The 72,089-nt window shown below is 32.7% G+C and overlaps 1 protein-coding gene across 1 annotated transcript; it reads right to left on the minus strand.

The window, feature by feature from the left end:
- Positions 1-17,435: 17,435 nt before the first annotated feature.
- LOC145246540 (uncharacterized) lies at positions 17,436-44,401 on the minus strand. The gene is made up of 5 exons (XM_080108174.1): positions 44,278-44,401; positions 39,279-39,938; positions 26,076-26,190; positions 24,133-24,278; positions 17,436-19,346 (listed from the first exon to the last, which is right to left on the minus strand). The coding sequence occupies exons 2-5, from the start codon at positions 39,824-39,826 to the stop codon at positions 19,100-19,102; spliced, it is 1,056 nt and encodes a 351-aa protein (XP_079964300.1). The 5' UTR covers positions 39,827-39,938; positions 44,278-44,401; the 3' UTR covers positions 17,436-19,099.
- Between the last annotated feature and the right edge of the window lie 27,688 nt (positions 44,402-72,089).

Raw genomic sequence — 72,089 nt, forward strand, 5'->3', positions numbered from 1 at the left:
ATTTTTCGATATTTGTCATCCAAGATGTGGAGCTTAAAAATGATACTGAACTCGTGAAAATCTGTGGCCAGTGTTCAAAGTTTTTGCCAGACATACAAACACACATACTCACACACACACACACACACATTTTGCCTTTTATATATTAGACTAGGGGGGTACCCGGCGATGCCCGGGTGTCTTGAGGTAAATCAAAACTCCGGGGGGGGGGGGGGGTTAAATAAAAAAAAATGTTTTCGTAGGTAAGTATGAGAATCGAACCCGTACCCTTGAGTTGGAAATTAATGTGTGAAAAAAAAAAAAAAACGGGAGACGTTACCCATTAGGCCACCGCGACATACATAAAACATATTCAGGTTTGAATTTATTTATTAAACTATAAAAACAGGCGTGCGCAATAAAAGTTAACTCTACTGCTTTCATTTGACCTAATTAAGAAGGTCAAATAGAAGTCACGCAGTTGTTTACCCAAGTTTGACTGCTTTTGTTTTTTTCCCCCAACAGATGTTGGGGGGAGGGGAACCAGCTCCCAATTGTCCAGATTGAATAACAATTGTCTGATGTACAACATTGATCAAAGATGATTGCTTCTGGACATTTCCCGGCGCAATGCCGAGAACGTTGCTCGTTGTTAACTTTGAATTAGTTTTGCTTTTTATACCAAAAAGCCTCATCAACATGCGAGAAGCCAAAATAGCAATAATTTTGTAAAAGTCGACGTAAATAAATTTAGATGCGACGCACTTTCCCAAATCGTACATATTATTATTTAGGACCCATAAATACAGTTGTAAGCGATCGTAACGACATCGGAACCATGTGCGAGAAAAGCCTTTTGAAGACATACACGAAATGGTCACACACATTTTGCCTTTTATATATATATAGACTAGGGGGGGGGGGGTATCCGGCGATGCCCGGGTGTCTTGAGGTAAATCAAAACTCTGGGGAGGGGGGTTAAATAATAAAAAAAAATGTTTTGGGAGGTGAGTGTATGAGGATCGAACCTGTACCCTTGATTTGGAAATTAATGTGTGAAAAAAACCGTGCTAAGTTAACCATTTAGACACGGCGACAGACAACATTAAGCAGGTTATTTAACTATAAAAACAGGCGTGCGCAATAAAAGTTAACTCTGCTGCTTCCATTTGACCTAATTAAGAAGGTCAAATAGAAGTCACGCAGCGTTTGGGTTTGTTTACCCAAATTTAACTGTTTCTTCTCCCAACAGATGTTGGGGAGGGGGAAAGCCGCTCCCAATTGTCCAGATTGAATAGCAACTGATCAAAGCTGATTGCTTCTGGACGTTTTTCCCGGCGCAATGCCGAAGACGTCGTTTGAGTTTAGTTTCACTGTATTTATACAAAAAGGCCCAATCAACACGGGAGAAGCCAAAATAGCAATAATTTTGTAAAAATCGACGTAAATAAATCTAGACGCTACGCGGTTTCCTAATTCCTAGATATTATTATACAGGACCTATATACACAGTTTTAAGCGATAGTAAGGAACCCGAGACCGTGTGCGAGAAAAGCCTTTGCCAGACATACACGAAATGGTCACACACATTTTGCCTTTTATATATATAGACTAGCGGGGGGTGCCCAGCATTGCCAGGGTGTTCTGGAGGTGTAAAAGAAAAAAAAAGTTTTAGTAGGAAAGTAGACTCGAACCCAAAGCTTTGATGCGAAGGTGAAAAAGAAAAGGGGGAAAAAAATGGTATCTTACCCACTCAGCCACCACGGGAGAGGAATAAAAAGCATTTTAATTTAACGATTAAAAAGTTAAATGACAGGTGCGTGTCAAACATCACGCCATATGGGGAAACTTAACTTTGGCTGCAAGCCAGCGTCTGTATTTCCTACAAGATGTTGGTCCAAATGAATAGCAGTTGTCTGATATAAGGGATTTCCCCCGCATTGATCAAACCTCATTGCTTTTCTGGACGTTCCGGTCACGAATGCCAGAGAGCTGTTTTTATGCTACAGATTCAGTTTCGCTTTTATCCTGAAAAGCCAAACAAAAACGTGTAGACCAAGAAATATCGTTAAAATAGTGTGCAAAAGTCGCCCTATAAAACTATAGATAAACAGCTAAAAAAAAAATAATGGCAAAAAGAGATAGCGGCAGTTACTAGTGATAGCCACTGTCAGCTCAAGAAAATTATAAGCACTGGTAGAATTGGCCAAAATGAAAGCATCTGGCTTCAACTGTGATGCGTTGTCTGGCAGTGGCAAGTAGTGGAACCCACTGTCATTGTTGGCACGGGTGGTTACTGGCGATTGTTGTTGCTTTAGGGTGGTTACTTGCCTTTATAATTGTTACTGTTGGTGCATGGCGGTCATTGTTGTTCGGTGTTGTTCACTGGCGGCCATGACCAGTAAATTCGACTGCTCCAAAATTAAACTGTCTATCACTGGTGAGCACTCGTGGTCACTGACATGTATTGTTTTGAAGCTTTTTATCTAAAACTGGCACAGTCCAACTTTCAACTGCCGAAATAAGCTTTTTGTTGTTTTGTTTTAAAAGAGGTTTTGCTTTTCATTCCTTGCTACATGTTCAACTAATTATTTTATAAGCGTAAAAACCACACATCCCTAATAGATATCAATACCAATGAGAATAGAAAGTTTACCTTAAATATATTTTTGCAATCTTGTATTGCTTACTTCCCCTTTATTTTGTGCCTTAGCACTCACATTTTATGAGTGATGTTTTTGATAATAGGTGAAGAATTGCTGTTTGCTGGGCCAGATGCTGTTGTTTGGAGTTGAGTGATATATTATGGAAATTTTCAATCTTCTCATAATACATTCAACTGTCATTCTATCATATTAACCCTTATTCTGGAGTAGTGTTTTAACCTTGATAAGCCTAAGGAAACATTACATTATTTTTACCAAAGTTAGTGACATACTGACCTGGAATATATAACTTTTGTAAGTCTATCTTTAGTAGTTTTTGAATTTTAGCCATGCACACAAAGAGACTGAAATACGGCTTTCTTTTATATAATGGATTAAAATAAAAAAATAAAAAATGGATAAGAATTTTAACTAGCCACCATCTATATTTAAATTGTCCAGATGAAATTCGTAAACTAGAATATTTAGACTATAAAAAATTAGCATCTTCTTACTCAAGTTTTATTAAAAGAAACTTCTTTTTTTTTTTCAAGTATGAGTAAATTTTATATGAGCAAAATTCTTAAACTAAAATTATAAAAAATGTAACAACAGTATTAGAAATCAATAAATTTGGTGAAATCATTTCAAAAGTGCTAGCAGACAAAAAACAAACCGAGCATGTAAAGTTCTCCTTCACAATTGAAAAATTTACTTTAACATGACTAATGTTTGTGCAAAATTTTTTTTAAAATTCAACATGTCATTATTGAGAAAAGTGTGAACAAATGCACGGACGAATGATTTGGTTGCAACCAGAGTTATCCCGGAAATTATGTTCCGGCAAAAATTCACTTTCACCATGACTAATGTTTGTGAAAAATTTTTAAAATAGTCCAAGGCGTGGCTATTGAGAAAAGTGCAAACGAACGAACAGGAGTGAATTACTAAGTCCAATCCCTCCATTGCTGGGAAGCCAATAAAAATATTTTAGGTCTTAATTCTGAATATTGCTGATTTAATTTTAATATAATACATGTGAAATATATTGAGCCCATTACTGGAAAAATTGTTTATATTTTTAATCTAATCTTTTTAACATTAACAATTAGAAATGTTTTTATGTGTAATTGATATTATTTTATGAAAGGCAATGATGAAAAGGAACTGTCACTTGCTGCAAAATTAATTTTACAAAACTTCATTACAATCTAACATATTTCATCAGGTAGTTGTTTTCCCTAAAATACAAATCAGCAAAATTCAAAGAAAGGTAACTGTAATAGATGAATCAGATTTTCTTTTGAATTCTATATAATTTTAAAATTACAATAATTAGTTCAATTGTTTTAAATAATATTTGTAAAAGATAAAAACATCAACGAATAAAATTCAAAATATATATATATATATAAAGTAAGTTATAGAAATATTTCATTCTGGTGAGAATTCGTCTGGCTTATGCATAAACCTGACGAATTCTCACGAGAATAAAACACGGAATATTCTGTGTAACTTAATTGCCATATATATTTTTATAACTTACTACCTAGCTCTACCTATGTAATGAGCACTGTTGAAGAAAATACTGAAAATTTATGCATAAAATTATATTTTTATATATTAATTCATTTGATAAAATTAAGTAGTCATATATATATATATATATATATATATATATATATACTTTCAATTTGTCCTTACATAAGCAGTAATGTGTTGCTATACAGTCATGAGCAGGTTTCGAAACATTGAAAGTGTAACCTGTTCTACTTCTGTATTAAGCACCCTTGTATTAATCTTGTTATATTTCACTGGTTACCTTAACTTTGGAAAATAGCAACCTCAAATTATATATATATATATATATATATATATACACACACACACATACATATTGCTAAAATGTTATTGACAAAGTATAAACTTTGAATTATTTAGATAATTCAGACTTGTGTCATCATCTTGGATGTTATTCTGATAACGTTTCAGCCAATATAATTTCTCACCTCTTCCAGGTGTATAGTGTGAAACTCAGGAATCTTTGTGTTGAAACTGCGCGCAAGAACCTGCGGTGTAACAGGTAAAGTACCAAGTAAAATTCAGTTATAAGTGAGACTCTTAAAGGTTGAAGATTTAAATCCGCAGTACATGTGCAGGGTTAGCAGTATCAGAAACCAACATTAAAAATGCGTGGAAAAAAAAATTGAATAATTCGACCTCCTATCTTTCCAAGCTTATAACTACTTGAAAAATGTAATTCAAACCCTAATTTTTTTTTCAATTAAAGGAGCAAGGACCAAAATTTAAAAAAATAACAGGTTTAATAGCAAATTATGCAATATTTGTTTTTTTTAAATCGGTTTCCTTTAAAAAAGATTTAAAGAAAATCAACGACTTTTAACTGGCTTCAATAAATATATGTACATATAAATTCCAAAAAAATCACTTACCTATAAAAAAATACTATTCAATGGGTACTTCCATTCTTCATTGTTAAGAATTTATCTATATTTATATTTTAAGTTCCATGTATTTTTTAAATAAAAGAATTTTTTTAAACAACTATTTGAAAAAGCCACCATTAAATAAGCATTGTTACATGTTAGCGAAATGCCGGAAGTAGTGTTTGTTCTTGTTTTGAAATACGGATGGACAGAAGGAAGTAAAAACCACATGTTCGTGTTAGCCGTCTAGTCTTGTGCATGAATAAATATGTTTCCATAGTTTAAAAATAGTCAAATTTTACTCATAAGTTTTTGCCTTAAAAAAAAAAAAATAATAATAACAGTTGAGGAATTTTTTTTTTTTTCTCAAAGAAATACATGAATTTTTTATTTAATATATTTTATTACTATGGAGTGAATTATTTTATTTTTTTTTTATATCTAAAAAAACATTGAATGTAATAGAAATAAGTGTCGTAATTAAACAAAACTTTCTGTGCAGTATAAGAAGATTATAAGGTTTCACTTAAAAAAAAAAAAATTCAACATGGTTTAAAACAAAAAGAAAAAAAAATTTTTTAACTTTGGACTTTACAGGTAAATTTGCAAATAATTATTATTTTTTTTTTTATATTAGCTTATTATATTTATTGCTCTTTTATCTTCAATTTGTGATATATAAATTTGAGGTGAGAAAATTAATTATTTTCATTTTAATAGACATTTCAAAATGGGAGGAGTGAATTAAAAAAAAAAACTTGTCTAGAATATTATATTCGCTTTACTGGAAAGAGCATAAAATTGCACATTGAACCTGAAAATATCGTAAAAATTGAACCAATAGAAAAATGGCTGACAGGATGAGAGCATGCTACTCCCGTGGATTAAATAAAAGGTTCAGTTCAAAATTTCACACAAATTCCTCAAGTTCAACAAGATACACCTGAAGAAGGTCAGAGGTTATGCCAAAGAAAACGTTACGAGAATAACACTCGACAACGGTAGTTCAAATAAAACAAAATATCTCCTCATTTGAATGTCATTTTAGTTTTAAAATCTTCTCATACATTTTTAAAGGAAAATAAATAGAATTTTAGTAATTACTGTTTTTTTAAATATCTATTTAAAAAATTAAATTAAGGCAATAAATTGTAAATCACGAATAGGCGAGAAAAGCACAGAAACACAAAGTTGTCACAAAATGTTATTAAGAGAGGAACAATAAAAAAAACAAAAAAAAAAAACGGTTATCTAAGGGAAATAAATTTTTGCAGATTAAAATAAGAGTTATCTCCCTTAGATTATTTGAGTATTTATTTACAATTGTTGCCTCTGAATAATCTCCCTAGTTTTTTTACATGCTAGAAGGACAAAGATAAAGTGTCTGTGCAGAATAAAACATCGATGTGTGAGACGTGATATGTCAATCTAAATCCTAAAATCAGAGAATTAGATAAACAATTATACCATTATTATACCATAATTATAAACATTATACCATTTAAAATTAACGAGTGCAATTTTTTTAAAAATATTATATTCATAAACGAAAGTTTATCTTCATTGAATTTGGCTGGTCTGATATTTTAAAGAAACAACTCTTTCCAGCAAAGTGTTAGGCGATATTGCGATTAAATGAAGTCAGCTAACAAGTAACATTCTCTCTCATGAAACAAATTCTATATTTATATAATACATCCACAACACTAAATAGCCTTGATGAAATGAAAATATACTCCAAAAATCACGTAAAGTGATAAATTGACAACAGTTTTATTTTCGAATAAAAAAAAATCTAATTTTATGATTAAAAAAAAAAAAAAAAGCGTTTATCTTGTCCACCATTTTGTAAACCAAAAAACCAAGGGAGATAACTCAATCATTTAAACTTGTAAGATTTCAGAAAAACACTAAAGTAGATACTACTATAACTATAATGTTGAAAAGGAATTTAATGAGCATCCTCATAACACTAATCTTCTCAGATGGAAGCAATAGCCCGAGTAATGGAGAACATAAATAAAGACCACCTGATGAAAACTTGCAATCGCTTTTGAACTCGAAGTGAGTTGGTGATAGAAGCTGAAGGAGGATATAAACAAAATAAAATGTAGATTATATTTCTTTGTTTTATTATTAAAAAAAATTGTAAATTTCAACGATTTAACAGTTTGAATTTTTTTCTACAAGTTTGGAAGGTATCCTCAGAGCTTATGCATCCTGTATATATTGGACTGTGAATTAAGTTTGATTTCGCACGTACAGTCTGTCTGGGGCAAGTTTCATTAGTTTCTTCCCATGTCGTTCACTTTCAATTGTTAGTCAAAGTCAAATTTATAACAGCCATGTCCATAATGCAAAGTTACATGCAAGTGAATACTGGCTTCACGCAAATTTATTCTTCCTGAGAAAGCAATGACAGGACTATGATTTGATGAATTTGTGGTATGCATCGTGACAATAGTTTTCATATTTTACTATTGAAGTTGAAGGTACCAAGACTGGAGTTCGCTCTGTGTTACTGCTTATGGAATATGAATATGTTGAACCGATCTTTGGTGAATAAACAGATGAACACACATCTCAGTTGAGAAAAGACAGGTCCAAAACGATTTATTGGGTTGGCAACTAAGTTCTTGCCGTTTTTTAAATATATTCTGTTTTTTTTAAATTTATGTTATATTTTTTTTTTTTTTTAGTCAAAATCAAATGATTTCTTTCAAAAAAGAAATTGAGAATCTTGTTAAACGTTGGGAAAAAGTTATGAACACAAATGGAGAATACATCATTGATTAAATAGTTGTTAGTTCTTATTTTACTTTAAAAAAATGTAGATTTTTAAAAACGGCAAGAATTTAAGTGCCAACCTAATAGAATGACTCAGTTCAAACAATGAGATATCAAAACTAACATAAATGATTTTCAAGATGATAATCACTTTGTACTGGCATGACCAAAGTGTAGTCCAAATTTGCTATAAAAATAACGCATGTAAAAAAAAAAAAAATTGATCAATGATGTAATAAAATGCTCAAAACAGCAAAAAAAAAATCTTTGTGCCATTCTTAAGTTTTGCTTGGCTTTTTTATAAAACATGACCATCACAACCCATTAGCACTAAAATTTTTGTTTCTTTAGTCTTCTTCTATTATATAAATCTTAGATGTCTGTTTATGTATGTGTGTTTGTATGTCCACTAAAAATTTTCCTCAGCCGCATCAGACCAGGTTGAAACCTGTATCATCTGAAACAGCGACCCCTCGGACACAATTTTTTTTTTCTTTTTTTTTTAACATAGGAGTAACCACTTATCAAGGCCCAGAGGTCACTCGAGGATAATGGTTAAACAGTGAACAGTAGTCAATGGGACAATATCATAGTAACTGTTAGTAGTGTAAATTTGGTAAATTGGATTACTTAAGGGGAACGGCTCATCAAGAACTTGTTCACATTGGACTTGAAGACGACCATATTGTAGTCAGCTGGAAAGCAGGAAAATGGAACTGAGTTTCACAGGGGTGCAGTTCTAAGAAACTTTGTTCATGGAATCTACATTTAGGTTTAGGCACAGATAAAGAGTGGGGGAAATTATTGATAGTGTTTTCAACTAGACGAGTGTTTCTCGTGAATGTTTGGCGGGGGGGGGGGTCAGAGATTGGAGCTTAGACGAGCAATTGCCATGAAATAACGATAAAGCAAAGACAGGCTCGCAACATCTCCTCTGTGAGAAAGAGTTTGCAGGGAAGAGAAAAGGGGATCCCCTACGAGGCTACAAAGTCTATTTTGAACTGTCAAGGCAAGATAAGCTGCTTCTATCAGCTCCGGCTCAGATGTGGCAACAGTACTCCATCCTTGGATGTACCTGGCTTTTATATAGGTAGAGAATTGCATCAGCAGTAAGATATCTACAGGAATGATAGAAGGATCCCACCATTTTTCCAGTGATCTTGGCAACAAATTTGATGTACATGTATGAAACCCGCCGGTACGTCACGTCACCCAGTAAGCCCTTCTTCAGTGCGTTGGTGGAATCGTCTTTGCTGCAATGTCCACAAGGCCAGATCTTCTGTGATCGTCTAGAGATTTCGTCTTCGGAGATACCGGGTGCCCGTTGACGGAAGCAGTTTCACAAGTAAAAAAAATAATAATGAAAACATCAGCACATCAGCAAATCGAAGAATTTTGAATAAACAAAGACTCCGGAGATTCCACACAAATTCCTCAAGTTCAACAAGATACACCTGAAGAAGGTCAGAGGTTATGCCAAACAAAACGTTACGAGAATAACATTCGACAACGGTAGTTCAAATAAAACAAAATATCTCCTCATTTGAATGTCATTTTAGTTTTAAAATCTTCTCATACATTTTTAAAGGAAAATAAATAGAATTTTAGTAATTACTGTTTTTTTAAATATCTATTTAAAAAATTAAATTAAGGCAATAAATTGTAAATCACGAATAGGCGAGAAAAGCACAGAAACACAAAGTTGTCACAAAATGTTATTAAGAGAGGAACAAAAAAAAAAAAAAAAAAAATGGTTATCTAAGGGAAATAAATTTTTGCAGATTAAAATAAGAGTTATCTCCCTTAGATTATTTGAGTATTTATTTACAATTGTTACCTCTGAATAATCTCCCTAGTTTTTTTACATGCTAGAAGGACAAAGATAAAGTGTCTGTGCAGAATAAAACATCGATGTGTGAGACGTGATATGTCAATCTAAATCCTAAAATCAGAGAATTAGATAAACAATTATACCATTATTATACCATAATCATAAACATTATACCATTTAAAATTAACGAGTGCAATTTTTTTTTAAATATTATATTCATAAACGAAAGTTTATCTTCATTGAATTTGGCTGGTCTGATATTTTAAAGAAACAACTCTTTCCAGCAAAGTGTTAGGCGATATTGCGATCAAATGAAGTCAGCTAACAAGTAACATTCTCTCTCATGAAACAAATTCTATATTTATATAATACATCCACAACAGAGCCTTGATGAAATGAAAATATACTCCAAAAATCACGTAAAGTGATAAATTGACAACAGTTTTATTTTCGAATAAAAAAAAATCTAATTTTATGATTAAAAAAAAAGAAAAAAAAAAAGCGTTTATCTTGTCCACCATTTTGTAAACCAAAAAACCAAGGGAGATAACTCAATCATTTAAACTTGTAAGATTTCAGAAAAACACTAAAGTAGATACTACTATAACTATAATGTTGAAAAGGAATTTAATGAGCATCCTCATAACACTAATCTTCTCAGATGGAAGCAATAGCCCGAGTAATGGAGAACATAAATAAAGACCACCTGATGAAAACTTGCAATCGCTTTTGAACTCGAAGTGAGTTGGTGATAGAAGCTGAAGGAGGATATAAACAAAATAAAATGTAGATTATATTTCTTTGTTTTATTATTAAAAAAAATTGTAAATTTCAACGATTTAACAGTTTGATTTTTTTTCTACAAGTTTGCAAGGTATCCTCAGAGCTTATGCATCCTGTATATATTGGACTGTGAATTAAGTTTGATTTCGCACGTACATTCTGTCTGGGGCAAGTTTCATTAGTTTCTTCCCATGTCGTTCACTTTCAATTGTTAGTCAAAGTCAAATTTATAACAGCCATGTCCATAATGCAAAGTTACATGCAAGTGAATACTGGCTTCATGCAAATTTATTCTTCCTGAGAAAGCAATGACAGGACTATGATTTGATGAATTTGTGGTATGCATCGTGACAATAGTTTTCATATTTTACTATTGAAGTTGAAGGTACCAAGACTGGAGTTCACTCTGTGTTACTGCTTATGGAATATGAATATGTTGAACCGATCTTTGGTGAATAAACAGATGAACACACATCTCAGTTGAGAAAAGACAGGTCCAAAACGATTTATTGGGTTGGCAACTAAGTTCTTGCCGTTTTTTAAATATATTCTGTTTTTTTTTAATTTATGTTATATTTTATTTTTTTTTAGTCAAAATCAAATGATTTCTTTCAAAAAAGAAATTGAGAATCTTGTTAAACGTTGGGAAAAAGTTATGAACACAAATGGAGAATACATCATTGATTAAATAGTTGTTAGTTCTTATTTTACTTTAAAAAAATGTAGATTTTTAAAAACGGCAAGAATTTAAGTGCCAACCTAATAGAATGACTCAGTTCAAACAATGAGATATCAAAACTAACATAAATGATTTTCAAGATGATAATCACTTTGTACTGGCATGACCAAAGTGTAGTCCAAATTTGCTATAAAAATAACGCATGTAAAAAAAAAAAAATTGATCAATGATGTAATAAAATGCTCAAAACAGCAAAAAAAAAATCTTTGTGCCATTCTTAAGTTTTGGTTGGCTTTTTTATAAAACATGACCATCACAACCCATTAGCACTAAAATTTTTGTTTCTTTAGTCTTCTTCTATTATATAAATCTTAGATGTCTGTTTATGTATGTGTGTTTGTATGTCCACTAAAAATTTTCCTCAGCCGCATCAGACCAGGTTGAAACCTGTATCATCTGAAACAGCGACCCCTCGGACACAATTTTTTTTTTCTTTTTTTTTTAACATAGGAGTAACCACTTATCAAGGCCCAGAGGTCACTCGAGGATAATGGTTAAACAGTGAACAGTAGTCAATGGGACAATATCATAGTAACTGTTAGTAGTGTAAATTTGGTAAATTGGATTACTTAAGGGGAACGGCTCATCAAGAACTTGTTCACATTGGACTTGAAGACGACCATATTGTAGTCAGCTGGAAAGCAGGAAAATGGAACAGAGTTTCACAGGGGTGCAGTTCTAAGAAACTTTGTTCATGGAATCTACATTTAGGTTTAGGCACAGATAAAGAGTGGGGGAAATTATTGATAGTGTTTTCAACTAGACGAGTGTTTCTCGTGAATGTTTGGCGGGGGGGGGGGGTCAGAGATTGGAGCTTAGACGAGCAATTGCCATGAAATAACGATAAAGCAAAGACAGGCTCGCAACATCTCCTCTGTGAGAAAGAGTTTGCAGGGAAGAGAAAAGGGGATCCCCTACGAGGCTACAAAGTCTATTTTGAACTGTCAAGGCAAGATAAGCTGCTTCTATCAGCTCCGGCTCAGATGTGGCAACAGTACTCCATCCTTGGATGTACCTGGCTTTTATATAGGTAGAGAATTGCATCAGCAGTAAGATATCTACAGGAATGATAGAAGGATCCCACCATTTTTCCAGTGATCTTGGCAACAAATTTGATGTACATGTATGAAACCCGCCGGTACGTCACGTCACCCAGTAAGCCCTTCTTCAGTGCGTTGGTGGAATCGTCTTTGCTGCAATGTCCACAAGGCCAGATCTTCTGTGATCGTCTAGAGATTTCGTCTTCGGAGATACCGGGTGCCCGTTGACGGAAGCAGTTTCACAAGTAAAAAAAATAATAATGAAAACATCAGCACATCAGCAAATCGAAGAATTTTGAATAAACAAAGACTCCGGAGATTGGGTTATATGGAATGTATTAAAAGAGAACCATAAAAGAAATATATACAAACACATGTACAGTTTGGAGTATGAATTTGTAAGCAAGCATTTAAACTTCTAAGTGGGGCTTCCCCTTGCTGGAATTCACAGGTCTATCAATTTAACCCTTTTTAGTTATCAGGCAATAGGCGAGGGGGGAGAGAGAGAGAGGAGAGGTGAGGTGGCTTGACTCTCGGACTCGCTCTGTTTTGCTCCGACTTCCCAGACTCTCTCGGTCTTTATATAGTAGAGCACTGGGCGGGGCGGCAATTCCCAATTCCTTCCCGACCAATCAGAATGCTCGATAACCAAATCGTCTGATTCTCTCCCATTGGATAATTTGACCAATGACAGAAATTGGCCACCTCCCACAATCCAAGAATAATTCTAACTCCTCCCAATCAACCAAAAACGCCCGATGGAAACTAACCAGTTTTTTCTCATTGGATAATTCCCAAACTGCGTAATACGCGATAACCGCGTAAATAAGAAAACTGCGTCCAAAAAAAAAAAATGCTTCATTAATTCTGCCCTTAGATGTGACACGTGTCATTATCAAAGGAAATAAACAATTTATTATTCCTGTTAACATCTCGACAAAATATGTTATTGAAAATTGTCAGGTGGCAAAAATCTCTTGATCTATATTTCAGAACTGCGATTCGGTTTGAGAATGAAAACAGTTGGGAATGTTATTTTGGGTTCAAATGGTTTTATCAGAGGCATACAAAATCATTTAATATTTGATTCGACAAACATTCTTTGAAGCCGACAAATGTGTGTGTGAAATTTTAATTCCAAAGAAATTATTTATCCTTGTTTTGATCTGTCACAAATATATTTTGGGACACGAACAAATACGGGTGTGTGTGTGTGTGTGTGTGTGTGTGTGTGTAGTTTTTAGTTCAAAGCAAAAACATAATCTGTTGTTGTTTCCAGCTGACACATGAATTGTGTCCTTGAATTTGTCAACAACAAAACGGTCGGCGCATCCTTTGAACCTGACCAATGCGTACGTGCGAATTCAACTCAGAGAAAAAATATCAACAATCGAATCCTGCTTTGAATTCGTTCAGGCATTTCAAGTTGGCTGAGGCACTTGTCCCATTTCAAGTGTCAAAGTGTATCAACAAAAAACAACAGAAAGGAAAAAAAATGTTTTGACAGAATTGGAATTCAGCAAGGTCTTTTTCTTTTTCGATGTCGGCCCGGGACAAAAATATTAACATATATCTTTTAGTTAACCGGTGCTGCCCGGAATAAGATCTTAACATCTATCTTTCAATTACCCGATATTGCCTGGGATAAAATATTAACGTTAAATAAAAGCGTCACATCGACCCTAATGGTCTGACGCTGCCTCTCTTTGGTGTTACACATGTTCCATTTCAGATCAGGAGTAAAGGTCAAGCCCAGAAGCTTGTCAAAACAGAACTGCTCTAAGACAAGAGCCATTCATTGATGCCAGATAAGGATCAGAGCGTTTATGATGTAAAGATAGAATTAAAAGATGCATTAAAAGTAACCAATCACCTCTTTCCCCATTGTATCACATGCTCAAGATCAGAGGAAAGAGGTTCAGAGAACTTGGTCATTTACAGTCTTTGATGTGTTGCCACAGATTGTAGTGTCATCAGCATAAATGTCTACGAATGATCTAAGGATGTGATTTGGAAGATCATTGATGTAGATCAGGAAGAGAATTGGATCCAGGATAAACCCCTGAGGGACTCCAGCATTAATACTTTGAGCTTCTGATTTCTGCCCATCAACTACTACTCTTATGAACCTATCAGAGAGAAATGATTTAATAACTGAGAAGACATTTCCAGTTATATCCAAGCATAACATGTGAAAATTAGAAAAAAAGATTAATTCTGTGGTGATCAATTGGACCATTTCTTGCAAGGAGGATCACTTTTTACAACACGATGTTTGCAAGTTTTGCGTAGCAAATTGAAAGTATGTTTAAAAACATTATTTTGCAGGGTTATGATGTCATAAGTCATCATGGTCTGATGGGCAAAAGTGTTTCAGGTTCAAGCCTGCCTTCCACGGCAAATATTTTTTTCTTTTGTGCAATTGCACAAGCACTTGCTGCTATTTTGATTGAAACAAAAGTTGTTTTGATTCATTTATTTTTTGGGGTGACGGGGATGGGGTCAGCATACAGACAACAAAAAGTGGGGGAAGTTGTCACCTACTTCTTTTTTGGGGCGATTCCATTCTTTTCTGGGGGTTACTCAATATCCTTAGTATAGCAGCTGTGTCCAAACAATACTTCATGTCCATCTGGGCAATGCCGGGTATCCATGGTAGAAAAAAAAGATTAATTATGGTGGTTGAATGGATCACTTTTTGGAAGGGGAGGGGTTTTTCGCAAATCACGCACGTATAATTCACTATATTCCACGTCATGATGTCATAAGTAGGACTATGACAACAGAATATTCTTTTCATTGCTTGTTTGACTCTCCAGTATATATCCGACACAAATATAGTTAATCAACCGAGAACCGCATCACATTATATAAAAGCATATAACATATCAACGGATACACAGTCGAGAGTCAAAACAATGAAATGAATATGTTGTTGTCCTAGCCCTAGTCATAAGCAATCGTGGTCCTGTGGGCAAAAGCGTTTGCCAGTAACTTTTTCCCTTCTTTCTTGTTTCAGGTTCAAGCCTCCCTGGCTGCCTGCCTATCGCGGCTAATTTTTTAAATTTTTTTGCAGTCACACCAGCCTTCACTGCTATTTTGATTGAAAGAAAAGTTGTTTTGATTCATTTTTTAGGGGGGGGGGTGCAGTGTATGGGCAACAAAAAGTGTTCTTTTATTTTTTAAATTGTTGTGGGGGGGTATTGATGAAAGTACTCATTATCCTTAGTATAGCAGATGTGTCCAAACTGAACTTCATTTCCCCACAAGCAATGTCGGGTATTTATGATAGTCTATTATATAAAGGAAAGTTATCTGTATACAGAATGGGGGCCAAGAGTAGGGGTCGCCGCCAGGCATTGTTCGACTTGGAATGACTAATCATTCCTAATTTGATAAGTAGAAACACCTCAGTGCAAATGGGGGTTGAGGTTTGGTAGAGATAAGCTCTAAGAGGAAGAAAGAAAGGTGTTTGTAACCACTCTCTTAAGGAGAGGTGGGGAAAAAGGGGTTGGATTTAGAAAAAGGATTTCTAAAGGCAGAAGAGTCGTAGCCAGCAAATCGAACGGCTGGGCTAGTCAAGCGCTCCCAATTTGGGAGCCCTTCAGGGCCTGATGTTATGATGGGAACTAGCCTGTGTTAATGGGAACTGTGACTTTACTGGTCTGGTCTTGCATCGTTTCACTGCTATAGTCAGTCACCTCAAATTAGACAGTAGTTGTTGTGAAGTAATGAAACAATAAATAGTTTGTTACTGTTATAACCCGGAGTTCTGTTTGTTGTGGTGAGGACTCTTGATTTTGCAGCAAGCCGCAAGGACCAGCGGAGTGATTGATGTACCCGGAGACTACCTACACATGGAAAGAAAGACGATTCGATTGAGAGGAAAAGCGCCCGTCCATGAAAACACAGTGGGTAAGGACGATCAACAGGCCAACTTGTAATGAGACAAGGTACGATCAAAGAACACCTGCCACATCAGGTGGAATCCGATGAGATTAAGGACGCTCAGTGTGGTTGTAACGGTGGGAATGGTGCAGGTACTGTTAATGTTATATGTATGCCTACTAAAAACTTTTGTCAGTAGCATCTGACCAGGTCAAAACCCGATACCATCTGAAAGAGCAATACTCCAGATGCATATGTGAAAATTAAAAAAAAAAATGATTAATTCCGTGATGTTCAACTGGACCAGTTTTTGGAAGGGGGATCCTTTTTTATGTCGCTGTTTTTGCAAGTCACACATAATTAACTAAAACTATGTTTAAGACGCTTATTTTGCATCATAATGTCATAAGCATGCATTTGCCCGTAACTTTTCACCTCTTTCGCATTTCATGTTCAAACCCAGACGCCACAGTTCATTTTTTTCTTTTTTCGATCTGCCTGCTATTTTGATTATAAGAAAAGTTGTTTTGATTCATTTAATGTTTTGGGGGTGGTGGTGGGTGGGGGTCCAGCACACAGGCAACAAAACGTGTTCCATGTTCGGAGAATAGCTTCTTCTCTTTGTATCCCTTCTGCCGAAATACCTGGTGGGGAGGTTGTCACGTATTTCTTCTTTTTTGGGGCAATGACATTTTCGTGTTTTTATCCGTTCTTTTATTTTCGAAATTGTCATGGGGTTATCGATTTTTTATGTAGTCCTTATTGTAGGACCACATTTTGAGAGCGTGTAATTAGTAAAATTACTTTCAAAGATTTACTTAACTTTATAAAATAGAGCAATGATTGCTACTCTATAAAAATGCGAGTTCGTTGTGAGAAAAAGTCTTTGAATAATAGATGAAACGGATTGTATTTTGCCACTCTAAATTTTCACAGTATATTGAAAATCAAGACATCAGTGTCACCAATATACATCAAACAATAGGTGTAATATTTAGAAGACACTCTAATCTTTGACGACAGATATCCCCGAAAAATACAGATGTTCTGAAATATGGTTAATTATTCTTCTGATCTTAAAAAAATTGACAATTGGTGCTAATAAGTTTATAATGACACATTTTGATTTTTTTTAATCATGTATCACCATTCTTTATTTTAGACAGTCAAAGTCTGCCAAGTTTCACCAACTCTGGCTTTAATTTGGTCTTAAAACATGAAAAAAAAAGGGGACAAACACTGAAATTTCCTTTAAAAAACAAAACAAAAAAAAAAAACAACACAAAAACAGCTTAGTGTATTTCTATCACTGATAACTTTATAAAAAAAATCGTTGTTGAGGTCAAATATATAACAATTTGTTTGATGTAAATTATATTAATGAGTGGGAGGAGGTCAGAAAATTTTTTTTAAATACTTTCTTAAAATACCTTAAATTCCAGTAGCCAATGCTTGAAGAATTATCTATTCTCTGGGTAATAATTAGAGGGAGGGAGCAAAGACGATTAAGAATTGATTACCTACAATTACATGTTTTTTAAATTATTTCATATATTTGCAATGTTTTCGACTGTTATTCTCATTGCGGCAGTTATATTCGCAAAGTTTCAAACACTATACTTTCCGGTCTTCTTCAGGTTTCTTGTCTCGGTAACCCTCCTGGAATTTTGAATTGAACTCTAATTTATTGCAATATGAGTAAAGGTAAATAATCACACAAAAGATATCTTCTGGGCACGTGACCTCATTGATAAAAGTGTTAAATAGTATAGATGGATACTCTTACTATCATATGAATTCAAGTAAATCTTTGCGATACAAATCTTACAGATTTTCTAGTAAATTCTATACACAAATTCAATATCTGGTGAAGGAAGACAAGGAAAGAAACTGGATTAACCAATACAACACATCAGAAGTTATAGAATGAGAACAGTGCATTAAATAAGGGACTTAGTTTGAAATTCAAAAATGGTAACCAATCAGGAAAAAATAAACTAACTGAAGAAAGTCAGAAGATACAGCATCTGAAATATGAATAAAACCACAATAAGGATAACTATTCAAATCCTGTAAATGACAATATCTCATCTCGGAAATTTAGTCAGATAAAATTCCTCAATTTTTATTTATCTTAACAAAAAAAAAAAAAAGAAAACTACTTAATGTACAGCGTGACCTCCAAAAATTACACTCATGAAGTCATTAATAAAGCTGACAATCCTTTTTTGAAATTCAATCATATTTGGTAGAAATAAAGTTTAGTCTACACCAGAATTGTCCACTAAGTTTCACATATGAATGTTTAAAGGTCATTGTTTTGCAGCATTCAATGATATGCGAGGGAAGTCACTTTGATGATCATCACATCAGCAAGTGGTACGATTTTCAATGGGTTTCACACTCATCAAACCTTAAGCCTTGATCCCTGAAATTTTATCTGTGAGATTATACCAAAGATAATATCTATCAAAACAATTCCCAGGCTATTCCTAAACTGAAGAAGGTCATCACAGTACAAATCAGGGCAGTACTAAAAGAGGAGTGTTGGAGTTGGAAATTTTGCAAATTAAACAGTGATAACATCAAGACTGTTGGATATTCATGAGAGAAACTTGGTGGGTAAGTTAAGACATAGACTGAAGTTTGTTTGTATCAAATATGGTTGGATTGCAGAAAGGACTGTGAATTTGATTAACGATTCTATTAATGGGTGGCATTTGAGAGGGCGATCATCCTGTAAGAAGCAGGTTTAAAAAAAAAAAAAAAAAACTTGCATTTCTCCTGCCAGTCATAATAGCTATTTTCTTTTTTGGCTTTTTTCTTTTCCTAGAGAGTGATATAGGTCATCTTAATATATTCATCAAAGTTCCTCTGGGCCATTCTATCCCTTTTAATTAGTGTCAGATAATTGTTTCTATTTATTTTTGTTTTTTTTTTTCTTCCTAGACTTCTTGACATCATGAAGCTCCAACTCTCATTTGAATTATAGATTCATCCTGTCCATTTGTCGGCTGCAAAATATTACACACATTATAATTTAAACAGAAGTTGGATAAAATCCCATGCTGTACATTGCAAGGTATACCTTGTCTCTCCAACTTTTGTAAGTAATACATAAATTTCAAACGTGCCCACAGTCCTTTGCACATGGCGATCAGACGATAGTCTTTGATGAAGTGACCCTTAGCAAATGAATACTGCTTTCTGAAAAAAAATATGAAAAACACATTAAGAAATATAAGATCATTATAATCCATGAGTACTTAGTCCTTTTTTAGAACCAGAAAGATAATTAGCTATATTTAAGCAAATTATGGACCTACACCTAACATTTTTAGTAATAAATTAAAACAAAATAACAGTTTGATGAGTAAAGTTATTAAACATGAAGTATCATATTGCAGGTATGCCAATCAAGATCGCAAAAAATTGTTTCACTCATGTCTGCCTTTAAAATGAACATATGATAATGCACTTTGTAAGAAATTGGAAGACCCTTTGTGGCACAATGATGATTTAAAGTTTGAGAGGAACTCTTTTTCAGACAACACTGACCTAACATTACCAAAACATTCTACCAAATGCATAAATATCCTTCTCGCCCCTTCACATCCACTGCATCTATCAGCCTTATTGTCAGGGCATCTCATCTTTTAAAATGGTTAGTGTCCATACATCCAAATTGCTAACGCCTACAAAAGCAACTCTCAGCATACACTTTTTCCTTCTCGTAAATGACTGCTCAGTAGACAAGACATTTGAAACCGGTGAGTGTGCATCTCTATCGTCACATAATGCAAACATAATTGATAAATTGTAAAGTTTAGTTTAGTGTACAGGTTATTAATGCTAAATAAAGTTGTCAAATATAATTCTAGAGGTAGAATAACAGAATAATTATTTATGTTATTACAATACAGATCTCCTTGAAAGTATTACTCTTAAATAGGAAAAGACTCCAACAATCCTCCAAACTACAGATCAATAGCATTTGTTTGATGTGGTTTCATTTGTTTTATGGCATATCAACCATCTATGGATGATTTAATGCTGAATATAGTTGTCAAATGTAATTTTAGAGGTACGATAATTATTCATATTTCTAGGGTACACTGTCCTTAGAAACTTTACTGAGAGAGAGAAGCATTACTGAGAAAAAACACTCCCCAAAAAAACATTACTTTTTTTAAAACATTCTTTGAAAATATATATATATATATATATATATATATAAATATATATATATATTTATATATTTTTTTTACACTCACCTTCACCCCAAACAACGCATATTGCCACTTGAACATAAGGGGCTACTAATTGGGTTCATGCTTGAAAAAAGATTAACAAGATGTTAGTTTACATTACATTTGAACTTCTGCATATCAGTACAGTCATGGAAGCAGGTAGCAGGAAGGAAATTCCAAAGTTCAGCTGTTCTTGGAAAGAAGCTATTAGAGTAGAAAGCTTTCTGGCATTTAGGAACCTCAGCAGTGAATGGGTGTGATTTTGCTGCTAAGTAGGTTTGTCGGGGATATATACATCCAGGGGGTACAAGTGCAATGAGTTCATCAGAGCATATTCCATTAAAATATTTGGTTTTTCTGAATTAGAGAACTCACATCCCTAAAAAATCAGAATTGTAGTTTTTAATAAATTTTTTTCATATTTCCGTTTAGCCAGGATAAAGAAAAATGATAACTCCAGCCAATAATGTTGTCTGCAGTCCTTTTAATTCTATACCCTTAAAAATTATTTATAGATTGATTATTCACAGCACATTTCTCACTACATAAATTTTCTAACGACTTCTTAAAAAAAACAAAAAAAACATTTTATATTCACATGAAAAAGAAATTAAAATTTAAAAATAGTTACTTTTAATATCATATCAAAATATATTGTAGTCTACATTGCACTGTAGAGAACCTACTGCTTATTTTATAAAATTATTTTTTATATATAATGCCTTGAATTCAAGTTTAAAATGCTTCAATTGTGTTCTTAATAGAAACATTTCAAACACATCCCTGTCATATCATGGAACCTACTGTTAATTTTATATGCTTGGCCTTACTGCTTGAATGTAAGTTTAAAATGAACAAGCTGCGCATGCATGGTCTCCTTCTGGTGCTGCATGCGAGATGACGCCACAAAAAAATAGTGAAGAAATAATGAACGTGAGAAGTGGAAGGGCCAGCATTGCCTTCACATTTTCGCCAAGTTTCAGAAAAATCTAATGGATGGAGCATAAGTTATGAGATAAAAAAGTATCATTTTTTGCAATTTTGGGGCATTTGTGACCCCCGAATCCCAGTAAAAATGGACAAATGGTGCAGTTTCACATCTTAAGACATGTATATTTGAATTCAGCACCATGGAAAACCATTATATAGATATACATATAAAGTTTTTGAGTAATATGAAAATAGAGCTCCAAAAAGACATTGTTTTTAGCCCTAAAAGTCCCAGAGGGATGCGAACCAGAATTTTGCCAGGGTCACCCAAACTGAATTTATATCAAGAACAATGGCCTCCACATTTTGGTCAAGTTTTAGGAAAATCTAATGGATGGATCAAACGCTATGGCGGCAAAATGTCATTTTTGGCCATTTTTGATCTCTTTTGAGCCCTGGGCATGCCGAATCCCAGTGTAAATGGATAATGGTGTAGTAGTTTCAGGCCTTAACACAAGTATATTTGAGTTGACCATTGTGAAAAACCACTATATAGTCAGACATATCAAGTTTTTGTTGAAAAATATGAAGAAAAAAAGGAAAATAAAAAGGGGCATTTTAGCACTAAAAATCCCCGAGGACATGAACCAGAATTTTTCCCAGGTCACCCATACTGGATTTATATTAAGAACAATGGCCTCCACATTTTGGCCAAGTTTCAGAGAAATCTAATGGATGGATCAAAAGTTATGGAGCAAAACGTGCCATTTTTGGCCATTTTTGACCTCTTTTGAGCCCCTGGGGACACAACGGGAATTTTTGCAAAAATTTTTTTTACTGGTCATATCTATTTAATGAAATACAATTTGTGGCAAAATTTCAGGAAAAACTAATGGACAGTTATCTGGCAATCGTCCAAACTAACAGACAGACGAACGCCACTAAAAACATAGGTCCCTCTCTAATAAATTGGGGGATATATTAGGCTGTGTAAGATGTTAGCTTTGGTCAAAACCGCCTGTCCCTTCTTTCATCGGATTATTTTGATTATCTATACTTCTCAACGACATTCCGATACAAAACCTATCTAAAAGCACTGCCAGGCACATAAAGTATCTTTGTGTGAAATTTTATAAAAATCGGTCCAGCTGTTTTTGAGTCCATAAGGAACGAACTCACACAAAGTTCCTTTTATATAATAGTACATATACATATATGTATGAGATAGATATTATGCCAAATGTGAATTCAGATTTGTTTTCCTAAGGTTTTTGTCCTATATAACACAAAATATATGTTAAAATATATCCTAGTTATGGGATTGAGTTATGTTTTAAAAAGAATTGTTTTAATTTTTCTAATTAACTGCAATTTATGATTAACTAAACAAGTCATCCATCTTTCTCTTTGCTGTCTTCATATTCCTTTCACACTATCTTAATTCAATCACTTCTTAATGTCTGTGTGATCATTTATGAAAAGAATAACTTTTGTTAGCTCACTATCAAATTTACATATGTACATCTGCACTCACCGCAATGTCTGAAAAGTTATGTCACAGTTTATGAATTTTTGGAATGAAAATAAAATATGTATTATTTGAATCATTCAGACTACCATTCTCATCTTGGACGCTTTTATCACAACATTTCGGTTGATGTAACCCCCGACCATCTCCAGATGTATCATGTCAAACTTTAAAATCTGTATAGAATTTTGAATGGAACCTTTTATTCACGTTTGAAATGGAGGTAGTATGCTCTCGTTCTGTTAGCCATGATCAGATATAAGTTTTAAATAATTTGCAATTGTATTTTATGTATCACATCAGTATTGCACAGAGGATTGAATCTTCAAAAAAGTTTCCCCAAGAACTGAATTTTACTTTTATCTGTCCTCATCTCAAAAATTCATAAACATGAAATCAAAACAGAATAGTGATAGTGGTTGTATCCTGTTAGGACACACATACATCTAGTGTGTGTGTGTGTGTGTGTGTGTATAATATTTGTGCATATTTTACAACCGGGCAATGCCGGGCAGCTTGCGAGTATATAATTAATAAGAAAATAAGGACAGATAACTCATCACATATAGTCTCATTTTGATTGATACCAAATGATACATAATATTTTTGAAGATTGATGAAAACGTAATGAACTAACTAACCCCAAAGGAGGAAGTAATTACATATATAAAAGTGTATATATATATATATATACACACACACACAATCAAAACAATATTGGTACTATCACATCATCACATATAGTCTCATTTTGATTGATACCAAATGATACATAATATTTTTGAAGATTGATGAAAACGTAATGAACTAACTAACCCCAAAGGAGGAAGTAATTACATATATAAAAGTGTATATATATATATATATATATATATATATATATATACACACACACACACACACACAATCAAAACAATATTGGTACTATCGATTTCAAATGCAAACAAAGGAGACCTTTAATTGATCTCTTTTCAACTTCTGTTCTGGTTTGCTTCCCTGTAAGTTTGTTTTTTCTAAGAAGGCAGACCAAGAACAGTCTCAAGAGAGTGTGATAAGAGGAACCAATTATAGGTCCTCTTTGTTCGAATTTGAAACGGACGGTATTTATGTTGTTCTGATCCTCTGTAATACATTTATAAATAAATATTACACTCTTATTTTTTTATTTTCTTAATAATCGAGTATTCTGCTGGAGTTCTTTCCAACTAGCTTTACATAGATTACACACAAACAGAAAAAAAAAACCCTAAAAATTAAATAACGAATCTGAAAATGTTCTACTTACCTGATAATATCTTTTGATTCTCGCAGGTAACCTCTTTGCATTAGGCTAAGAGCTACATACAAGTAACACCGGGCAGCTATCAGCGGATCACATATCGTCAAAGCAATCTTAAGTTGTCGTAATGCTATTTTACCGGCTTCAAGAGACTGAAAAATATAGTTTTAAATTTTATTTAAGAATAACAAATCCAAACATCATAAAGACCGTTTCCTAGTTTTATGAATGCAAATAAAAAGATCGCAGTTATTTCCCCTTTATCTTTTTAAAGGCTTTCTCATAAAATGTATACATAAAGACATTGACTATGCGTAAAAAAATAGAATTAGAAATCAATAAAGTTGCTTTTTAAAATCAGACATTTAACACAACTACCACCACCATAGATATCTATTACTAGTGGAGATTTGGTATCTGTTTGAAGCTGAAATAATATTATTACTTCTATTAATGTAGTACTGTACTATCTTGCAATGCTCAATTCAAATAGTGTAATATCTGTTTTGTTGTTATGAGAATCCTCTCAGGCATTACCTTTTTTGGGGGGGAAGGGGGGGAGCGTAATTTATGTGAATTTATGATGATACTAAGCATTACTCCCTCCTTGTAGTGGGGACAGGCAATATGTAGTATATGTTCATTAGTCCAATGTATTATATCTTTTATTTAGGAGGGAGGGAGAGAGAGGTAGTGTTCATTCATCATGATACCATCTTCCCCAATCTTTATTTTCTCCTATGTTTGTCTATCATGATACTATCCTTCTAGGCTAGAAAAAAAATATGAGAACGGAAGACATATATATTTACTAGTATATTATTTAAGTGAATAAACACTTAAGCTTTTCTTTCTCCCTATATCCCGACTGAATTATCAAACCGGATCATGCTTATTTCATTTTATGATAAATCATATTTTGAAATATTATATCTATAAAAGCGATAATGTGTGTGCGCATGCGAGAATACTTCTCAATCTATATACTCAATGAAATTTTGACCTATAGACTTGAAATTTGGTACATAGGGTATTCAGACATGTACAAAACTTTTTAATCAGTTTTCATCCTGAAAAAAATGGCTACTATGGGGTCAAAATTTAAACATTGGTACATGGGGGGGGGGGGTCATCGGATTTTTATGTTTGTCAACTGTTTCATGAATGCGCATGCGTGACCAGAAAACATGACAGCTTCTTTATGTTAAGTCGGTTTAGAAAAGAATTTTTACAGATCGTGTCAATTTGGTCTAATGGTTATTATGCTTAACTTACTGTCTTTAGGTTTCAGTTTTGATCTCAGTTTAAGTATTTTTTTTTACTTACAAGAAATGAACTGTTTAGAAAAAAAATACTTGCATGCACATTTCAGTTTTCTTCCATTTTTTTTTTTTTTAAGAAAATTCAGCATTATGTTTAATATCTATGGTATTTCTGTTTATAATAAATAAGAAGCCTGCATTAATCAAAATATAACATTAAATAAAATATAATATTTTACTGCCGGGCAGCTTGCTAGTATATAATTAACAAGAAAGTAAGTAAGGACAGATAACTCTTCTGATAGTTTCATTTTGATTGATACCAAATGATACATAATATTTTTGATGATTGGTGAAAACATAACGAACTAACCCCAAAGAAAGAAGTAATTACAGAGGACAGAATAGATTATAGTATACTACCACCCTTTCCTCTCAAAAGGAGATGGTATCATATCATGAAGAACAAACATATCTATACTATCCCCACCAAAAGAGGAGCTAATGCATGAGAGGAATGTATTATGATAAGTGAAAATGTACTTTCATTATCCCCAAAGTAAAAGCCTGGGAGGACCCCACCCCCACAAAAAATATTTAAATTTGGTTTTCAGAAATAAATATTTATATGTATAAACAATGGATTTCTTTTTTATTATATCAATATAAATATAAGTAAATACATACATGTCTTTCATAATAATCACCGAGAGCAGAGAAACCTCCTCCAAGTGTTGACAGTAATGCCATGGCTTCTTCTGATTTTAATTTTAAAATTATTAAACTTTGTATTCGATAAAACCTGTAATTAAATAAAAGAATATTAAGTAAAAAAAAGTTGGATAGGTACATCATACAAAATCACTAAAAAGAAAAAAAAAAATACATGTTTATGTACTTTTGTATATCTACTGACAAAAACAAGGTTGTGAAATCTGTAGTCCAAACACAGGCTCAGACTCCTGAAATTTTAAAAGGTTTGACTCAACCCCAGTAATCTTCCTCAAATAATAATTTATGCATTTACTAGTTTATTCCTGCTCCTTGAGCAGTGTTAATACAATATCTGTGTATGCCATTTTCCATCTTGACCTACCTATCACTCTCACTCCCTCTTTCTCTATTAACAGTAAAAGGTAATAAAGAAAAGGAAAAGACTGGAAGAATCCATTATTAACAAAAGAGAATATATCTCAAGTGATAGTAATATTATTTAATCCAGAGAGAAAAAGAGGCTGATATAATAAGCAGAAAGTGACTAATTTTAGATTATGTCTTTATTTTTTATATATTTAACTAGGTTTGCAAACTCACTTGATAACCTAACAGGTCACATTTCTTCTAGTACTATGTATTATAGAGTTTTGATTTTACTGAGGACACAGTGTTTTTTAAGGTTTTGTGAATCAAAGTCAACTGGATACTAAATCTAAAAAAAATCTAATTAGAAAAATATGAACGCATCATTTTCTTTTTATCGCAGTCAATTAATCTTCAACACAAATCCACAGGTTTGCTATCTAAGCAATATCTATCACGATTGATGACATGCAACTATTACATGTACCAGATAGGTACTCAACTGAATATTGATAAAGAAATCATTTAAAAAGATCAGAAATCAAACCAGTCATGTGAAAGTTTGGCAACAGAGATATATCTATCAAAATATTAAACCTATAATCATGTTGAGCTCTTACTTTCTTTTTCAATATGGCTGCACAGTTTCGTCACTGTATCGCAGACAACAATTCTACTTAATTTATAGGAACTTTTCTTCTTTTTAATTGTAAAACTAAGACAAAAACAAAATTTGAAATGTGCTTTATCATCTCTAATAAATATAACAAATTAAACAACTTTCTTTATAAAAAAGATTTTATCGTCATATTCAGCTTAATGTATACTTTAAGAAATTGACTTCCAAATTAACCTATCTCTGGTCAAGTTATTTATTCTTTTTTTCTTTGAAATCCATTCTTACCACTTTTCCTTGGTTTTCCTCTTTGAACTGAAGATGCCATGTCTCAACTAGCAGTTGACACAAGAACTTGGATCCATTCTTTGAATATGCCCATACCATTGAACTCTTGTTTTGCACACATCTCCTTCTGCTGTTCAGATTTAATTTTTCTATGAGGTCACCAGATCTAAGTGTCTTTAAAACTTACATTACATTTCCACTATGTCATTCTCCTATCATTTCTCTCTATGCAACACATATCCTCAATCCTCCCTGGCTCGGTTTCACTTCTATGCATAATAATCATACTTATTCTGTACACATGTCAGATAGACCCTTCACTTGGCAAAGGTAATGCTGGTTAGTAATGGCAGAAGTTGGTACTTATGCACTTATGTTACCATGCCATTTTTAAAATAGTATTTTCAAGTTAAATTCAAGTTTTTTTTATATCTTTTTTTTTTTTATTTATTAAATTGTTAGGTGAAAGTGCATAATAGTTACAAAACACTCCCCTCATGTTAAGAATGGCTTTCAAAATATTATTTAAGCACGGTAACATAAGGCACTATTCAAGCCTCCATGAAGAGTTTTTCCCACGTGAAACCTAAATTATTTTCAGCCAGCCCTCATAAGTTCAGACCTAGGCATGTGGTCATATCTGTAACCAATAAGTTAAGCTTTCAAAATCATATAGGATTTATCTAATTCTGGCCTATAATTTTGGAGTTATGGCAGCATTTGCAGGAAAAATTAGCCAAAAATGGTCTAAAAGTCGTGACAAAAAAAATTTCAAGGCACCCAAAAGAAAGGCCATATTTCAAATATTACTTATCGATTACAAAAAAATGAGGGATCCATGCAAGAAAGTACCATGTGTAGATAGAGTTCTGTGAAAAACGATGCCCAAAACACTTTTATGTTTGTTTGTTTTTTATTTTTAGCTAAATTGCGGATTTATGTCTGACAATTTTTTTTTCATTTTTACAAAACTTTGAGAATTTTTAACTTTAGAAGGCCCACCGATGCATTAACGAAGTGTGGAAACTCAATCATTCCAATACAGTATACCATTAACTGATATGAAAATGCCATATTCAACCAAATCTGCTGCATACAGGTAAACATACACGTCATTTTGTAAAGAAACTTGGCTTCTGAAGCCAAAAATACTTTTTTTCTGATAAACTAAGTCACAGGCTCTAAAAAGGTCCAAATAAAAAATCTGTTTCATGGAAAAGTTTTTTAATTATGTCATTGAAAATATGAAAGAGACAATTTTTTGATTTTTATCCAAATTTAGACCACACATTTTATCACCCAGGTCAAATTTTAAAATTTCCTGGAAAAGTGCTTTTTTCATGGGTTATATGCCAGAAAAATGTGAAAGAAAATAAAAAAACATACATTATGTGTAAAATGATATTTCTGATGCTGAATAATCATTCATTCTTTCATTCATGAATTCATATCATAATTTGGGGCGATTTCAATAAATTCCTGAAATTTTCCCTTATAGGGTTGAAGTGAAATCCTCAAAGTACAAAATAGAGGAATGGACGCCCTGGGAAATTCCCTTAGTGCTACTAAGTCATATTCTTCATAATATCTGTCATATTTAGTGTTTATCAGTTCAGGAGAGAGCTAACATATTCATGAATATAACCGCTTATTACTTGAATTTTAACCTTTTCATTTTAGATTAGCAAAATGCCATTCAAAAAGGAAAACCAAGCTAAGAAGGGTAGACCAAGTGCAGAGGGTGGCTACAGCAGCTTGTTAAAGGAAGAGAAAGCTGAATACCATCTAACCAAGATGCGTGAGAGTCGTTCTAAAGCTTCTCAACGACCATCTCTAATTAGCATTACAAGCGTATGCTGTATTTTCGTGGACATCAGCAATATTATATGCCTAATGTGTTTCAACAAGTTATATCTTTTTCATTTGTGGGTCAATTTTTAAAAGAATTACATTGATGGAAAGAGAATAAAATAAGCATTCCAATGATGTTAATTTATTTTTCTTTTATGCGTTCAATGTTTTTATGCTCCAAGTTAAAATTGAAAAAACAGTAAAAAATGACGACAACAAAACAGGGAAGCTTTTTTTTTCAATGTTTACATTTTATACGTTATGTTTGGATACATATACGTTGGGTTAAATTTGATTGGATATGGCTGAAATTTTACAGGCTATATAAGCATAGGAGTCCATCTCTACTGGTGTTTGATTTTTATTTTTATATCCATTTTCATATAGATAATAGTTTCAGAATTATTTTCATGTAAATATTTGAGAATTATTGTGCGGAAATTTAAAATGTTATCTTTTATAGAAATCAAATCCGCTTACAGAAAAACGGTTGCTAAGCACGTCATGTGCTGAGCTGACTAAAGCATTCTCTTAGAAATAGAAAACTATGTTTCTGCTTTCGTCTTACTAGACGAATCATTTTTATTCTGAGTTCCATTTAAAAAAATTATTTTCAAGTTTTTCAAATTTGATTTCAAAACAATACTATTTTTTTTAATTCTTTTAGTACACACGCACTAAAAGCGTTAAAAAAACGACATGCGTTTAACTTCTTATTTGTACTTAAGGTAGAATTGAGTTTTTTAGTGGTCAAAAAAAAAACATAAATAAAAGGTACTTGTGCACTTATGCTACCATGCTGAAATAATAACATTTAGAAACCCATTCTTAACATGAGGAAGGAAGGGTGTTTTTTGTTGACTATTCTGTACTTTCACCTAACAATTAAATAAAAAAAAGATATTGTGAAACTTGAATTTATTTTTAACTCATTGTCAAGACCATTTTTTCGAATCTGTAAAATGAACCAGTTTTTTTTTTTAACTGAGGATATCTAAATAATAATAATAATAATTAGGCAGTTCGATAAAGAATTTCATTGTGATGCATTTTGTAACTTTTTACCTTTTTTGCCAACTTAACATTTTTCTTAAGAATATCTATCTTTTAAGATTTTCGGGTATGCTGAAAACGAATATCGCATTTAAATTTTACGCAAATAAGTAGCTTTCCAGATATTAAGCAATGTCATTTCCTACGTTATTGCTGGTAGCCATCTTGGTATGTGCATTTGTGCATAGTTTCTTGGGGTTGAGTTTGCACGCTTGCACATACCAAGATGACCATCAGCGATAACATAAGTAAAGGCCATTGCTTAATATCTGGAAAACTACTTATTTGTAGAAAATTTAAATGCGATATTCGTTTTCAGCATACACTAAAACCTACAGAAGTAATCATTTTAAGTGTTAAGTTGGAAACAAGGTAAAAAATTACAGTTTTATTTCTTTGTTTACATAATTGAATTTTCAGTAAAACAACAGAATAGAAATGACAAAAATTACCATCAATTGGTAAATATATAGTTGTTGCTTATCAGGATTCCTGGTATCCTGGTACTGTGAAAGTTACATAGAGGATTCACGTATAGTACGATCTATGGTTGCATCTCAGAAAATAGGGATATATTTTGGGCCAGATAGAGAGGATTTACAAAATTGAAAATTGGACTGATCCCAAAATGCATAAGTTCTGATCGACTATGGGAATTTCCATCTTTTACAGAAATCCAAAATCTATATGAAAAATTTTCTTTGGTTTATTTCTGCGATTAATTCATATCTACTCAATTTTTTTTTTCTTTGAGGGGAGTAGTAAATACCGGCCAGGCATTCAATGGTTATACCCAAGATTAAGCTCTCCTTTGGTGAGGAGGCAGAAAAATGCCTATTCTCAATAAAGCTATATTTAAATACCACTATAATACATAGTTTTGTTCATAAATAGACACCCACTGTATGATACCGTGCGCCAGTTTTAAAAAAATTGAAATTTGTACATCTGAATTTATAATTTATGGCTTATGGTAAAGAGATACATCAGATTTGACTGCATAATCAGAAAGAGCACACATTTTTACATAACAGTGCCAAGTTTCATGAGAATAGCTTTAAAAATAAATAAATGCTGTCGAGATCACCAAATTTTTTGAAATGTTGAGGTCTATAATTTAGCCCACTTTTTCTAAAGAAAAATGTCCACAGAAAAGCCTAAATTTTGGCACTTAAAATTCTCATAACTTTTGAAATACTGATGGTATTTGTATAATTCAAACGGTTTTAAGCATCTTTTACATAGCTCTTTTCATGCAAGTTGATAAAATAACAATTATATAAAAAGAAAAAAAATCAACTTAATGCTACTCTAACCCCAGAACAACCTTCCCTCCACACTTAACTCATCGCTTCTCTAGCCAGAGAGATAAACTGATAGTGAAATGGGTTTTGGTGAGGACAATTATAACCAGAAACCTGTGCATTAAATCCAAGAGCTTGGTGAAAATTTAAGTGATGCTACTCTGGCTTCCAAATCCAAGTATATCATGCAGCAGTATAGCATTACCTTAGAGATGAGATTGTCGTACAGCGCTTAATTAAACGATTTTTCTTTGTAAAGTGACTTCTTTTGTTTGCAATGATTTGTGTTATTTCTGACTTAACTAACCTAAACAGTTAATCACTTTGCAAATTTTTGATTTCTTGAATTATTCGTTTTAATTATTTCTGCTGTTAGAAAATATTCCAATGATTTGTCTATCTTACTAGAGCGTCTGAACCCTTATATTCCCAAAATCTTTCATAAGGCTTGAACATTGGTCAATAATTCTTGTCTTTTTGAAATGAAGAAGCAAAATATTTGAAAGTTCAGTTTTGGGCTTCTAGTGAGATATAAGTTAAAAAGGGCGAAGCTATTATCGTGTTCGGGAAACCAGTCTCCAATTTAGGGATATTACACCACACTTTGAAAAAGCTATCATATCTCCGAAACTATGCCACATTTTGTATTTTAGACACTTTTATTTTAATTCTCCATTAAATTTTGACCCAGAAAAATGGCATAACAAGCCATATAATCTTCCTTTCAAAAATAACCTAAAATTGGCCCAGACGGGAAAAAACTCTTCATGGAGGCTTGAACAGTGTCATAAGTGCATAGGTACCCAAAAGTTTCCCTGAACTTATTTCATCAACTCCTAACACTTTCAATCACACTAGCACCTGCTCCACCCTGTGCTTCAATGGTATCATTATAGTAATTTTAAATTGTAACTTTTGCTAATCTGTAAAAAAAAAGTAGGCATCAATGGTATTCAGAATTGGTTCAAAGCAAAATACTTTTTGGTTAAAACAATTTTAAATGTTTTTTTTTTTTTGCCAGTGAAGACATTCATTGTAGTTACTTAGTCTTTCATACAAATACTATGTAGAATATTTTTCCATAAATTTTTTTTTAATATTTTTTTTATACTAGCAGTAAAAGTAAACTGGAAATTGACATACACATGTACTAGAACAACAGTTAAAAGAGCAGGTATAAATTATATATCGTAATGGATTACCCCACAAAGAAAAAAAAACAATAAACTGTACTATATACAATTCTCCAAAATAGTGCATACTCTTCCGTGATTACTCGACATTATCTGGAAACCGAAATGAAATATTCCACAAGTTAAAACATCTGATAAACTTGATTATATACATGTCTGCAAGGTAAGCTGTTTCTTCCAAACAGCGATATCTTCTGTTAGTAGCTTACTTCTTTGCGAGTTTCTGCTGCTCTTACAGTAGCAAATATTATATATATATATATATATATATATATATATATATACCTACATAAAATGTTATAAAGAGATCTATTTTATGTATCAATTTTCAGTACTTACTTGAATAGTTTACAATACATGATTAGTGCTAGGTGTTAAATTATGAAAAGGAACCGACGAAAATATCAGTCAAAGAAAAAAGACAGCAGAGGAAAATGACAGAACTACACAAGAAATTTTTTTTTATTTTTTAATTAATTTAAAAAAATTTTTTTTTCATTTATTATTATTTATCTATTTTTTAATTATTCATTTGTTTTATATACATAATTTTTAATTATTCATTTGTTTTATATACATAATTTTTAATTATTCATTTGTTTTATATACATAATTTTTAATTATTCATTTGTTTTATATACATAATTATTTTATTTAGTCATTTATATTTTTATTGTACATACTTTACTTATTTCATTTATTTTTTTAATTTTTATTTAGTGGTTTATTTTCCTTTTTTTTATATGAGCACGTCTTAACTCGGCAAGAGTGTGCGATGCAGCCATTGAACTTTTGAACGTCACATGAGACTGGGCTGTTGATCGAGGTGGGAAATGCTAAAATTCATTAAACGTCCAGTTTTGAGTCTATTGAACAGCTCAGTTAAATGCAATTTAGATAATGGGGCCCTCAGATCAGTGAGGAAGGGGGGGAGGAAATATGCAAAAATAATGTAGAAAGGTAGATACCGAAATGGTGCATATTTTCATATTTTCTCCTGACAATTCAAAGTTATCTGTATACCAGAATGGATTACTTCATACAAAAAAAAAAACGGTGCTAATGCACATACTGAACCACGCTATTTTATTTTTAATCGTATTTCCAAGTTTAATTAAAGTTTTATGATGTTTTTTTATTCAGTTGTAAGGTTGAAGTACAGAATAGGTACAAAACACCCTCCCTATGTTAAGAATGGCTTTTTAAATACTAACGTTATTATTTCAGCACGGATCAATAACTGCACTAGTACCAAAAAAAACGATAAACTTTATTAGATACAAGTCAACAGGGATAGGTAGGCTCAGATATGATACATATTCTCTCTTGATCACCTGACATTATCTGGAGATCGAAATGTAATACCCAACAAGTCAAAACCTCTGATAAACTTGATTATATACATGTCTACAAGGTAAGCTGTTTCTTCCAAACAACAATATCCTCTGTTGGTTGGTTGCTTCATTGCAAGTTTCTGCTACTGTTTCAGTAGCAAATATTATTCTAATATATATATATATATATATATATATATATATATATATATATATATATTAGTAATTCATGTATCTACATAAAATATTATAAAGAAATATATTTTATGAAGCAATTTTCAGTACTTACGTTAGTTATTAAGTTAATTTTAGACTGTAGCTTAATTGTCATATATATTTTCATAACTTATTAAAATACATAGAATAATATTTGAGACTGGAACAGCAAAAACTCAAAATGAAGTGAGTTACTAACAGAAGATATTGTTTGGAAGAAACAACTTATTGACATGCATATAAACAAGTCTATTATTTTATTCCTGAAAGTCATTGGAATAGCCATGTCTATATAGAATGATATTTGCGGAATTGTACAGAAACTTGCAATGAAGCGAGCGACTTACAGAAGATGATGTTTGGAAGAAAGAACTTACCTTGTAGACATGTATATAATCAAGTTTATTGACTGTTTTAACTTAGGGTATTTCATTTCAGTCTTATAGATATTGTTGCATAAACAGGAGTGAATATACACCATTTCAGGACCTACCTTTCTCTGTAGACTTGTATATAAATTTATATATAAGTTTATCCACTGGTTTTCATTTGTGGGGTAATCCATTCCAGTTTCTAGATAATGTTGGGTCATCAGGAGAGAATATGCACCATTTCAGGGCCTACATTAAATATATTACTAGTATTAGAAAATTTCTTTATTGGAGTTGGACATTTTTAAAATTTCAGGAGTCAGAGTCAAACATTTAGACTTTCAACTCTACAGCTCTGGTTGTTTATTACAGACAAAATATACATATATAAGGCATACATGATGTATAAGAAACTAATTTCTAATTCCAGTGTTAAAGTATCAATTTATAGAATGGAATAGTCCATACTATAAAAAAGGACTTCCCCTAATTTCTAGCTTAAATGGACCAGATTTTCATACTTTATATTTTCCAACTAATACATTGTTTCCTTAAATTTTACAGAGGACAAAATGTGATATTTGGTGAGTCACAAAAATAATGGTTTCTGTGATTTTGGGGATCAGTTGCTTAAGTTAGTAATTTATGTTGGAGTAGTGATGACCAGTTCTCATCATACACTCATGCTTTAAACATATGCAAATAACAATAACTCCCCATTACTTTTGAATGCTAACAATATCTATAAACAGAATTAACATTTAATTTAAAGGCATTTATTTCTTAAATTACTATTTCAAAATAACTGTTTTGTAGTCTCTATCAAATATTGTTTATTCAATGACTACAAACATTTTAATGTTTACATGTATAAAAAGAACAAGTCAGTTGTGAAACTGTATACTAGGCACCGCCAAAAATGGCCGAAAAATCAAGTTGTTGTTGTTTTTTAAAACGAAACTACATTTATTAAAATCCATTATTTCTGAGTAACTTTTCTTTTCCAGAAAGATAAAACCCTGAATTTTATCATATCGAAAGCAGAATAAATGTAAAACTTTTTCTACTATTTTTAATTAAATTTTAAATGTTAAATTTTCCCCAAAAGTTAACAATTGGCGTTTTTTTGTTTTGCACAAAAAACGTATATAAATAGTTAAAAAAAAAAGGTTTTTGAAAGAATTAATTTGTTTATTTCTTGTCTAACTAAGATTTAGGGTGATTTTCTATGAGAATATGCAAAAATATTATAATATAAGTACCTGGATTTCAAATAATTCCACTTATTCATATAGGCAACCAGTTACTTCGAGTCAATTTGATTACTGTTTACATTTGTACTTGATTAAAAACAAACTACGGAAGACCAAAAAGCCAAACAAAAACTTATTTTTCAGTGACGAAAATTTCAATGCTGAGGCTGGCCAGTACCAGATGGGTGACCATTTGTAGGAGTTTGGATTTTAATGTGTATGTGTGTGGGGGCTGGGCTCTCCAAAATGGGGAGGGGAGCAATTTAAAGCAGAATAAAAAAAATTATTTCAGCGCGTTTGGTCCACCGTAGTCGAAAGGCGGCAAACGTTTCCAAACTTGATCGAAAAAATAATGATATTTTTAACACAAAGGACACAATATTTATCAAATTTTTTTTTTTTGTATCGATTCTTCAAATCATGCCCTGTTTAATAATGGTCATGCATTATTCGGCCCACTAAAAAGAAATTGTTAATTTATTTATCAAAGATTTTAAAATGGCTTTTTTCATATAAATATTAAAAAAAAATTTTTGTTTTGCTTAACTTAATTATTTTACTTAACATTCACCGAATTTCACACTTCAAAACTCAAAAGCGGGATAATTAAACACAATCGAAGTTCTGATATTCATCAAAATAAGGTATGCAAACAAGTTTTTTTGTTGTTTTTTTTTTTAATCTATAATCCCGTCCCTTACAACAACATATGTTTTGTTCAGTTTCAGATGATTATTTTAAGCATATTTGGAACCCCCTAAATACAGGGGGGGGGGGGGGTTGCAAGCAAAAAAAAAAATATATATATATATAAATATTGTTTATGAAAAATAAGTACACTGTTATAAAGTTCATTCTTCTCTTAATAATCGCTGAAAATTTCGTATTGATTGGATAATTACCTGATTTTTGGTAGATTTTTAAAAAGACGGTCCGTCAAAAAGTACTTACCTGCCCCCCCCCCCAGTTTTGGCGGTGCCTACTGTATACCTCTGCTTAACAACACAAGTTAAAATTTCATCAAAATATCAAACTTAACAAAATCTTTGTTTATTCATTCTTTGTGGACTATTATTCTCATCTTCATAGTTATTGTTTTACCACGTTTTGACAAACTCATCCTCTAGTCTTCTTCAGGTGATTAACTGCAACTGGATAGAAATCCCGAGTCTTGTAACTATATTCCCAATAATTACTACCTTCCATAGTTGTTGTTGTCTCACCATGTTTTGGCCAAATAATCCTCTGGTCTGCTTGGGTAGGATTGAAACCGCTATCTTCAAACAATTCTCATCTGGAATCATAAAGACGCAACACCTCTATCCACTATGCCACGAACCCCGAAGATTTCAATTCTACCCAAGCAGGCCAGAGGATTAGTTGGCCAAAATGTGGTGAGACAACAAATGAATGAAGACATATCTAAGACAATGGCTGAAACCTTACAGAATAACCTCCAGTCTGTGGTGAAATGGGGACATAAATGGATGGTAACATTTAACGCTGCCAAGGCTAAGCTTCTTTCCTTCAATAATTACAACAAACCTTCTCAGCCATTGATTATGACTAACAATATTCTTCTTGAAAGCTCCTTGGTTCAAACTTCTCAGCTTAACATTCACAGGCAACATTAATTGGAACAAATACATTGGGGATATTGCTAAGGTTGCTGCAAAGAAGCTGAGCTCTCTACTGAATTAGAAAACAGTTCATATTTTATATCTCTGCAAAGCCACCATTTGCCCATGTATGGAGTATTGTTGCCACATCTGGACTGGTATGTTTAACACTAATCTCTCACTCTTATTACAGGGTTCAGAAAAGTCTTGCACTGTCAACTAAACTCCAACTGCTGTCATATTGCCGCAAAGTTGCATATTTTACAAGTATTTTAATCGAATATGTTCTGACGAACTCGTAGCACTTGTGTCTCCTCAAAGTAAATATTCTCAACTAACCTGACAAGTAGCAAAATCCCACTCCTAGAATAGATGCCAAAAACCTCTAATAGTTTCTGCCCTCAAACTGCTAGACTTTGGAATTCCTCCCAGTTTCCTGCTTTCTTGACTGTACTGACATGAAAAGGTTTAAAATGTAATGTGAACAGATCTCGTTGTTCAACTCCCTGCATAGTGTCCCTGTAGATATGATCTCAAATAGTAGCACTTATGTCCAAATGATACTGTGCTTTGTTTGGGGTAAATAAGAGAAGAAAAAAAAAAAAAAAAAAAACAACCAAAGTTATCACAAAAAAAAAAAAACAACCAAAGTTATCACAAAAAAAAACAAAAACAACCAAAGTTATAACAAAAAGAAAACAAAAAAAAAAAAACAATATCACCAAAAGTATGACTGACTTAACTTTTCCGTAACCATGATCATAACTTAGACATCCCAAATTTAAATCACTTCTAAGCTAGACCTGACCAATATTTTGACAAAGTTTGGTGACAATTGGTCAAGCAATGTGGATGCCAGGCTGTACATAAACAAATAAAGAGTTACAAATTTGACCAAATACATATCTTGGCAGAGATATAATGGCAGTAAATATTAAACTTTCTCTACAGCCTGTTCTGTAAGAAAGAAGTTATAGGGAAGAGATGAGGACATCTCTCACTAAATTTTGAAATTGGTTTTATACTTTGTCAAGACAGAAAAGGGTGATCTGAGCTAGACATGCACAGATTTGGCAATAGTACTCCATCTTCGGATGTTTTTGACTCTTACAAGTAGAGGATTGCATCAGGAATGAGATACTTTCTGAAGCAGTACAAATATCCAACCATTTTTCCAGTAACCTTAGCAAAAGATTTGATACACATCTTTCATTTGAAGTCTAACGTGAAGGTCAAGAGATTTTCCCTTTTTCCTCCATGTGCTTAACATCAAATGGAATTTCCATGAACAGAGTTTCTTTTCAAGAACTTTTCATCTATAGAACACATTATCATGAGACTGCTTCCTTACAGACTTCAACATAGCTGTCTTCAAATCCAATGTCAATAAATACTTGTCATAAATAATAAAATTTTGTTCATTTCATTCATTATTTTTAATCATCTCATAATATTCTTCAACAACATTAAACTGACAATCTGTATATCTCAGTAACCTTTATCCTTGAATTTGTGGCCCCGACTTTTAATGTGCGGAAAAATCCAGCTCACTCAAAAGGTGTACTCTAGATTAGAACAAAATTAAAATTTTTTCAGTCAAGAAGAATTTCTCCTTCACTGACTGAAGACAGAAAAGATGAAGTATCAGAACAGATACTATACCTTGCCCCTAAAAAGATTTTTTTTTTATAAATATTACTTAAATTACTTACCAACTGTAATCAATTTTCTGTTTTGGGTACTCAAGCTTAATTTCTATCACAAAAGGTATCCATATAATCCCAATTTCATCAGAAGAGTCCACATTCTCAAAAGAACTATCCATACCAGCTATCGACTTGGCATACTTGATAAACTTCTTTCGGAAGATGCGTGACAATGCAAGTTCATGAGCAGCACAAGCTGCTGCATGGCTATCGAGGGTAAGGCACAGTTTATGGCATGGGCAGAGTTGGAAATATGATTCAAGTTTCACCGGTTGATGTTTATTGAAACAGCAACAATTTGACGATCCTGGAATTGAATTATTGGATGAATAATAATCCCCGTGATCAAATGGACAGAGCTCTGGGGTATAGTCAAAAAGTGAAAGGGATGAGGTAGGTACTTCACGACTTTGAACCAAGAAAAGTCGTTGGGTTTCTTCACTATATTCCACCCGAGAGCCTGATTCAAATCGTGAGGGGTAAAGTTTTCGGGTGAACAATTTAAAATCGTGGAGGGAATCATCAGTGTGGAAATAAATTAATACTATCGCCATATTTGCTGCGTGAGTCAAAGATGTTCTTTCTTTCCTCTCCGATAAAGGGTTGAAGAGTTTTTTGAAGTCTTGAGGTATTGTTTGACATGTAAAATGTCCAGGTCCATCAACACTACAATTAAAAGAGAATAATTTCATCATTAGAAATTACAAATTACAAAATAACACTTAAAACATAAAAAAAGATATGTTATTTCTTACTCATGGAAATTTGATATATGTTTGTCCAAAGCCGAAACTATACTATTATTTGTACTATAGGTACATGCAAAATGAATGGGCGATGTCCAAAATGTATCAACATTTTGACTCCCACCTTCTTAAAAATTCACCAAAATTCAGGAAATTAACCAATTTTAATGAAATTTTCAGTAGTTATTAATTAATGATCACAGAATATAATGAAAGATTTTTTTTTAATCTTACTGGGAATGCATTATTTTTTATAAACAAAAAACACCTTTAAAGTTATAGTTTTTAATACTTTCAGGAACATGACGAAAAAAGCCCTTATAGACTGTTAATAGTATTGTCATAACAGTAAGAAAAATTAATTTTCTCAAACTATCATGCAATTAAGCATTGTCTATTTAATATTTTCACAAAAAAAATAATTTGAAAAAAGTATCATTTTTAGCATAAATTTTACATGTAATATTTCAATATTTTCTTTGCATGCATGAACGTGTAAATATCAGCGTAAGAAACTTTTTCTATAATCTTGCAAAAAAAAAAAAAAAAAATTGTAAATATTGAATATCAGGAACACACAAAAAAATTAATTTGAAAAATTGGGAAAATTCAAGCAATGTTTCATTTGTTTACCTACAGATGCACAGCGTTAACAAAAAGTTAAAAAAAAAAAAAAAAAAAGACAGTTTTGGCTCTCCCATCCAACTCATTTCATCTCTAAACCTGCCATTTTGTGACTGATTGAATCAATCTCAAATGTACGTTCAGACAGTCGTAAAAATATAAAACATAAGTCCGTATTTTTTAGGTTTGAGTGTGTAATTTTTTCATTTATAATAATTAATCATTTTCTTTCAAATTTGAACTCAATTTAATTATTAATAAATTAATGGTTTTAACTTTTTTTTTCAATGAATAAATTGCTACTTGTCAGTATATTAACAAATGTAATCAAGAATTTTATATTATTGTATAAAACAACTTATATCAAGTTAAATATGAACCTTAAGAGAAAAATAAAGAAGTTCTTACTTCTGTACATCCATAAACATTCTAATTAAATAAGATTTTCTTGTTTTATTACAACAAAAATAAAATATGAAAGAAGTTGAGTTTGAAGGGTATATCAATAATTTTATATTATATTTATTTGCTAACATAATGTGTCATACAAGATGGTAGGTGTTGATGTCCCTAATTTTCAAGAGTAATATCTCCTTTTCAGAAGTCAATGTTTCAATCTGGCTTCAAAGAAACCACAAGCTCCTTCTCAAAAATAAAATAAACGAAATTATTATGCATATTGTGATTCGTAATTTAGTGAAAATCAGTGCTATTCGTGTTTACATTTTCAATGAGACATTTGTTTTTACAATTCGAAAATTATATTTTTGGTTTGTTATACATTTTTTGTTATAAAAAGTATGTAAGTTTTTAAAATTCGGTATCTTATGAGTTTAATTTTCTAATTACCATTGAAATAGTATCAGAAAACTGATAATTATTTATCCAGAGATTTTTAAAATTGATTCAGTCGGACTCGAAATTCAAATAAAATGTATTTTTTTCAACATTTTTCATTGTAATTTTTTTAACATACATTTCTTTTTTTGTTTTAGAGATTAACTTTGGTCTGTTATCTTTAAAACACAATCCAAATATATACTTAAACTAAAAAAAAAATAATAATTATGATAGCCTCGTTTAAGACGCATAATGCTCAATTTGGAGGTGGGCATATGGAATCAGTCTTAGAAATTTACGATATTAAAAATAATTTTATTTTAATATCGTAAATTTCCAGAAAGAACTGATTCCATATACCCCGCTCCAAAAAATATATCTACAAAAGTGAAATTGTGTGTGTGTGTGTGTGGTGTGTGTGTGGTGTGTGTGTGTGTGTGTGTACATTTCCCTACCAAACTACTATGTCAATTTTCAGTCTACAGACTCGAGATTTCACATAAGGGATATTGAGATTTGGGAATTTTGTTTTTAATCGGTTTTCAGCCAGAAATTTGGTTGTCAAAGTTCAACGATTTGACCTTTGAAAACTCTACCAAACTCCACCAATTTTGGGTCTAAACGCTGGAAATTTTAGATGTAGGTTACTTGGACATGGATCAAACTTTTTAATTTAATTTCAGCCCAAAACAATATATGTTAAAGGGTCAAAATTGGGGTCAAAGTTAAAAATTAATCTCTGTGGTCTCTACGAAATTACTCAGCCAATTTTTGGTCTAAACATTTGAAATTTTGCATAAAGTGTATTCAGACATATGGTAAGCTTTTTAATCGCTTTTGGGCCCAAAATTTTGGCTGCTAAGAGGTCAAAGTTAAAAAGATTGGTACTCATGCAGAGTGATTATTCGTGCTGAAATAATAAGATTATTTAAAAAGCTATTCTTAACATGGGGAGGGGAGGGTGTTTTGTACTTATTTTGTACTTTAACCTTACAATTGAATAAAAAAAACATAAAACTTTAATTAAACGTGGAAATACGATTTAAAAAAATAGCGCGGATCCGGATCACTCTCTGCATTAGCACCAAAAGATTTTACCTTTGCGATCTCTAGCAAACTATTCAGCCAATTTTGGGTCTAAACATTTGAAATTTTACATAAAGGGTATTCAGACATGCAAGCTTTTTAATCAGTTTTGGGGCAAAAATTTGGCTGGCAAGAGGTCAAAGTTGAAAGAGTTGACGTTTGCAGGCTCTACCAAATTTTCCGCCAATTTTGGATCTAAACACTTGAAATTTTAGATGTAGTTTACCTGGATACGAGTCCAACTTTTTAATATATAAATATACATATGCACATAAAGTTATGAACAGTACATAAGGCCCGAGTAAAGCCGGGCTGAACTGCTAGTATATATAATTGGAAAATGGCAAATTTCAAGCGAAATTCAGAAAAAGGCTTACAAAAGGCTAAATTCGCCAAGTTGGACTTAAAAACGTCGAGTGGTTCTAAAATGGTCATAGATTTACTAGAACGTAAATTAAAAACCGAGCACCATCTCCAAATAGTTAAATATTGACTTTTTAATATATAATCTTGTAGGTTAATGTCCATTCGATAATAATCCAATGAAAAAAATGTTAAGGTGAAAATACAAAAAATTTAAAGAGGTACCGCTCGCTCGTACACATGAACCCTATTTTTATTTGTAATTATTTTTCTACTGCATAATTTTTCTTAAATTTTGGAATTTATACTAATTCTGACATGCCATGTAATCTATCTGAAATGCTTGGTTGAAAACAATCTACACAAGCACCAAACTTCGTTAAAACAAAAGAAAAAAGGGTGAGATTCAGTTATCTACTTGACTTTTCCAAGTTTTACGGTGTCATTGTCAAACGGGACAGGACTGAGTGGGGGGGGGTAAAAAATTTGTTTTCAATAGAAAATAATACACAACATATGCCTGCTTTCTTCTGTGCTTTAATAGTAATTCGGGTACTTATGCAAAATACGGACTGTGCTCAAACGTTATTATTTAGAAACTCGTTCTTAACATGGGGATTTTTTTATGACTGTTCTTCTGCACTTTCAGCTGATAACACAGTAAAAATTAAATATAACTTGGAAATCATATCTAAATTAAATATATTCTGTAGAAGTACTGAATTTTTTGTTTTGTTATACGACGATATTTAAATAAGTCTAAATATTAAATCTATTTTACCAAAAGGTGCTAGTGCACTTACTGATCCGCGCTATTTTTTAAATCGTATTTCCAAGTTTAATTAAAGTTTTATGATATGTTTGTTTTTATTCAATTGTAAGGTTAAAGTACAGAATAGGTACAAAACACCAGCCCTCCCCATGTTAAGAATGGCTTTTTAAATAATAACGTTATTATTTCAGCACGGATTAATAAGTGCATGTACCTACCAAATTTATAAAAATGATTCGTGAACCACGTTTAAAAAAAAAGCATTATTTACAAAAATAAAAGGTATATTAATGAAACGAGTGTTTATTGGGAATATAAAAGTTTAACAACTAAAGGAAAGAGCTTAATTAGCCAAATATTGATCAATTACGATTTTTATGGTAAAATGTTTAATTCTGAAATAATGTTTAATTTTTTTTTCGTATCTAAAAAAAACACCCAAAGAACAAAAATAACAACACCGCTGTCTCAGCGTTGCTATGCTTTTGGATATTAATTATTAGCTTTTTTCAAAAATAATGCTAGATGATGATAGATATAACTTTTAATTAAAGAACATAATGCCGTTACAAACCTTGATATTAAAACATTTCCCGTGGCCTCAATTGACCTATTACGATATAAATCCGGGCAGTTAGACGGGAGGTTCTGAAACGAACAACGTGCTGATTTTTTTCCCCCAAGAACGGTAACTCTAAATTCCGTTTTTTTTTTTTTGTTTTTGTTTTTTTGTTATTTTTTACTTATCTCCCCTGAATCACAGGTAGAAAGTAAGTAAAATACTAAAATCGATTATAGTTTTTCTATTTTTAAAATGCATTTAATAAACAATTACTTATGCAAAATACGAACCGTCCTACTTTTTTTTTACATCAAATTTCACGTTAAAATTTAATTTTTACGGTATTTTTGGTTTATTTAATTGTTGGGTGAAAGTTTGGAAAAATTAACAAAAGCTTCCTTTTTCTCTACGTTTAGAATGGATTTTTAAACAATAACGTTATTATTTGAGCACGGTCTGCATTGTGAATAAATACCGGCAAACATTACTGCTGGAGACATAATGGATTGAGAAATTAGTCAAAAAACAATTTATTTTCGTTTATTAATCATTTGTGACCTATTTGTGTGAAAATTAATATTTAATGGTTATAAACCTTTTAAATACCATAAATATTGGTTCTGAATAATGCATCTATTAAGGTCTCTCTCGTAAACAAGTGGCTACTTTTCTCAGAATCGATATTTATGGAAACTATGTTCTCAGTTTTACCCTTACTGAAGATTGAACCTTCAACATACAGAAGACCGTCACTTAGAATTGATTGCTCTATTCGAAATTCCACATAGATTCCTGAGTCTGAAAAGACAACCTTGAAGAAGGTTCAAGGTTACATCAACCGAAACGTTGTAAAAAATAACATTCAAAATGAGAACAGTAGTTTGAATAATACTATAGGATTGATATGTGTTATGTTTGACGTTCATCTTCGTCGCCAACTGTTATGTTTGCAAATTGAACCAAATAACGTATAAGGCAATACAAATGAAGACTCCACACAAAAAAGATAGATCAATAAGAAGTCTATTAGGAAAAGTATATTTACACTATATTTACATAATGGTTGTCAAGTAAGAGAGTCTTAGCTGGAGAACATATCTGCTCTCGGCTCGGCCTTCGGTGGTTTCTGGTTAACACACACTCAGACTAACCGAGTCTTGCTATTTATGTGTAATATTATCCACATATGTAAATGAGTGGGTGCCACCACAACACCCTCCTCCCAAGATTTGAAGTCACACAGATTTCAATATCTTTTTCTCTTGGGATTAATGGTTCATTAAACTTTCTTTTTCTACCTAATCTTCGGGGCTCAGGTGTATATTAAGGCGGTTTCAAATTAAAGGATTCGTATATGATGTCCATAGTTTCATCCTCTTCGACCGGTATTTGTAAATACGCGTCACTCAAGTCTATCTTGGAGAAGATATTAGCACCATTCAACTTTGTGAATATTTCCTCTGGGCTTGGTAGAGGGTAATGGTAATCTTGTAATATGGAGTTTAGACCTGTCGAAAAGTCTGCGCACACTCTGATTTCATCATTCTTTTTCTTTACATATACGGTGGGGGCTGCCCAGTCGCTATGTTCTATTTTTGATAGTATGCCTGTCTGCTCCAATCTGTCTGATTCTTTATTAATCTTTTCCAACCCAGCGAATGAAACGTTTCACTTTTTTCTAAAAATTGGGCTGGTGTTTTCTTTAAGTTCAAACGAGGCCTTAAATTTATTGCAACGACCTAATTTAGTCATGACTACTTCAGGGAATAATTTTTTTTAAGTCCTCTTTTATATTTCCTGTTGTTGGAGTAGTACATTCTATTTTTTTACAGAATGTATTGATTGGCTTATCCCACAGTCCAAATTTCTCAATCAAATCTATTCCAAACAGATTTCCGCTATTTTTCAATATGAACAATTAGGAAATCCCCTAGTGAACTTTTTTTCCGTATGTTACTTTCTTGTACTTTGCTCTTTGTAATTTAGTAATACGAATCTGTTTGTCGTTTTACAACAAAACAAAAATTCACTTTTACAGTTTGTTGTTTTTGTTTTTTTTTTAAGATGGATTCCAAGAGAAACGGTGTAAATTGCTGCTTTTGCCACGTTCGAGTTTTTTTGTTTTTTTTTAGACTGCCATTAGAGGTTTTGGTTTGTCTTTTTTTTTTTTTTTCAACTAGTATTTTAGTAAATAAAATACTATTAATCGAGGTTACTTTTTTTTCTTTTTAACCTGAATGCAGTTTTTGTTCTTGGAACTTGGGAAACAACTGTTTCTTTCTTTTAGTGTTGTACTTTCACGAGGAAAATATTTTACCGCTTTCCAATGTTTGCTGAATTACTAATTTTTCTCGCTTGAGTCTTTTTTTTTTTAGCGTGAAATCCGTTTTTATGACTATTTCGTTTGTCAAAACTTGTATTCCTTAGAAATGTTGCGTTGTACTTTTTTTTGCATTGTACTTTTTTTTTTTAGTGAGTTCTTTCCATTTCTTTGTCAATCTGTTATATTTGACATTCATCCTTGTCGCCAACTGTTATGTTTATCATCTTCATCGCCAACGGTTATGTTTGCAGATTGAACCAAATAATGTATAAGGCAATACAAATGAAGACTCAACAAAACATAGGTAGATCAATAAGAAGTGTATTAGGAAAAGTATATTTACACTATATTTACATAATGGTTGTCAAGTAAGAGAGTCTTGGCTGGAGAACATATCTGCTCTCGGCTTGGCCTTCGGTGGCTTCTGGTTAACAAACACTCAGACTAACCGAGTCTTGCTATTTATGTGTAATATTATCCAAATATGTAAATGAGTGGGTGCCACCACAACAATATGTATGCTAATCTTATCGTATTAACTGACCAACGGTGTGTGCGAAAACATACAAGTTATGCTCAAAAGTAATAGCTAAAAATAGAGATTATATTTTTTGTACACAAATCAGCGACAATAGAAACATTTATTTAAAAAAAAAAGCACAAATACATCACGTGATGTAGCTTTTAACTATACCTTCCACCTGTCAAAATCAATTCATGTGCTCGAAATCACTTTCAGTGCCAAAAAGTAAAAAATCACTCATTTAGAGCCGATGAAAAATTATTTAAGACCAGAATTTTTATCGAGTCAAAGAGGTGAACCCAAAAGCAACACAATATTTTGCTTGGTTTCCTTAGCCTCCAAAAGGACAAAGGAGAGTTAATCACAATTCTCAACTCTCTCTCTCTCTCTCTCTCTCTCTCTCTCTCTCTCTCTCTCTCTCTCTCACACACACACACACACACATTGGGGAAAAGCAACACTTACACAATGTCTAATTCTTGCACACTGTCGCATACATATGCACACTAATAGCAAACAAACTTATACACGCATTCATCTCTAATATTCTTAACTTTTTCTCATTATGAACTTTCTACAATGAGAAACCTTCTTATCAAATTTGCTCACATTAAATAATTTTCAACCCATTGTAATTTTGTAAGCATTTAAATACATTCTGTCAGTTACTTACATTTTATCTCTTTTATTAACATACTTTGCAACAGTTTATTTAAATATTACTTACTCCTACCCAGGCGACTGTTAATATAAAACATTTTTAATAATCACCTAAAAATAAAAATCAGCAAGTGTAGTGACTGATATTTTAGATTGAAGAATATAATAGTTGTCTACCTTATATGCAAAAAAAACTGTACTATTATATAAAAGGAAGTGTGTGTGTGTGTGTGTGTGTGTGTGTGTGTGTGTGTGTGTGTGTGTGAGAGAGAGAGTTCCCTATGGACTCGGAAATGGCATTTTTTTTTAATTTTACGCAAAGGTACTTGATGTGTCTGGGAGTGTTCTTACATAGGTTTTGAATTGGAATGTGTCTGATAAGTAACGATAATAAAAAAAATCCGATTAAAGAAGGAGATCCGATTTTGACCAAAGTTAACATCTTTATACAACCTGACATCACAAGTGCATTTGAGAAGTTTTATCACCACACAAGCAAAAAGGCCCAGCCTATACAATGAACTGTAGATTCTTTTATAAGGCAAAGGTGTGTTTGAAATGAATGTTTCTTTTCAGAGCACAATTGAACCATGATACTTGACCTTTTTACTTTTAACTTTAATTCAAGTGATTATGTAAAAATAATTTTATAAAATCAATAGTTGGTTCTTTGATAAGACAGGGGCGCATTCAAAATGAATGTTTCTGTTGAGAGTACAATTGAACCTTGATATTTAACTTTTGCATTTTAAAATTTAAGTGAAGTCATTATTTAAATAAAATTTTATGAAATCAACAATAGATTCTTTACAGTGCAATGTAGACTACAATGTATTTTGGACTAAGTCACTGCAAAGAGGCATGTGAAGCTTCCTCCTAGCTAGAGAAGAAAATCAATCGATTTACAGACGATTTCACAGATTTCAGTGACAATAAAAGTATGAGGGAGTGAAAGATTTGTTGATCTTCATTCAATCCAAGACAACGTGGGGTTTTCCTGCTCAAAAAAAACTAAAATGACTACACTGTATTCTTGTCAACACCGGATATGTACAGTTAGTAATAAACCTGATTAAAATTATAACAGCCACATAATTAAAAACAACTGAAAATATTTTTTTTTTAAATTTACTAAATATCATTCATGAAAGATAACATTCCCACTGAGGCAAAAAAAAACACTTAGAAGAGTATTTGTACAAGTAACATTTAAAAAAAAAAAAAAAAAAAAAAAAAAAAAAGCTAAAATCTACACATAATTTAAAGAAGAGTTACCTAACCTTATTTTGCTTGTGGATCCCCTCAGAGATATTTTATCATTTGTGAACCTCATTTAGTTATTATTTTTTTTTTTTTTCATCAAATATTTTTTTAAATCAAATATTTTTTAAAATCAAATATTTTTTTCATCAAATATTTTTTTCATCAAATATTTTTTAAAATCAAATATTTTTTAAAATCAAATATTTTTTAAAATCAAATATTTTTTTAAAATCAAATATTTTTTTAAATCAAATATTACTAATAAATTCTTAACACATGCCTAATGTTTTATATGAATATAAAAAATACATTTACAGCAGATTAAAATGTTATAAATGACATACAAAGCATAAAAAGCTGATAAGAAATATTTGCCTACATGAGCTCGAGGGTTGAGTGCCACATTTGTTTTGCTTAGATAAAAGAAATGTACAAAGTATATTTTTTCAGTAATACTTGGTGTGGTATTCGCTATAGGTGGGTATTCCACTTTCACTGAAGAGGGCATTTCTAGAGAATATCAAATTTTACATGCAATTCACAGTTGCATGCGTTTGGCAGCCTTGCTCTATAATACATACTAACTAAAGAAATAAGCGTTTATCTGTATTAGATATTCTTTCTATACTATTATTATATATTTACGAAATAATTAAATATACATATTATTTATATAAAACAGATTTCCATATGCACCCCTTAATATTTACCAAAAATACAATGTTTTCATGGGCTCTGTTAAAGCTTTTGTGAACCCCTCACGATCCATATGAACCCTATGTTATATTGCATATCTCTCAGGATCTACATACATAAGACGTAAATAACAGAACCAACAAAATACAGATCAGCAAGAGCAGCAATAGTGACAGAAATGGCGGCACTGTTCATCAACATAAACTAATTGGGAATATTTATCACATACAATGACGTCAAAAACTGTTTTTCTGTGTCCACATTATCAGTACAATTCACAATTAATTTTAGCTAGGAAAACACTAGAAAGGCCTATTCAACTTAAAAAAACAATCAAGGCTGAAGTGTGAACATCACAGTTCAGGAGTCTCCCAGGACGTGTGTTGGCACAAATAATTAATTCAAAGTACACCATAGTATTATAATTTTTACTCGAATATATCCACAAATGTATCAGCATTAATTTGAAATGGACAAGTGAACATACCTCCTAAACAGACAACTTCTTACTGTGAGTCAAGACTAAGAAACTAACACAACCTAAGATAGAAAAACTCCCTACTGCCCAAGACTCTTGTGCTTTAAACTATGTCCACACGTGAAGTATAAATTCGACTGAGTACTGACAGCAGCAGTGTGTGTCCAGGCCTTGATGAGTGCAGTCATCATCATGAATATTTCTGCGACAATCAGCAGTAGCACCGCCGTCATCATCACCATCTTCTCAATAATCAAGCAGCAGCGCCATTTCTGCCAACCCCATCGTTCAACAATCAGCAGCACAGGCACTGTTACCATCTTCCCAACAACCAAACAGCACAGCGATCGCCACCACTACCAGCAATCAACAGTACAATCAACAGCTCCGGGAATAAGGACTGGCTACCTATCTTGGCTCGGTGAACAATTGCACATCCTGAAAATTGACAGAGAACAATACCAACCTCACTAACCCATCTGAATAAAAATTTTAATTTAAACGTCTTCGTCTGTCCTTCTTACTTCCATATGCTCATTTATTTACAATAATTTATACCAGGGGTTGAGATGCAACAACTGCTATCATTGTAACATAACACCTAGTTGTGAATCCCTGATTTAAATCACGTTATTATGTTGCAAATTTTCATCTTTCTATCATATATAGTAATAAGATTATTTACATTTTAAGAATTTCTAGATGAAAATTTCCGTTGATGAGGTTGTACATCAGAATCGGGTGTCTCTGCACTCTCCAACGCTTCAGAAGATAAAAAGTTATATATGATTACAAATATATAAAATTATTATTTCAGAAGATAAAAAGTTATATATGATTACAAATATATAAAATTATTATTATTATTATTATTATTATTATTATTATTATTATTATTATCATCATCATCATCATCATCATTATTATTAATTATTATTATTATCATTATTATTATTATTGGGATGGAGTTTGGGATTAGTAAATGCACAGTGCTAATGATGAAAAGAGGAGTAAAGGTTCATTCGAATGGAATAGTGATGCCAAATGGAGAAATCATGAAAGAAATAGAAGATACAAGATATAAGTATTTGGGAGTGTTGGAGGGTGTAGGCATCATGAACAGAGAAATGAAGGAGAAAGTCAGGAAGGAGTATCTTAGAAGAGTGAAACTAATTGCAAAGTCGAAACTATATGGAGGAAACCTAATGAAAGCAGTGAATGCATGGGTAGTCAGTGTTTTGAGAAACAGTGTGGGAATTTTAGAATATTCTGATAAGGAGTTGCATGCCATGGATATCAAAACAAGAAAAGTTTTAGCAATGTTTGGTATATTTCACATTCGAAGTAGCATAGCAAGGCTGTATCAAAAGGGGAAAGATGGTGGGAGAGGATTGAAAAGTATAAAAGATTGTGTTAGAACTGAGATGTCGTGAAGGAGCATGTGGTTAGAAGTGAGGAGTAGATGCTTAAGGTTGTAGCCAATGAAGTGGAGGTATGTGAGATCAAAGCTGATTATGTGAAACGTATGGATAGAGAAAGGGCAGAGGAACTGGCTAGGAAGAAAATGCATGGAAGGTTCTTCCAGGATATAGCAGAAGGGGCTGATGAAAGATCATGGCAATGGCTTAGAGCTGGGTATCTGGCTAAGAGTACTGAAGCAGGCATTAGGAACACGATTGTTCAAAAAAGTGATTCTAGGAGAGGAAGTTACTGCAGAATGCCGGGTTTGTGGTAAGACCTCAGAGTCAATTGCGCACCTTGCAGCAGGGTGTAGTGGACTGGCCCAGAGAGAGTACCACAAAAGACACGATCGCATGGGACTCCGGATATATTGGGATGTGTGTAAGAGGGTTTTGGTGAAGTGTGCTGGAAAATAGTTTGAGGAGGTGCCTGATGAAGTGAGAACAAGTGAGGATGGCAAGGTAGAGGTATGGTTGGACAAAAGTGTCATAATGACCAAGCAATTGTAACATAATCGTCTGGATTTGGTCGTCATTGACAAGGTCTCAAAAATCTGGCAGATTGTAGACTTTTCAGTACCCTGGGACAGGAATGTGAGAGAGAAGGAGAATGAGAAGTGGAGCAATTATGCTCCATTGGCCTTGGAGATAAGGCATATACACGGGGTTAAAACACAAATAATCCTGGTCGTAGTTGGTACACTAGGAGTAGTATCAAGTCGTCTGGAAGGACAATTTAAAAAACTACAAATAATCGATGTTTTAGGCAGCCTTCAGACCTCTGCAATTGTAGGTACCACCAACATCCTTAGGAAAACCTTTGATCTTTGAAGCGCCTGATTTGAAGCCGGAGTTAAGGGAAATCCTCTGGAAATGAATCCCATCCCTTTCCAGAGAGACGTTGATAAACGAAATCAGAATTATTATTATTATTATTATTATTATTATTATTATTATTATTATTATTATTTCTGATTTAAAATTTCATTGGGCAAAACTTTTGTTTATGTTGATGTGGAAGTGAATATATTTTACTCAAAAACTTAATGTTATTGTAATAGGAATACCACTAATTGGAAAAGGAAAGACAATATAAAAAAGAATGACAAAGTCAGTATATACAAAATAGCTTAAGTTTTATTGACAACAAATTAACAACTTTTTAAAATAAAATAAAATGTTAGCAATAATGAAATATTTTTCCTCTTTTTGGTTGGATTTGTGCATGAGGTTAATAGTTGTGGGTCTAGTGTTCTGTAGAATGTTCTACATAAAAATAATTGCAAATATGCTTGTCTAGTAGTGTCACTGTGTGAGATCATGTGTTCACACACACACAAAAAAAGGATTATACTTCTCTTTTTTTAATTTAATTATCTCCCTTTCACTATGACGATAAATTATCCCCCTTTAGTTCCAAAATGTTCCAATTTGATTAAGTAGAATTCTCTTGCCCAATCAACAAACATTTAATTTTGTTGAGTTGGATGCAAAATCCTCTGTCAGTCCTTTTTGTAAGCTGTGCTTGATGGGGAAAGATACTGAAAAACGTCACTTTCTCCTTTTGAATATGATCACCAACTAATCAACACCCAAGGACCTTCACTGTCGGTTTTGTGAGTTGGTGTGTTCACAAGTTGTAATAGTTTCTTGCTATAGATTCTGCATGCCTCCAGATGGCAGCCAGGAAGAAATTTTCATGACATGTTCTCAGTGACAGCTCTAAAAGAAATGGAAGATTGAGAGGCTGGAAGCTGATGCATGTAGTTTTATAAAGTATTTTTGCCACATCTGGGCTGGTATACTAATCACTAGTCTCTCCCTCTCGGACAAGATACAAAAAAAGAGTCCCTAACCTAATAGCTCTCACACTGTCTACCAAGCTCCATCATCTGTCCCATCACTGCATTCATGTGCTTGTTTTACAGTTACTGCCATGGAATGTGTTCCAACAAACTTTCTGCGTGTCCTTCTCAACAAACCCAACTAGACACCCTTTTTACTGTAGAGGTCCCCCCGATGTCAGAAAACTTTCTACTCTAATAACTTTTTTCCTATGGTTGCTTGCTTTTGTAGTTCCCTCCGTGATCCCTGTTTCCACGACTGTACCAACATGCAGAAATGTAAATCTAATGTAATCAAACATTTTGCTGCCCAACTTCCCACTTAGGATGCCCACCTCCCTATAATCCTGACTCCAAATCATAGTATCTCCCAATGTTTCAGAAACAATGTGCATTGTTTGAAGTGAATAAAAGTACAAAACAAAATGTGAAATATTTTATTATCTCTTATATTAAATATGCAGAGGCAGATATTTTTTGTGTTTCTGATTGGCTGAAAGATGTTGATATTAAGAACTTACCCAATCAAGATTCACTAACTTTAGACATTTACTTTCTTCTAGAAAAAGGTTCTATATGTGAACTTGAAACTCTTTATTTTCACATTACACAAGAGAGAGTTTAATGAAAAGACTATGGTTGTATTAAATTCCCCACATTTTTAGAATTGCTTGTTGTAGTGCTAAAAATGATCGCAACTGAAGGAGCTCAAGTTATATATATATATATATATATATATATATATATATATATATATATATATATATATATATATATATATATATATATATATACTTTTGTGTTTTTCTTTATAAGTATTGGTTTTGGTTTTGATTCAAGCTGATGCACCCAAATCATATGGATATATTTTTATTTTTTAAATCACAACTTGATAATATATAAGAATTTATAGTAAATTGATTTTATAAAAATACTAGCAGGTGGGGGGTACCCAGCGTTGCCTGGGTGTTTAGAGGTGTGTGTGCTTTAATCAAAATATAAGAATAAGCGAAGTAAATATTTTTAAATATTGAAATGTTAAAACTTTAAAAACTCGAAAAAATAATACAACGTAAGACAAACGAACGATTTTAAATGTAAAAATCGGAAAAACAAAGAAAGAAAATGTGAAAAAGAAAACAGAAAAACGAACATTAAAACTTCTTTAAAAAATCTGAAAATAAAAACAAAAAAAACAATAAATCTATATATATAAAAGCGAAAATGTGTGTATGTATGTATGTATGTTTGTATGCTTGTATGTGTGTTTGTGTGTCCGCTAAAAACTTTTGACAGACACGATGAAAATTCACAAACTCAGTATCATATTGAAGCCCCATCCTTCGCTCGAAAAATTGGCCAAAAACATTGATTTTTTCACCCCGAAATCGACAATTTTCGAGGAGAGGGTGGGGGTCAACAAAAACGGTCCTCTCGTGACGACGACCAGTTCTACGCATGTTTAAATAGTTGAAAAACTGACTAAATTTCATGTACGTCGCGTTAGCTCAGTTGGTTAGCTCGTTGGTTCATTATCTAAATGTTTTGGGTTTGAATCGTGGTGTGAGATATCTTTTTTTTTGTTTACGATTTTTTAAATTTAAATATTGAACCAGTGTTATTTAAGCCATTTTTCACGTAACGTTTGTTTTCTGGGTTTTTTTTTACTTCACTTATCCACCCTCGACCACACACCCAAAAACATCTGGGTACCCACCGATTTTTTAAATTTTAATATCGAAACAGGCTTATTTAAGCCATTTTTCATGTGTTCGTTTTTCTGTTTTCTTTTTTTGTTTTTTCGATTTTTACATTTAACATCGTTCGTTTGCCTTACGTTAGTTTTTTTGTGTTTTTTTTTCGATGTTTTGATTACCCCCCCCACTTAAGTTTTAACGTTGTTTTCTTTTTTTACTTCGCTTATAACAAACAAACGTGGTCATTGGCCTTATTTGCTGAATAGCTATTGCTTACGTCGTCGTCGTCGTAACGCTCGACGACTTCCGTGCGCGCACCTGTCAATTTGGTTCTTACTTAAATAAGTTCAAACATCTTTCAGTAACTCATTCTGACTGTTTATTTTCAAACTTCGCCTCAGGACTTCGGGTTCGATCCTACTAACTTTTACCCCCCCCCCCCGGTTTCTTTTTTTATTTAACAGCACACACACCGAAAAACACCCGGGCAACGCCGGGTACCCCCGCTAGTCTATATATATAAAAGTGAAAATGTATGTTTGTATGTATGCATGTGTGTTTGTATGTCTCGCAAAAACTTTCGACACGGGTCACGGATTTTCACAAGATTGGTATCATTTTAAAGTTCCAACCTTTGCCCGACAAATATCGAAAAATTGGCAAAAAACATTTATTTCTTCACCCTGAAATCATCAGTTTTCTACAGGGTGGGGTCAGCAAAAATCGTCCTCTCATGACAAGTTCGCTTCTACGCATGCGCAAATGACGTCGGAACATGATTTAGTTTAAATATTTAAAAAAAACAACCCAATTTCGTCAACGTCGTCTTAGCTCAGTTGCTTAGAGGGAGGGGTCATTATCAAAAGGTTTTAGGTTCGAATCGTGGTGTAAGGTGTCTTTTTTTTTTTTCGATTTTTTAAATTTTAATATTGAAACAGGGTTATTTAAGCTATTTTTCACCTTCTATGTTTTTTTCTGAGGGGAGGGATTATTTTTCAGATTTTTTAAAGAAGTTTTAACGTTCGTTTTTCTGTCTTATTTTTCCATCACATTCGCATTTTCTTTTTTTGTTTTTCCGATTTTTACATTTAACATCGTTCGTTTGCCTTACGTTAGTTTTTTGGGGTGTTTTTTCGATGTTTTTAAGTTTTAACATTTTAATATTTAAAAATATTTACTTCGCTTATTCTCATGTCTTGATTAACCCCCCACCCCCCCACCCCGCCCGAGCACACACACCTCTAAACACCCGGGCAACGCCGGGTACCTCCCGCTTACATTGTTGATGTCTGAGAATTTTTGCATAGGAATGATACGAATAGTAGAGAAAGTTCAATGCTGAAATTGTTAGCTGTCTGTGGAGTTTAATCTAAATTACTATTGAACGTATTGCTGTTGCATAATTAAATTAATTAATCTGAAATGGAAAATACTTCACAAGCATAAATTACATAATTATAATGATTAACTAGACGGAATCCAAATACAAGTATAGACATTTATTAACACATTGGCAAGATGCTGTCAAACCTAACATAGTTATATAGAATAAGTCAGAGAGAGTAGCAACCTTGGTTGAAGTGAGTGTTCCTAATGATAGAGGTCTGATTAGAGCTGAAAGGGAGAAACAGGCCAAATATCAAGGTCTCATGTACGATATGAAAAGAAACTGGAATCTTAGGGAGATATCAATCATACCAGTTATTATAGGTGCCACAGGGCTTATGAAGAAGAACCTGAAGTCCTACCTAACTGTCCCGGTGAACCAAGTGCAGAAGAGATCCAGACAAGTGCACTTAAGGGAACCATGAGGATACTAAAAAGAGCTCTCGGGTGGTTTCAATAAAAAGCAGGGCAATGTTGGCAGCTGGTTTGGCTGCCCCATGCCCAGCATTATAATCTTCAAAGGAAGAAAATTAAAAAAAAAACAAAAAAAAAAAACAGGTAACACAACATAACAGAGCAATACAAATGTTCATAATTCACCCACTGGATGAAGACCTCTATAACTGATAGGATGGCTATGTTCTGCTAATATAAGGCTTGTATCTAACATGAAGGATAAGTGTATTCTACTCTGTGAGGTTACATGCTTTCTCCCACAGAAGTTTAGACTCACTGTACAGAAGAAGGTGCTTTCACGAATCCCTCGTCAGTTATTTGTTTATCAAGCCAAGGAGACCACTCACCAGTGTATCTACAACCGGTATTGTTTCCCTAATTCCCCTACATTACTATGAAAAACAAAATCCAACAACACAGTGTCAACAACATGAAAACCATGAAAAGAGATAGTCACACAACAAAACAATCAAGTCTTTATTTTGAATACTGCACGACATATGTATGTCTTGTTTATACTTCAAAATTGAAGCCATACTCTCTTGTTGACAGTATAAATCAGAGAATCTAACTTAAACATCATTCAAGGGAAATAACTGAGTTTCACTTCGATAATGTAAAAAATATTCATTATCTTATTATCATACTCAACTTCAACTTTGTCTCTAGTGAGATCACTCTTATCAAGTGTAAATATTGGTCACGGACTTTCGTTTATACATCAGACCCTATTGAAGTAGTATCGTTTTTTTTTTGTTTTTTTTTTGTTTTGTTTTTTTGTTTTTTTTTATGACGTTTGTTTGAAGAGTTAAAACCTGACCCCCTAAACCAGGGTGCTTGTTAAGATATAGTCGACAAATCAATTTTTTAAATATATCGTTTTAAGCAAAACCAATATTGCCTACTTTATTGTCATGTCGAAAATAGTAATATATCCAAAAATTACAAAAATTCATGAAGTAGAACAACTGGTATTGTGTTTTTAGTAAAAACAAAAAAATGTCTATTGCTATAGACAACAAATATTGCAGCCATGAATAAGTAATCTAAAATATTCATTTCGGAGTAATGTCCTCTGCATATAGGCTCTTACTATCTACTTTATAACGTCCAAGAAAACTGCGATTTTACCCAATTTTCCGTAAAAATTACTTTTAACTATAAATAACTTTCTACTTGATGATTTTTCATAATTTTTGGATATGTTACTATTTTCGACATGACAATTAAATATGTTATATTGTTTTTGCTTAAAATAACATATTTTGAAAGATCGACCTGTCGACTATATATTAACAAGCACCTAAACCAGTGTTCCATCACCTTCTTTTATCAAAGCACACAATTCGGAACACATGAAAATATCAAGGCACATTGGCAAAATTTAAGCAGGTATACATTTAAATGTTATGTGATGAAAACATACTTAAATACACACACACACACACACACACACACACACACACACACACACACACACACATATACACACACATACACACAAAGGAGCTTAACCAAGAATATATAGACAGAGACACTTCACTCCAATGGCTCAAGAGTGGGAGACTTATATCTAATGAAGATAGACTCATTGTAGCCAGTCAAGATCAGGGCTTAATCACAAATGGATTAAAAAATTGGCCAGTGCAGGTTTTGCCACTCAGCGATTGAGAGCCTAAGCCACTTAATATCTGGATGCCCAATCTTATTGGCAGATGGTCTTTACATCGTCCATTACAACAAAGTATGTAAATATCTCCAATGGTAGATCTGTGAAGAGATGCAACTTGACAGATCTGGTAGCATGAACCACCAGTGACAGTGTTCTATGAAAAAGACATACAGGTGGACAAGATACATAAAAGACAAGGCCATCAAGCCAGACATTGTAATATAGAACAAGCCCGGTCACAGTCCCAAATGACTTTGGCCTTAATAGAGCTGAATGGGAAAAGATAAAATAATGACATAAAAACGATATGAAAGAAATAAACATGATAGGATCAACTGGCCTAATAAAAAAGAATCTACAGAAATACTTGCAAGCAATCCCTGGAAGACCAAGTTGTAACGAAATACAGATAGCAGCCATAAAGGGAACAGAGTCTATTCTTAAAAGATCACAATATTAATGCTGAAGTCCCTCGGGGGTCCATCCTGGGCCCAACTCTCTTTCTGATCTACATCAATGATCTCCCAAATCACATCCTTAGATCGTTCGTAGACATTTATGCTGATGACACTACCATCTATGGCAACACTTCAAAGGCCATAAACGATCAAGTTCTCTTTGATTCTCTTTCCTCTGATCTCGAGCACATGATACAATGGGGAAAGAGGTGGCTGGTTAATTTTAATTCATCTAAGACCAAGCTTCTATCTTTCTATCATCAATGCTCCGATCCCCATCTGGCATCAATCGAAATGAATGGCTCTCATCTTGAGAAGGCTCCATGTTTTTTATAAACTTCTGAGTCTGACATTTACTCCTGATCTGAGATGGAACACACACATCAAATCCGTTGCTAAGGCTGCTGAAAAAATGGTGGGATCATTCTACCATTCAAGTAGATATCTCACTGCTGATGCAATTCTCTACCTGTATAAGAGTTAAGTACATCCAAGGATCAAGTATTGTTGCCACATCTAGGCAGGAACTGCTAGAAGCAGCTTATCCTACCTTAACAGAATTCAAAATAGACTTCATAGCCTAGTGGGGGGTGCTCTTTTCTCTTCCCTGCAACCTTTTCTCTGTTTTATCGTTATTTTCATGGCAAGTGCTCATCTGAGCTCCAATTTATGATTCCCCTTGGCCTGACTTTCATGAAAAACGCTCATCTAGTTAAAACCACTATCAAGAATTTCTCCCACTCTTTATCTCTGCTTAAACCTAAATGTAAATTCCATGAACAAAGCTTCCACTGACTACAATATGGTCATCTTCAAGTCCAACGTCAACAAGTTCTTGATGAACTGTTCCCCTTAAGTAATCCAATTTATTAAATTTCCACTACTAACGATTACTAAGATATTTTCCAATTGACTACTGTACACTCATTAACCCTCATCCTCAAGTGCCCTCCGGGTCTTGATAAATGGTAAAAAAAAAACCCTTGGATATAAATTTAAATCTTAATGGAATCAAGTGTAAGCTCCAGGAGTTTCTCTGGAAATCCAAACTGTTTAAACGTCTACACACCCTTTCAGATAGTATCCATTGTCTTTGAGAAAGAAAAAAATCAGCAACAAAACGACAACAACATTTATAATCCCCCATATGAGAATGATGAAGCTAATTTTTTAATATCTCATATCATTGATTTTAAAATGCATTCTAGAATTTCTGGGAGGCTTTGTTTATTAGCTGATTGGTGAGTTTGAAATAGAATTTTCAAATCGAACGAGTGTATAATCATGTGATAATTAACGAGTAGTTGGTAGCTGTAATGTGTCTGTGTGTCTTGTAGCGTTCAGTTGTTGGATAATGAAAAAAACAAAAGTGGCGACGCTTCAATGTTCACATGAACCAACATGAATTTTCACTGCAAATTATACTTGAGCTGTATATAAGCAAGTCCTGCAAAGAATGAGGAGTTTGTGTTTGAGAAAAGCGAGCTGTGCAAAGCATGACATATTATTTGAAGCTGAGAGAACACAGTGAAGTTGAGTGTGAATTACAGCATCAGTGAAAAGGCTAATTTATTTATTTAGAACACATTTGTTTGTCATGTTTAGGTTTGTAATAGGATTTTCAATGCTAAACACAAAGATGGACTCATCCTAATAATATCTGTTTTTGTCTTGTTCTTTTCTTTTTGTAGTGCCAGTGTTATGTTTTGTTGTCCAATACATTCTAGCATGAAAAACGGACATTAAATCGATAATAATGATGATGATAATAGTTGCAGGGAATCATATGCATAACCTTTAAACTAATTAAAATCTAAAACTGAAAGGATGTTTATTGGGGAGGGTTAGGGTTAAATTTTTTGTCAGTGTTGATGGCTCGTTTATTTTTTGCAAATTATTATTACTTGTTTGTATAGACAGCTACTTTATTTTTTCAGCATAACTTTCATTTATACATGCTTTTTATGTGTACGTCCACAAGATTTTTTTTTTTTTGTCTAAAACATGATTTAAATGAAATTATAGGTTTTGAGAATAATGCTAAAACTTATTTCACTTCAAATAATTTGGGTGACTGAAATAGAAATTAACCTGTTCGTTTATAGATAATTATTTAATTAAAAATAAATAAAACAACGGCGGACCTGAACGAGAATCACCCCTTCCCAAAGAACGGCTTTCGGAACAAACACCCCCAACCTTCCCATTTTAAGAACGGCTTTCGGAATAAACACCCTCAATCTCTCCATGTTAAGAACGGCTTTCCGTTTTTTTGCAATAGGGGGGGTGGGGTGATTCTCGTTCACGTCCGCCAAAACAACTTTTTGTTTTTGCTTTTTAATTATTTGGTCAAATCTTTTAATCAAACATGTGACAATCTTTTCAATCTATGATAATGAAATAACTTTGTTTTTAGAAGATCAGTTATTTGTTAATAAGCATAACAGTTTAAATAGATCAAAATGTTCTTTGATATACCAGGGTCGCGTTTTGATGTGAACTTGTTTGATGTGAACATATGTAAAAAAGAATCTTAGATTTTTTTTTTTACATTTCTTCACGTCAAACAAGTCATATTTCTGTGAAGTGTTAAAAGTTAATACGGTTAAAAGAAAACGTAATTCAAATTAAATCTAAATACTTGTATAGTTTAATGTATCTCTATTTTTCTTTTAAATTTAAAACACATTGAAAATACTTTTAAAAAACCTTACTTAAATAAATAAAATCTTAAAACTATATAAGAAAAAAAAATAGTTGTTTTTTATATTCTCTTTTCTCTCTTAATAAAGCTCAATGTTCTTTTGTCTAGACCTAGGTACTTCGTTTTTTATCATCATCAAAACATTTACATAAATGAGTTAAAATCAAATATCCTGTTATTCTCACTTTTCAAAAAAATAAAATGAAATGTTTTCTGTGGCTCATGTGTCACTTTTCCATCAATTCTTTGTGATAATCAGTTGATTAATTTTTATAATCTTGTTAACAAACAAGCAAGGAAATATGCAGAGAAAGTGAATAAGAAATACAAATGAAAACAATACCTACATCACTTATATATGATTAAATGAGAAAATATTTTTAGTATTTACAGAAAGGGAAGTAACCCTTATTGTCTTCGAATGACGTCGTTAAAGGGAGACAAATCATATTTCTTTTTTTTTCCGTATTAAGCGAATGTTTTGTTTTTTTTTCATTATGTTTTATGTTTGTGTTTTATTTTTAAAAAGGGTATAAAGCTCAAATTCCTATATCATTGTAGATGATGATACTCAGCTAAATCACACCTCACGGTCCGTTACATATCAGATTCTACCTTTTTACCGATTACGTGTGAACAGTGGACACCTACAAAGTGGCAGGGGAAATAAAACAAATAAACAACTATCTTAGAATTTAAAGTCATGAATTAGTTTCGTCTATAAATTTAACGTAAAATGTTCACTCATATTTCCAGCCAAGTAATGGGTGAACGACGTATAACTGATTTAATTAAATCTTAAATGTTATTGTTTGTGTTTATAATATTTATTGTGGGAAGAGGGCTGTTGTCACCTGGACTTAGGGCTCGTTGTAGAGTTCCTATTTACAATGTCTCCCCACAGGACAGAGTTAGACACCAGGGTCGTTTTTTAATGTGGAGAAAAGGAACAAAAATAAAAATTGTCTCAGTCGTAAAAGATTTCTCTTCCACTGACAGAGAACAACAAATTAAAGTGCAGCATCTGAAGAACAGATACTACACTTTGATCTGATTTGATTTGATTTGATTTGAGCTCGTTGTAGAGTTAAAGGAAGTTTTATAGGGAAAGGATTGCTACCACCTGTACTTAGGGTTAATGGTAGATTTTTTCTACCCCACCACTATCACCACCAAAGAAAATTGGTAAAACCCACTAGATAATGGCCCAGTAATGGCTGATCATTTTACGCTAATTTTTTATGCGAAACTGATCCCCTTACAAAATTATAAAATCATTGGAGGGTTTGAGGGGTAGTAGGGTGCTCTCATGTAATCGCCTAAACAATGTAGAATTCCATTTTATTGAGAGGAAAAGGATTAAGCTGAAAGTCTTCATCTACAAATTTATCAAAATTTTCTTGTCAACATAAATTTATTATTGAAGAATTTCGTTTGATAACAAATCTTAATTGGTTCAAGATTTTCTTTTGTTTTATTTTTACTTTCAAACTTTGAAGATAATTTCTATGGACAAAAAAAAATAGAGATATTAAGAATAATTTTTATTGAAACATAAAATAGATATAATTTAAATATATTTTGAACTTTATAAGTGGTTTTCTTGAAATTTTATTAAAGAAAGGTTAACTGATGAAAAAAGAAGCACAACTAAAACTAAAATGTTTCAATACTCAGAAAACTGAACATAAAATCGATATAAAAATCGAAATTGTTTGTTAGTATCAAATAAATTGTTGCAAAATAAATGAGTCAAATAATTAGGTTTTCGTTTTTTTTATTGAATGTATTTTTACAAAACTGAACCTATATTGAAGAGAAAATCAGTCTCAAGATCAAACTAAAGTTGTTTCATGCTTTGATACTGTTATACCTCCTGGAAGACGCCAGGTGACCTCGTCAATAGTCGATTGTAAGATCGACTATTAGCATTAAAAGTTAGATGCTTATTTAAAGAAGGTATTATTATGAAAGAACATTATTATGATTATTGCCATGAAAATTAGATTGTGTTACAAGAACAAATAATATTTATAAGATTTAGAATGTAGTGGACATAAACAAAATAGGTTTTTAAACCCAAGTATAAACAATAAATTTGGCCAGAGAAAACGTGACTGAGAAGTCACCTGTTAGGTCTTTGCATAGTCGAATGACGTAAGCACAAAGGATTAGCTTTAATATATATATATATATATATATATATATATATATATATATATATATATATATATATATATATATATATACGCAAGTTAGAGTTGGAAGGGAGGAGTTGAAAGAAGGCAGTTGAAGAGGAGATGTCAAATAGTCCAGACTTAGAAATTGGGAAAGGGTTAGCTTTTTTTATGATGCTAGGATGCAACATATTCCAAGATAGCCAAAATGTGTACAGAAGGTTGTAATCTCTAAAGATGTCTGTCTGGAACCAGAGAATAAATGTGTTATATATAAATATAACTATTGTGTCACGTCGTCTTTGAACAACCAGGTATGTGTTTATTCGTCGTCTAAAATGAACTGTTTTACATGTACAGTTCACAACTGTTGGATATGTAGAGGACTAGGATGTATATATCCTAATCTCGTTACAAAAGAAAATAATGAAACGAATGGAATGAAGGAAACAAAGACTCAATTGCTGGATAAAATAAACATGTCGTTTATTTACTGTTGAAAAATGAATGTTTTAGGTATAACACGTGTTCATGTCCGCGTTCGGGTGTAACTATTGTTTGTTGCGGGACTGGTGGTGTAGGAAGAAAATGAAATGTATGTTCATCTCATGTTCGGGTCACTATCGTTTGTTTGCGCGTGGAAAAAGGAGTGAGCAATGTAGTAGAAATGGGAATGATAGTCCAGCATGTAGACAAAGACAAAGATAGAGGGTTGACATCAGTAAAGCTGTGCGCCATGTTAGCAGTCAGCTACGGGGAGGTGTTCTCCGGCACAAGTTGTAGATAGAGAGAGAGAGAGAGAAAATCAATCCAGTTCATGGAGAGAGAAAGCGTATAAGGTGTACGTACTGTTTGTTAGCTTTTTGCCCCACATGGTAGCAAATGGCGTGAGGCGCACGCACACGTGCACCTGCTGAAATGGCAGCGGCTGGTCCGTAGACCACTCACCTCGGAAGGCGAGTTGGAAAAGGAAGAATCTGCTTATTGCTCTTGCTTTTATAGTTGTTTCCGGTGGTCTTTTGCGCATGTGTGAATTTCCTTTGAAAGGGGAAGTGACGTTTCCCATGTGTGCGTATGTGTGCGCGTATGTGAGTACATGTGTGTACATTAGAGTGTGTGTGTATACACGTGAATGTGAGTGTATATACGCGAACGTGAATATATGTACGTGTGTGGACATGCGCGCGTATGTTTATGTGCGTGCATGTATATGACAAGTAATATAGCTTGAGATGTGAACGCATGTTTTTGCGTGAGACTAGAAAAGGCTCGCACAGATATACCATCATCAACCAACATCTTAAATCATAGGCCGCTATGATATACACTCTCTTCGCCATTCATCAAAGAACTACCTCTCGTCATCATGTACAAGCATTCGTTTGTACAAGTAATTGTATTTCTCCCATCTGTAAACTTATTATCAATATGTCCACATCATCGTTTTGTGTCAGCACCACAACACAAGTAATACATCTATAAGATTTCGCATGTCATCGACAACATAATATCTGCATAATTTGGTACAACCATTATATACATACAGAATATAGATACCTACATACACAGCACGCCCGTTGCATACACACACCCCACAACATAACAATACTTGTTGTAGTGAAAAACTATTTTGTATCTCTTTTAGCAGAGAGTTATTAAACTGAGGTAAATTGGTCATGTGTTGTCCAATCAGACGACTTAGCATAGTAATTTGCTAACACGCTATTTACAGTTTTCTGCTGACAGCAAGAATTGTCAGAAGTTGAAAATACAACAAAAAAAGATTTTTCACTCTTTCATTGTCTGCAAGAAAAAAAGAATCTACCAACTCTGCCCCTTCCTAGGTAAATGGAGACAAAGGACTGCTATCATAAAAAGTCACACATATATTCTCACAGAGTATCTCATAGAGTAACTAACACACACACACACTCTCTCTCTCTCTCTCTCTCTCTCTCTCTCTCTCTCTCTCTCTCTCTCTTACATAAATATAAATTTTTCTCCTTTTTATAAAAGAACAACTTACTATCCAAACATTTGGGTCACATAACATTCATTTTTGTATGTATTTTTAATATATATATATATATATATATATATATATATATATATATATATATATATATATATACACGAGGGGCGTGCAATAAGTAATGCCCCTGACCCACTTCCGGTTGTCTGATGTAGCTGAAATTTTGCATGTGCAATGATTTATATCTCTACGGGTTATGTGGCAAATTACAGCTCTGAACTAATTGTGGTTTCTGTTTTACAGGTGTTTGAACTGAGTCAGGTGTGAAATGGAGCCTGTTGAATGTTGAGCAGTGATCCAGTTTTTGTATTTGAAAGGATGCACACCACAGGAGATTTTTGATAAAATGAAAGAAACTTATGGTGATAATGCCCCATCATATGACCTTGTAAAACGCTGGCATCACGAATTCAAACATGTCCGGAAGTCTGTGGAAACAGCTCCCAGACCTGGTCGCCCCCCTTCTGCCATTGATGAGGTATCTGTCCGTCAAGTTGAGGCTGCCATTTTGGAAGATTGGCGCATTACTATTCACCAAATAGCCCAAGATGTCAAGATTAGTATAAGGTTTGTGGAAACTATCATTCATGACCATTTGCATATGCATAAGGTGTCTGCCAGATGGATTCCCAGGTTGCTCACACCATTCCAGAAGCGAGAATGTGTCAAGTGCTTGAGGATGAATTTGGAGATGTGCCAAGAAGATGAGTCAAAGTTTTTCAAAAGACATTACATAGGATGAAACCTGGGTCCATCACTATGATCCAGAGACCAAAGCCCAGTCAATGCAGTGGAAGCACTTGGACTCACCACCTCCAAAGAAGGCAAGGGTGCAGCCCTCCACTGGCAAGATCATGCTCACAGTCTTCTGGGACCACGACGGAGTAGTGATGACAGAGTTTCTGGCAAAGGGTGCCACAATTACAGGAACTTATTATGCTTCACTTTTGAGGAAATTAGGGGAACCTATCAAAATTAAGAGGTGGAGTAAGATCAGCAAAGATACCCTCCTCCTGCAGGATAACGCTCCGATCAACAACTCACATGTTGCCAGATCAGAAGCACAGGCGTGTGGTTATGAAATCCTACCCCATCCTCCCTATTCTCCTGAACTTGTACCCTCTGACTTTCACATCTTCCCAGCCATGAGGTTTTTTCGAAAGGAAAGCGTTTCCCAGATGATGCAGCCTTGATTTCTGAATTCACATCGTGGTTGGAGGACCAACCTGGGGTGTACTACAAAAACGGTCTCCAGAGTTGCATCTAACGATGGGAGAAATGCATAACTCTGGGTTGTTCCTATGTAGAGAAAGACTAATAACTGTGCCAAGTTTCGTTGTTCTACTGCTATGCGAAGTGAGTCAGGGGCATTACTTATTGCACGCCCCTCGTCTATATATATGTGTGTGTGTGTGTGTGTGTGTGTGTGTGTGTGTGTGTGTGTGTGTGTGTGTGTGTTATTTGTTTTTGTTAGCGGTACTTTTTGAATGAATTCAATTATATATATTAAAGTGCATTTTTACCTAAATGCGAGTTGGGAATAAATTTCCTTTTAACCAATTTTGCTACCCCCAAATGGGGAGCAGCATATGTATTATTTAAAATGTAATCATCCACTGACACGTGTTTCGTCATCTATAACTCATCAGAGTGGCTGAATCTGGCAAGATTCGAAATCTGGACCTCTTGGTAAGAAGCATAATCCCCTACCAGTAGGTTATCTCAAACGACTGAATGTATCATGATTTTTTATGTAGATATTATTTGCTTTTTTTTGTGACACTTTTTGAATGTATTCAATTATATATACGCTTCTTACCATGGGGTCCCAATTTCGAATCTCGTTAGATTCAGCCACTCTGATGAGTCGTAGACAACGAAACATATATCAGTGGATAATTATATTCTAAATTTATATATATATATATATATATATATATATATATATATATATATATATATATATAAAAGAAAGAAAATTAAAACTGTAAATTGAACTTAAGAATCTAAATTTATTGTTCGACTGAATACTCCAAAAAACAATTTTTTTGAGTATTCAGTCGAACAATAAATATTGATTGTAAAGTTCAACTTACAGTTTTAATTTTCTTTCTCTTATAATAAGCTCTACTCTCTATTGCATATTGAGCTTTTTTATTCGGTTGGGATTAAATTATCTATATATAAATACTGGTATTTATATTAGATTGAAGTTTACCTTTGCATATATCAGGTAAACACTACATCCTTCTGATTTCATTACTATATATATATATATATATATATATATATATATATATATATATATATAAAGCTGAACGTCTGTGTGTGTGTGTGTGTGTGTGTGTGTGTGTGTGTGTGTGTCGTCACGAATAGGCTCCTATATGGTTGACTATTTTAAAAAACTGATTACATATAATGATAGAAGATGTATCGAGGATCAGGAATGGGTATGTTTGATCTGGCAGAACGGTGGTTCATAAAAATTGTGGTGTCTGCGTTCGCGCCTGGTCCACAAAGTATGGAAATAAGAAATAAAATGTTTACAAGGGTTTTTTATATAGATGTACATAAGAATATTTTGATAAGTATGTTTCAACTTACATAGGGATGGTATAATAAAATTGTGGGGTCTGCGTTCGCGCCTGTCCTCCATGGAAATATGGCACAAACTTTAACAAAGACTTTTCATATATATTTGTGTAAGTATACTTTGATAATTATGTTTCAGCTTGAAGAAATATGGTATAATAAAATTATTGGGTGTTTGTTCACGCCTGACCTCCATAGAATGGAAATATGTCACAAAGTTTAACAAGGTTTTTTAAAAGGGGTGAGGGTCCACAATAACACCTTAACTTTAATCTTAATTCACGTTAGCTTTTATTTATTTTTTTTAGTTGAATCATATTGTATCGAATAAATTCACCTCAAAAATTCACGTTCTTATTAAAGTGAAAGCAAAAAAAAAAGCCGGAACTTTAGACAATTCTTGACACAAATTTTGCATAACTCTGTTTTTTCCTTCTCCACTTGCACGTGGCACTCTTTCGAAAATAGATAAATAGATAAATAATAAAAAATAAGAACGTTACTTGTTATCGTGTCAAAAGAAGGAAAAAATCCTGCTCACGTGATTACGTGTCTTTTAAAAACATTTACATAACCTTTTTATTTCTATTTATATATCTGTTTAAGCTTTTTTTGTCTGTGTACTAGAAGGAATTCAGTTGATTACAACCCTTTCTGCGTGTTCTTTACATTACAATAGTACAACCCTGAATCCGACGGCGCAATACTACACCGTTCAATACTGTAAAACTGAAACGAAGCTGTTCTGCTTGAAAAGGGCGCCATTTTCTTCTTATTCATATTCATATCGATTCTTTGCTTTAAAAAACTTAAGTAATTACGTGTTTACTTTTTTAATATCCCATTTTGCTGTTTCGGATTATTTTACTAAAGTAAGTCAGGCTTCATTATTTTTCAAAACTGTTTTTGTTTCTTCGTTTTTCGATATTTTATCGATATTATTTAGTAAGAGTGTTTAGCAGAAAAGCCAACAAACGACTACCCGAAAAAATAAATATACAAGAAATAAATGTTACCATAGTCAATAAAAGCCCAGTTCATGTTTTTTTTGCTTTGAAATAGTGTTTAATGCTCTTTACTTGAAATAATTTCAGCGAACCGAAATAAAAACGAAATTTGATGTGATAATTACTTAAAGGAATTTTTATATAAACTATGCATGCTATAATTGAATATTCCTCAAGCACAAAATAACGGAAGACATTAAAATATGTTTATAAATATTCCTTATGTTGACGGAACTCTCTTAAATTGTTAACACAGAATGCTCAGGTGCCCCTCCTTCAAATTGAAAACGGGGCTCTCCATTTCAAAGTCGCTGCCATTTTCATTTTTTTTTAAACCAGTTTGTGAATTAAAAAGAAAATTTTTTTTTACAAACTACTTAAAAATACAAACCAATGAACTTTTCTACCATAAAAGTAACTTTTATTGACTATGGTAACATCTATTTCTTGTATATTTATATTATTATATATATAACATTTTCTCTTTGTAAGGAAACATCATTTTGTTGGTCACTCTTGGCTCGGAATGGAAACAAATTGATATAAAAAATATATTTTTGCGAAAATTATTTTTACTTTCATCATATTTTGTTTAGGGTAAAATTTTTGAGTATACAAAACCTATCTCTTTACAACCCCCTCCTTTTCATAACCTATCACACTTTCATCAATCAAAGTCCATTTTCTGTAGGCTGTTTTTGAACCCAGTCAATGACGGGTACTTCTGCTAGTATATATATATATATATATATATATATATATATATATATATATATATATATATATATTGATAGATAGATAGATAGATAGATAGATAGATAGATAATTCCAGATTAAGGATATTCAAAGACAAAAACCAATGAATTAAACGAGGTTTACATAATAGTACTCAATAATAAATAGAACAAAATAAACATTTGTCAAAGTTGCTATATGATTCGAGGACTAAATCTTTTAATGGAAGGAACCTTGCGTTGCCTGATGAGATCATTGGTTATTTATAAATGACTAACATAAATATTGTCATAGTTGTGTAGCGACTTGGAAAAATGTTTATCTGAATATAAATAATTTATACTCCTATAATTTTTTTTTTTTTGTATATTGATATTCATATTAAAACCCTTTTATTTATTTATTTATTTATTTATTTGTAAAGAAAATACAACTTTGTTATACATGGGTCGTGGGATTGCATTTATCTGCAAAAGATCTAGCTAATTGGCATATTGTTTTAAATATTCATTTTAATTAATTCTCTATTGGTTTCTCTTTTAATTTTAAAAGGAAACACTAAATAAGTGTATAGTCCTTAATCCGTGGAGTTTCGGAGAAATACTTTCCTTATCATCAGAGGGTAGGATTTAGCAAAATGTGGGATCGGATTTTGCTTGCAAAAGTATTTGATGAAACTACAAGTAAGTCATAGATCTTACTTGATAGCAAAAAATGAAGCAGCAGGAATAGGGTGAATAAAAAAAGTGATTACACGTGAATGGATAGTCTGGTGAAGGGTAAAGTATCCAATGACGTTAAAATCCAAAAGTGCAGAATTCAAGAAAGTTAACGAGCTAGTATATAACCTGTTTATTATACAAACATTATTGCTTACATATGTACATACAGATTTCAGTGGAATCCTAATTCATGGAGACCACCTCATCAGACCCAGAAATGGCTATATATATATATATATATATATATATATATATATATATATATATATATATATATACATATACGAGCAAACAATTAATAAAACATGTTAAAAAACACTTTGAAAAAGAGTTAAAAACATTTAATCTGAAAAGGAAACACTTGATAAGTGGATAGTCCTTAATCTGCAGAGTTTCGAAGAAATACTTTCCTTCTCATCAGAGGGTAGGAATTAGCAAAATGCAGGATCGGATTTTGCATGCAAAAGTATTTGATGAAACAACAAGTAAGTCAAAGATCTTACTTGATAACAAAAAAGTGAAGCAGCGGGAATATGGTGAAGAAAAAGGTGATTACACGTGAATGGATAGTCTGGTGGAAGATAAATAATCCAGTGACGGTAAAATCCAAATATATAACTTCAAGAAAGTTAATTGAATTTCCATTTGCACAAGTAAAATCCAAGGAAATTCCGTAATTGAAAGATGGTCCAAAATACTCCAAAGGCAGAAATCCATGGAATAATTCACAAAAATGTGTACAAGGGAAAAAAGGGAAAAAATTCCAATAATACTAATAAAAGAAAAATAAGATATGCTTTTCACTCTACTGCCGAGACATAGACATAGACATTTACTTTTATTTTATATATATATATATATATATATATATATATATATATATATATATATATATATATATATATTAAACAACTCTCATATATATATATATATATATAT

The sequence above is a fragment of the Euprymna scolopes genome, chromosome 1, assembly GCF_053919585.1.
Source record: "Euprymna scolopes isolate OS-2025 chromosome 1, ASM5391958v1, whole genome shotgun sequence".
Taxonomy (NCBI): domain Eukaryota; kingdom Metazoa; phylum Mollusca; class Cephalopoda; order Sepiida; family Sepiolidae; genus Euprymna; species Euprymna scolopes.

What these genes read in the sequence shown, in the direction of transcription:
- LOC145246540 (XM_080108174.1), bottom strand. Translation starts at nt 39,826, where the DNA reads ATGGCGATAGTATTAATTTATTTCCACACTGATGATTCCCTCCACGAT. An exon ending in CAGAAAATTGATTACAGTTG is followed by an intron (nt 26,191 to 39,278) that starts GTAAGTAATTTA and finishes ATTTAATTACAG; the next exon opens with GTTTTATCGAATACAAAGTT. An exon ending in GTGATTATTATGAAAGACAT is followed by an intron (nt 24,279 to 26,075) that starts GTATGTATTTAC and finishes TATATTTTTCAG; the next exon opens with TCTCTTGAAGCCGGTAAAAT.